This window comes from Culex pipiens, chromosome 1, assembly GCF_016801865.2.
Source record: "Culex pipiens pallens isolate TS chromosome 1, TS_CPP_V2, whole genome shotgun sequence".
Lineage (NCBI taxonomy): Eukaryota > Metazoa > Arthropoda > Insecta > Diptera > Culicidae > Culex > Culex pipiens.
Genome location: NC_068937.1, coordinates 94,505,004 through 94,576,903, shown reverse-complemented (window position 1 = coordinate 94,576,903; position 71,900 = coordinate 94,505,004). Strand labels below are relative to the sequence as shown.

Below are 71,900 nucleotides of genomic sequence, written 5' to 3'. Positions count from 1 at the left end.
GTCATGGATGAGCTTGATTTTGAAAATGATGAACTTTGACATCCATATTGCCCTGTCAAAAATTGTTCAGAAATAATCCCGTAATTTGCCATATTCCGAGTTCCACCGGAGAACCGGGAACCGGTCCCAAAGTGGCCAGATCGGTCCAAAAGTGGTTTTGGGGATCATAAATGAGCTTTGTTTTGAAAATGATGAACTTTGACATCCATATTGCCCTGTCAAAAATTGTTCAGAAATAATCCCATAATTTGCCTTATTCCGGGTTCCACCGGAGTACCGGGAACCGGTCCCGAAGTGGCCAGATCGGTCCAAAAGTGGTTTTGGGGATCATAGATGAGCTTGATTTTGTAAATGATGAACTTTGACATACATATTGCCCTGTCAAAAATTATTCAGAAATAATCCCGTAATTTGCCATATTCCGAGTTCCACCGGAGTACCGGGAACCGGTCCCAAAGTGGCCAGGTCGGTCCAAAAGTGGTTTTGGGGATCATAAATGAGCTTTGTTTTGAAAATGATGAACTTTGACATCCATATTGCCCTGTCAAAAATTATTCAGAAATAATCCCATAATTTGCCTTATTCCGGGTTCCACCGGAGTACCGGGAACCGGTCCCAAAGTGGCCAGATCGGTCCAAAAGTGGTTTTGGGGATCATAAATGAGCTTTGTTTTGAAAATGATGAACTTTGACACCCATATTGCCATGATAGAAATAGTTTTATTTCTGACCGTCCCTTGACCGGTTCCCCCGGGGTAGGGAACCTGCCCGCTCAATCCGGAACATCCCCGGTGGTGCAAAATCCATGGTCAGTATTGTCTGTTGGTAGAACAAAGATCGTAACATGAAAAAATGTGTTTTTTCCAAGATTTCTATTAACAAAATAGTGCGGGACCCAAAAATGGCCATTTTTGACCCTGTTTGACCCAGTGACCCACCGGAATATCTCCGGCCACCGGAACATTTCCGGGTTCTGCGGGTCATTTTCGGAAAAAAGACATTCTAACGAGTCCAACGAATAAAGAAGTATGCAAATTGGTGGAGTTTTCGCTGAGTTATGGCCATTTTAGTGATTCCAATTTCACCCAGGCCTATACGGGTTAATTTAATTTCAGAGTTTTTGAATCCGAGCAAAATTTTTTTAACGTTTTGCAGCAATTCCCCAGGAAAACAGCATGATTCGAAAAAAAAGTTCTCCGATCGGGCTCAAAATTTTTCTGTGGGATCCTTGGCCGAAATAATTAGCCCCGTTTTTTTTTGTTTGGCCATTAGGGTGACCTACGCCGTGTTAGGGTAGTCCGAAAAATGGCTATTTTCGTCGATTTTCGCAAAAACCTCTTTTTTCAAAAAATCATATCTCCGCGCCATTTCATCTGATTTTAGCTGTCCTATACACAAAAGAAAGGTGATTAGTTTGGCTATTTGGTAAAAATAGTAAGAAGTTTCAAAAATCTAGCTTAACATTTGAAAAGGTCGTATGAAAACTTAAAATGCTGTTTTGAAGGTCTCGGGACCAAAGAGCCTATGTCTGAAAATATTTTTATCGGATTCCTCGGAAAATTTCACATAACATATCAAAAAATGGTGAAGTTATGTTTTCGATACTCTGAGATACGATTTTTTGAAAATAAAAACTGGATTTTTCGACGCGCCACGCGCAAAAATGGGAAAATGAAGAAAAAAAGGAAAAATCGACTTTTTTCACTAAAACTGCGATAACTTTAAAATTTCAGCGATGACCTATACATGTTAGGGTACCAAAATTTTCGTAATTAAAAGACGCAACTTTTGGTACCATAACATCTATAGGTCATTGCTGAAATTTTAAAGTTATCGCAGTTTTAGTGAAAAAAGTCGATTTTTCCTTGTTTTCGTCATTTTCCCATTTTTGCGCGTGGCGCGTCGAAAAATCCAGTTTTTATTTTCAAAAAATCGTATCTCAGAGTATCGAAAACATAACTTCACCATTTTTTGATATGTTATGTGAAATTTTCCGAGGAATCCGATAAAAATACTTTCAGACATAGGCTCTTTGGTCCCGAGACCTTCAAAACAGCATTTTAAGTTAGCATACGACCTTTTCAAATGTTAAGCTAGATTTTTGAAACTTCTTACTATTTTTACCAAATAGCCAAACTAATCACCTTTCTTTTGCGTCTAGGACGGCTAAAATCGGATAAAATGGCGCGGAGATATGATTTTTTGAAAAAAGTTATTTTTGCGAAAATCGACGAAAATAGCCATTTTTCGGACCACCCTAACATGGCGTAGGTCACCCTAATGGCCAAACAAAAAAATACGGGTCTAATTATTTCGGCCAAGGATCCCCCAGAAAAATTTTGAGCCCGATCGGAGAACTTTTTTTTCGAATCATGCTGTTTTCATGGGGAATTGCTGTTTGAATATTTTTATCATAAAAAAATTAAAAATAGTGTTTTTTTGCAAATCAAGTTTTAGTGACAAAAAGTTAAATTAAAAATCACCAAATTTTTTTTTACCGTGTATCATTTTTTTTCAGTGTAGTCCATATCCATACCTACAACTTTGCCGAAGACACCAAATCGATCAAAAAATTCCTTCAAAAGATACAGATTTTTGAATTTTCACATATCATTTTTGTATGGACAGCTGCCAAATTTGTATGGAAAATTATATGGACAAACTAATGATGCAAAATGGCTTCTTTGGGCATACCGAAGGCACCAAAAAAGTTTCAGCCGGATTAAAAAATACAGAAAAAATCGAATGACCGAAATCTCAGAGAATTGCTCATTTTATTTCTTCCCTTAAAAATCGCAGGGTCATGCACAAAGTGAACATTAGTTGATAATAAGGATTCACTTAGTTGATCTTCTGACTTTTGATATATTAAATAAAAATTGGAGATTGGCCACGGTGGAAACTAAAAAATGTGACCAAAAGAAAGCATTTTGGACGAGTGATTTCGGAAAACCTTGCTTTTAACATCAAATTCGGCATCTGCAACCACATTTTAGTTAAATTTGAACAAATCTGGTGTTTTTTAAAGGTCTAATAAACCAAATTTTCAGTTTTTGCTTTTTGGGTGTTTTTAATACCCCTGACTCAAGGCGATTTCAAAGCACCCAAAAAGCAAAAACTGGAAATTTGGTTCATTGGACCTTTAAAAAAAACACCAGAAATATTTCATGACCACCATTTTGGCCGCCACATTGAATCCAAAAATTCTAAATTATTTTATGGTTCTTCAGGGGTCATACTTAAGCTCTACAATCAAAAATAAGACAACGAGATCTAAGGATTTTTGCTGTCCCTATTCAAACTGTAGTCCCGATTCGCCCCAGATGACGGTAATTATTTCTATGTAGCCCCTTAGAGCAGTCCGCTCGGAAATTGATATTTTCGAAGGTTAATAACTTTTTAGCAAAAAACCCAAAAAAATAAGGTGTCTTCGGGAAAGTTTTTACAAATTTAAAGAAGATTTTAGTTCTGAAAATTGGTAAGAACTGGATAGTTATTGCGCCTTCCATTGGTCAAAAACTGAAACAGTTGCTTTTCTCCATACAATTTGACGATTTTGCTCAAACTTGGTGGTCAGTGGTCAGAAAAAGCTCAAATTTTGGAACTTAGGCTAGTGATGGGTAAACCTTTGATTTCAGGAGATAGCCCCAAGTAAGCCCAGCTTTGGACGACCCTAACCAATGTAAAGCTAAAACTACAAGATAAATGAGATGATACTGAATGGAACAATGTTCAAATCTGCAGCTCAATTTTTAAATATTGGATCCATAATCAACAAAAACTGAGTCCGGCAATGGACAGGCAAATTACTTGATTTGATTAATCAGTTCTTGATTCTCTATCTTACAAATTATTTCTGGGAAGAGAACACACAATCATTGATTTGAGATTTTTTAAGGTAAAAAAAAAAACGAAACTATTGGCACTACGCCCCCCGGGGCATGGCCTTCCTCTAACGTGGGATTTCTGCTCCAGCGCCTCTGACGAGACAGGAGAAACCGGGACCGACGTTTTACTTCACCATCCGATAGAAGCTCAGTGGATAAGGCGGGAATCGAACCCGCGTCTCATAGCATCATCGGGATCGGCAGCCGAAGCCGCTACCCCTGCGCCACGAGACCCACAGTTTTTTTTAAGGTAGTACAATTTAAAAAAAATTTGAAAAATTTCGGGGGGGGCTGCAGCCCGGTAGCCCCCCCCCCTGGCTACGGGCCTGGTTTTGGCTGTAGTGGCACCATAAAAGAAGAAATTCCCCAATGTTTCTAAATATTTGGAAAGATAATTGATTTTCCTATATACACGCAGAAGAATTCGGCATCATCAAATTGATAAATAAAATTATCAACATTAATAAACTATAATTATCATTTTGATAACAATAATTTATCATTTTGATAATCTTTAATTATCGAAACGACAAACTTAATTATTACTTTGATAAACATACTTATCACTGGATAATTTTTCGCGTGCTCGTGTTTCCATGTGTCAGCCAAAAAGTAAACAAATAAACCAAAATGAGCGCGGACGCCAACAGTGTGGATGTGAAGCGGCTGGAACCTGAGGAATTGGCCGTGGTTGAGTTATTCCTCTCATTTGATGTCTCGCTTGATACCGCCAGCGTTTTTCTTGGTATGAATTCTATAATTTATGTGAAGGCATCTATTTTTAATCAATAATTTCTATCTTTTTCTAGAAAACGGCTATCGCTTGGAAACATTGAAAATCATCCTGAGGAAGGAGATGGAGGAACTTCTTCAGTCACCGTTTCTTGCCGATCGAACGAAGTGCCTCAACGGGTTGAGCGCTTGGCGTTTGGAGCAGGTCATTTATCAAAGATCTGGATTTGTTCAACATAATTTTAATGTTTTATTCCCACCTTCAGGGGATTCCAGCAATTTCTTGTTGTGAACATCCAGCAGCGGCGCAACCGGCATCAGGCGCACATCCGGCCGCAGTGCAACATCCGGCCGCAGCGTTACATCCGGCCGCAGCGCCACATTCGGTCGCAGCGCAACATCCATCCGCAGCGCAACATCCGGCCGCAGCGCCACATCCGGTCGCAGCGCAACATCCATCCGCAGCGCCACATCCGGCCGCAGCGCTACATCCTGCAGCACCAGAAGTAAGCCGTGAACAGTGCAATGCTACAATTTGCAATGGTAAAGAGTACTTCAGGCATTGTAATTTCAGTCTAGTAGAATAACCACTCTCATTTTTGTGTATAAATGCAAATCTTAAAGGATTAAACTAATTTAAACCCCAAAATATGCCTTATAGTTTATTTTGAACGAAATAATAACGAAAGTACCACGATAAATAAAATTATAATTATGACAAAATCCATTATCAATTTGATAATAATGTTGTATCAAGGCGATAAACATTTTTATCGATTTGATACCATAATTTTTCAAAACAATAAAAATTCTTATCAACTTGATAAGTTTTATTTTGACGTTTCTAAAACGAGTTTATCAAAATGATAAAACAAATTTATCAAAATAATAAAAAAAATTGTCAAATCGATAATGAAAATTATCGAGTTTGATAAAATAAATTATTGGTTGCCAACCGATAATTTTATTTATCGAATTGATGGCAAAAGTTTATCGATTTGATAAATTCTTTTTCTGCGTGTAGAAATGCCATGAAGAATGAACAATATTGTAACTGTGCTCCCCCTGAAATGAAATTGTAGCGTGACGGGACAACATCGTAAAACTAGACTTTTAAAAGGCACACCAAAACAACCGCTACACTACAATTTAACCAGTTTGATTTTTATTTTACATTTTTGCTCTTCTACATATTTTCAAAAATTGGAAAACGAATCTTTTGCTCCTTTCTGCCATTTCTTTGCGTGATGGGACAACAAGAGGATCAGATTTATGAAAAAAAAACTCTTCTTCGGTGCAATGGCTTGTAGACCTTATTTGGTCAATGTTTTTGGCGTTTGAGGTAAAAAAAAAACACATTGAACACATTGCAATTATTGATTCATAATAAAAATGAAATCTAACAAATAAAAATCACATTGAAAATTGAAAAAAGTGACAATTTGGTGTAGCAGCTTCCGCTTCTGGAACAATTCCAGTTTAGAGGCGCGGATTGTGTTATTTTTTTATTTGAATAGTGTTGTAATAAATAAATTTCACTTCATACGGTAAATTTTCAATTGGATTTCCATCTTCGTCCGATTCGGCGTCATGCGTTAGAGGTTAGATTATGAACTTATGGACAGATCCTTCAGCATGATGCTTCTGAATGCTAGAAAAAAAAAAACAATAAATCTTAATTAACAAGTAGCAATTTAACTTGAAGAAATTTTACATACACAATAGAATTTAGTTTATCGTTTTCTTGTTCCAAAATTTTTATGGTTTTCTCTAAAGATTGAATGGTCGTCCCAGCTTTCAGCAACTTTCGCTGCAGTCGACTTATAATTTTGGATTGGTCCACCGGACTAATGAAGAGTCCGATTGAACTGCTCCGTTGGATGTCTTGACGCAAACTCTTTATCTCTTCCAATACCGGATTCTGCTCAGAAGTCCAGCAAGATGTCTCCTTGTTCTCCGTATGTTTTTGAAGAACTGGCTTTGTCTCCCGATCTTCGCCAGCTGAAGACGACGAATTCGTCCTCCAATACGCCGGAATCGAGTCCAGCGGTACCACGGTCGGCTTCCGGACCACCTGCTCCTGCTCTTTCCCTGCCAGCTTGGTCACTGACCCGTTCAGCGGCGAGGCTTGAATCCTGCGCAGGTACGCCGGAACTTGGCCCAACCGGTGGCAAGGTTTCGCCGTCTGATGTTGGCAGCGAGCGGCGGGAGGTTTTTGCGTTACGGCACGCTGGCGGAACTGTTCAAGGAAAGAAAAGGTGTTATAGATAAGGGGTCGTGCAAAAACCACGTGGACTCCTCAGGGGAGGGGCGAAATCCAACCGAAAAAAACATGAAAAGCCTTGAAGGGGGGGGGGTGGGTTGAGGGCTGACCACGTGGCAAAAAAATACGCTTATTAAGTTTACTTATATGCATACATTTTTTGTTACAATTTAACCCCTTCCCGCCCAGAGCAAAATCGACGTTTTTCACCATTACTCGTAACTAGATCGACCAATTTTGATGAAATTTTAATGGTTATAAGTTAACATTCTAATAAACTAACGCAGGTTGAACTAGATTGAAAAAATGAATGGTTGCATAGAAATTTATTTTTGAAGACAGAAATTAGTGGTGCTCTTGAGTAACCGTGAGCGTTGGAGGTTTCAAACCATACAATTATTGTGTTTAGAATTATCACTTATAATTCCATGTCACAATATTTTCCAATTAATATTTAATTAGATATTTCGGCAGATTCATATTAATACATTAAACCTGTTATTCAATGATCACTGTTTAATACTCATGTAACTCCTTCCTTCAAAAGTTTAAAAGCTGTTAAAACATATAGTGACAGTATCCAAAGTTAGAATACCCTAAAAATGCGTACCAAAATGCTAAAAAAATACCTTTTTGCAATTCCGTCGTGAAACTACTTACTTTTCCTGTCATTCTTGAACGACGAAATAGCCTACTTTTCTGTACCAAAAATAACAGAATCGTATAGCAACACTTTTCAAAATAAATGCTGAAAAGTTCTACTTTTCAGCACTGAAATGGGTGCTGAAAAGTTGAACTTTTCAGCACTTGTTTCGAAAAGTAACACTTTTCAACATTTTTTTTTATTTAAACGATTTATTAACAAAATACATGAAAATTTTACTTAAAATTTCACTCAATGGGTGTTTTTCGGAATTGCAAAAAATGTTGTATGAAACTCGTTGCAAAACTTGATTTTTTCAGCACTCTTCGTATTTATCCAACTCGGTGAACCTCGTTGGATAAATGTACGACTCGTGCTGAAAAAATCCTCTTTTTGCAACTTGTTGCATAAACTACTATTTTATGTTGACGGTATTTTGCAGCTAAAAATGTGCTTGAAAATTATTCAGTAAAAGTATATGTAGTCTTCGATATTTCTATTTTTGGAACAATTTAAAAAATAAATATTGCTGACAATTTATATAAGATTTTCGTAACAAGGCAAAAGATTAAAATTTCATGATTGTCGCGCGAAATTTCAGTTTCACTACTACATTTGCAAGTGAATCGTCTATCATTAAAAAATAACCAATCACGAAAAAAAAGAACGAAGATTCCTCAAACAAATTGGATGAATATTTTGGTCTAAAAGGTATTCATTGATTCATAACATTTCATAAAATACACGTAGTATTATCAAACAAATTTTGCTGTGTAAATACTCGTAAAAGTGTACATTCGAGAAAGTTGTAGGTATTTTTTTAATTTTTTTTAATGTTAATAGGGACCATCTTTTGAACCAAAGAGAAACATGGGCAAACATTTTGCTATAAGGATATTCAGAAAAAGAAAAAACGAACTTCAAGCAAAAATTGTTTTTGTTTCTTAATTCACTTAAAGATTAAAACAAATAGGGACCAAAAGTGCCCTTTCCTAAAAATATTTGTTATTCTTTAAGCTGAGCAATTCTCTACGAAATCGGTCTTTTTTTAGAATTTTGATTTTTGTATTTCTTAATCCGACTGATTTTTTTATGGTGCCTTCGGTATGCCCAAAGAAGCCATTTTACATCATTAGTTTGTCCATATAATTTTCCATACAAATTTGGCAGCTGTCCATACAAAAATGATGTATGAAAATTCAAAAATCTGTATCTTCTGTAGGAATTTTTGGTGTCTTCGGCAAAGTTGTAGGCAGGGCTGTGGAGTCGGAGTCGGAGTCGGAGCCGGAGTCGGTGGAGTCGGGTCTTTTTGGAGACCTGGAGTCGGAGTCGGAGTCGGAGTCGTCAAAACTCGAACAGCTGGAGTCGGAGTCGGAGCCGGAGTCGGCTAAATTTTATTAGCTGGAGTCGGAGTCGGAGTCGGAGCCGAAAATTTCTGATAACTCGGAGTTGGAGTCGGAGTCGGAGTCGGAGTTATCTTAAATTTAACAAATATTATGTTTATTTTTTATTTTTCAGTATTTGCTATAATATTGCTTTATTTATTAAACGTCTTATATTTTTAATTGTTTTTCAAGTCGCATGCGTTGACATTTTTTCATTTTTTAGAGATTTATTATCACTAAATGAAAACCTGTAAATCCACTCTTACCCAAGTATGTAGTATCATCATAACTCAAACATTGAAAACAATATTGGTTCTGTAGTCAGAAATATTTAATTGATTCTCGACTGCTTCCTTTTGCCTACATTTATGTACCCTTTCAATTCAAATTTGACCAAATTTAATCTAGTTCACACACAGCCATCTTTTACACCGATAGCGAATGTCTTGGAGGTTATATGTGAATCATTTTTCATGAAAAAAGTTACGAGATACATAAAAACATAAAAAATAATAAACACTATTTATGGAAATCGGACAAAAAATCACTGACAGTATAACTCTTCCAACAAATAATCAACGATTATAACAATCTATTACTTGGAACTCAACATGTACATTTGAGTAAAAAAAATAAAGTGTCGCGCTTATAATATTAGAAACTGACAAAAAGTATCAAAACAAGTTGCAACTAATTTTGAATTAATCATTGAATATGTTATATACTTATCGATTGTCTTCATGTTTACTATTTTTCTATTAAAATCTGAGAATGTTGATACTTAGGCAAACTATTTTGATATTGTTGCATATTATCGTTGAAGAAATCTTAAGATTTCAGGATAGGATAGAATTTCAAGTTAAAAAAATGTATAGAAAAATTATAGGATTTTAATTTATATTTCAAACATGATTCAAAATAAATAAAATCAAAATATTATTCAACCGGTAAGAATTTTCTCATACTGTTTTTCCCACGCCATTCTGATAGAATATTGCAACTCAATGTACCTAAAACATTTTTTCTAGGAAGCTTAAGGATCTTTTTTAAATTTCCGTGACTTTAAAAATATTTTAACTGTGGATTTTAGTTTTTTATCCAATTCTAAGTTTTTTCATATATTTTGATGGAGGCGCGACCATACATAAAGCTTCGTTTAAGGTGAAGATTCAAGATGTATCGCGCGCCTCTTTTTAAATGTATAGACAATTTTAAAATTAGAAAAAAAATCCCAGGTAAAATATTTTCTAGGTCACGAATATTTGAAAAAAAAAACACTTAAGCGTCCTTACCACGAAGATTTTTTTTAGATGCATTAGATATAGGCACTGTGCTTATGATAAATGCCACCCTAAATGTGAGCAAATTGAATTGCCTGTTAAATCGATCATTAGGGCCAGCTTTCTTTTAATGATCATTCAAAAAATATCAATTTAAAATTTGAGCTATTAATAAATTTAATGAAAATTTGAGATTAAGTAAATAAATCCAAATAACTAACCAAACTGTTCTTCTGAAAATGCCTTCAAAACTGGAGATATTTTTTGATTTCTGTTTCAATAACGTAAAACACTTGTAAAACTAGATTTTTTTCCGTTTATTTTAAACTTAGAGAGTTTTTAAATAATCCTATTTATCAATGTTTTTGAAATAATAGTTAACTAACTTTTGAAACATTCAAAAATATGTGAAGTCGGAGTCGGAGTCGGAGCCAACCATTTGTTGAAAGCTGGAGTCGGAGTCGGAGTCGGCTAGAGTTGGTAGGCCGGAGTTGGAGTCGGAGTCGGAGTCGGTTGGAGCTGAAAGCCGGAGCCGGAGTCGGAGTCGGAGTCGGCTAATCTCAGAAAGCCGGAGTCGGAGTTGGAGTCGGAGTCGCTTGAAATATGACCCGACTCCGCAGCCCTGGTTGTAGGTATGGAAACGGACTACACTGAAAAAAAAAGATACACGGTAAAAAATTTTTTGGTGATTTTTTATTTAACTTTTTGTCACTAAATCTTGATTTGCAAAAAAACACTTTTTTTTCTGTTATGTTTAAGGGAACATCAAATGCCATCTTTTCAGATATTTCCAGATTGTGCAAAAAATCTTTGACCGAGTTATACATTTTTTAATCAAAATTGATTTTTTCAAAAAATCAAAATGTTGGTCGCAACATATTAAATGGGCGTAATATCGACATTATAAAATGGTGGATTGTTTGGGTGAGACTTAGAAAACATCAATTTTCCTGTTTTTAAACTCTTGTATAGCAATATCCCAGCAACTAAGGGTCGTATCAACAAAGTTCAAAAAGCAAAGTATAGAGAATTTTCTCAGCTTTTCAAAAATATTTTTTTCAAATGTGGGCAAACATGTGCACTAATTAAAAAAAAATGAAAAACTGCGACTATTTTCAAAAAAGTAACCTAAAATGGATTTAACTTGAAAACGGTGCACTTTATCAAAATTTCACTGAAGTACTTTTTGATTGCAAATTTGATTTTACATCGAAAAATTAAGATGAAAATTTTTTGCAACCAATATTTCGATTTTTTGAAAAAAATTGTATTGAATCTAAAATGTATAACTCGATCAAAGATTTTTTGCACAATCTGGAAATATCTGAAAAGTTGGCATTTGATGTTCCCTAAAACATAACAAAATAAATAGTGTTTTTTTGCAAATCACTTTTTAGTGACAAAAAGTTAAATAAAAAATCACCAAAAAAATTTTTACCGTGTATCTTTTTTTCAGTGTAGTCCGTATTCATACCTACAACTTTGCCGAAGACACCAAATCGATCAAAAAATTCCTTAGAAAGATACAGATTTTTGAATTTTCATACATCATTTTTGTATGGACAGCTGACAAATTTGTATGGAAACTTAAATGGACAAACTAATGATGCAAAATGGCTTCTTTGGGCACACCGAAGGCACCAAAAAAGTTTCAGTCGGATTAAAGAATACAAAAAAAAATCGAATGACCGAAATCTGAGAGAACTGCTCAGCTGAGAAAATGTTCTATAATTTCAACATTCAAATTCAAATAAATCACTCAAATATATAGACACATTAAAATAGTTTAAATATTAAAGAGTCACTTAATTTTCACATGCCGATATCAATTTGTGAAACAAATTTTAATACAATGCCGTTAAAGATCAACATAAATTAACTTCTTAAAAAAGATGGAACGGTAATCGGGCATAACTCAACCAATCGGGACATTTTTTTTTTGAGTGTGTTATAAGGATGCCTAGATTATCCTAAAACTTAGCAGAACTGTTATTTATGCGATCAAAAATGTCGTTCCAACTTTTTTTGCTCTTGTAAAAAAAATTGCCCAAAATTCCGCGGAGACAAGCCCGAAAACCTGCGAGTTGATGTTACCGTTCCAACTTTTTAGAGAGGCTTGAGCATATATTCAATATTTTAAGGCAATTGCTCAGCAACCAAAAGTTGAATAGAAAATCATAAATCGTAGATAATTTCCTGATTTTTCAGAAAGCATATTAAAACAATTGAAAAAAAAATAGAAATTAATTCCAAATTTTAACTAAATCTTTTAATAAATTTATCAAAACTACGTTTCAATAGCAAATTAAATTCAAAGGAAGAGTAAGAGTTTTATGAATTTAAAATAATGTTTGCAAATCATACACTTAAACAAAACAAAGCCTCTAAATTTGTATAGAGTTTTGTATGGAAAAATAAATGACACAACTCTTTTCAACTTTTTTTTGGACGCACTGAAGCAATTGGATCAATCATGCTTTTTAAAAAAGAAAAAGTTGCCTTCTTTTGGATTTTTATGAATGTTTGGAATAAAATAAATATTAGCTAGAAGCTTTTATAACTAGATATTTTCTTCAAAGTTAAAAAAATCCTGAAACAAAACTTTTTACTTTTTCATTTGGGTAATTCTCTACCAACTCACTCGAAATCGGGAAAAGTTGCCCCGACCCCTCTTCGATTTGCGTAAAACTTTGTCCTAAGAGGTAACTTTTATCCCTGATCAAGAATCCGAGGTCCGTTTTTTGATATCTCGTGACGGAGGGGCGGTACGACCCCATTCCATTTTTGAACATGCGAAAAAAGAGGTGATTTTCAATAATTTGCAGCCTCAAACGGTGATGAGATAGAAATTTGGTGTCAAAGGGACTTTTATGTAAAATTAGACGCCCGATTTAATGGCGTACTCAGAATTCCGAAAAAAACGTATTTTTCATCGAAAAAAAAAACTAAAAAAGTTTTAAAAAATCTCCCGTTTTCCGTTACTCGACTGTACATTTTTTTGGAACATGTCATTTTATGGAAAATTTAATGTGCTTTTCGAATCTACATTGACCCAAAAGGGTATTTTTTTCATTTAGAACAAAATTTTTCATTTTAAAATTTCTTATTTTTTTCTAACTTTGCAGGGTTATATTTTAGAGTGTAATAATGTTCTACAAAGTTGTAGAGCTGACAATTACAAAAAAAAAATGATAAATAAACATAAGGGGTTTGCTTATAAACATCACGAGTTATCGCGATTTTACGAAAAAAAAGTTTTGAAAAAGTTACTTTTAGCATTTCTCTTTGTTTCGTCGTCCGTGTCTGTCGCGGTGACGATGAACGGCAATGATCGACGACGACCAACTTTTTCAAAACTTTTTTTCCTAAAATCGCGGTAACTTGTGATATTTATAAGCAAATCGCTTATGTTTGTATATCAAAATGTTTGTATTTGTCTGCTCTACAACTTTGTAGAAAATTGTTACACTCTAAAAAATAACCCTGCATAGTTAGAAAAAACACGAAGTATTAAAATGAAAAATGTTGTTCTAAATGAAAAAAATACCCTTCTGGGTCAATGTAGATTCGCAAAGTACATGAAATTTCCCTTAAATTGACATGTTCCAAAAAAATTAACAGTCGAGTATCCGAAAATGGGAGTGTTTTTAAAACTTTTTTAGTGTTTTTTTCGATAAAAAATTCCCTTTAACACCAAATTTCTATCTCGTCACCGTTTGAGGCTGCAAATTATTGAAAAACACCTCTTTTTTCGCATGTTCAAAAATGGAAGGGGTCGTGATCAAGGACAAAAGTTACCCCTTAGGACAAAGTTTCACGCAAATCGGAGAGGGGTCGGGGCAACTGCTGTGTGAGTTGGCGGAGAATTACCCATTTAATAATTTTGATTTTATGAAAATATTTAAAAGCGCATTTTAATTAAATCATGAATACTGTTTATATGACAAAGTAACTTTGATTCTCAAAGCATATTTATTTTGATTGCATTGCAAATTCATAATTTTGGCCTATAGTTTGCAACCAAATAACTATTTGGATATATATATGTTTTACTAAGTGTCTTGTTTTGTTTTTTTTACTTTCTGTACCATTTCGATAAATTATGGTGTTATGATATGATTTTTTTTAAATAAATTCAATGCTATCTAAAATGCTTGATTTACACAAAGGAATTATGGATGGTTCTTCGTTAAAAATAATTAAACATTTGAATTTACACGAAATTTTGTAATGTAATATTTTTTTTCAAACTTCTAAGTGAATTTCTGTTTTTTTTTTTTCAATAATTAACTTGGCTTTAATGGTTTTACAGCACATACAAACATTTTCTTATGGCAGTTTTTGAAAATGAAATAATTCAAAAAGTTAAACAACAACAAATTTAAATGTTTTCTATTTGACCTAACGTCATCCCCTCTAAGGGGTGAGATTGGGTAAATTTTAAAACGATTGGCATTTATGAACGGTGTGATTATATTTAGCCATATTCTGGGAAAATTTAGGTAAATCATCCAAGATCATTTCCCAATATTGTTTATTTCGATATAATTTGAAATGTTTTTACTGTGTAAAATGACAACAGTAATACAGTGAAACCTCTTTTTACGCGGTGCGTTACGTTTTCCTAATTTGTCGATTTCTCTGGAACTACGCAACATTTTTGCAATCTTTTAAAAGCAATTTGTAGGTTTCGTTCAGATCTGCAAAATGCTATTTGAAGCTTGCAAACATATTGTATGCATTTAGTGAAATCGACGAATTAAAAAGCGTAACGCCACTGCGTAAAAAGAGGTTTCTCTGTATCTCAAAATCTGACGGTACATATATCATTTGTGGATAGACATTTTTGAAATCTATACTAATTTTGTTCACCTGGGAGAAAAAAGCCACGTGGCCATTTTGGGGGGGTGGGGGGAATTGGCGTGAAATCACGATAAACCATGAGAGAGGAGGGGGGGTCAAAAATTCTAAAAAAGGTCACGTGGCACTTGTCTCGGATAGTACAAACCGTTATGGGCATCGACGACGATTGACTCCTGCGCAGGTACGCCGGAACGTGGCCCAACCGGTGGCAAGGTTGCGCCGTCTTTATTTCACGTAACCGGCGGTGGTCTACGGCGGTGCTGTTCGACCAACTGACCTCAGCCGAATGGCAGCGAGCGGCAGGAGGTTTTTGCGTTACGGCACGCTGGCGGAACTGTTTGGAAAGAAAAGGAGTTAAAGATCAAGAGGATACGTGGCAATTGTCTGTACGAACCGTTTCGGGCATTCTTGAGTCGGCCATCTTTTCGCTGATTTTCCGTTCGTACGATCTTATCTTGATGAAGAAACAGGGGGGTATTTGATTAACTGCCAACTCCAAGGAAGATTGCTTTGATGTTTAAATTATTTCTCGCTTAATTTTTCAAAAAACCCGATCTAAAATCTGGTTTTTAAAAGTAATTTAGATCTATCATTTTTATGTTCAATGCCCCGTTTGAAAAAAATACTTTAGCAAAATCTCACAGCCAGGTCCAATGTCACCCCATCTGACGGTAGTCCTCAACCTTTATTTCCCTTAGGGTGTAATAACAAAATCGATATTCCAGCACAGCAATTTTTAAGTTCCTTTTGGGATTCTAAACAACTCTTCAAAGTTTGAAAACGATTGGTCCAGTCCTCACTTCGCGCAAAGCGATTCAATTTTCAATATAAATTTGTATGAAACAAATATATTTTTAATTTTGATATTCAAAAAACCATGTTTCACGCTATATATACAGCCATTCCACGTCAAACGGGAAGTCTACAAATCAAAAGTGCTCCGATTTGGCTCAAATTCGGAGTGGGGTTTCTTTGTCCCAAATAATTAGTCCCGTATTTTTGACATAGGACTATGACTCTATTTACAATATTGGGGGGGCAGTTCAGAAATTCGATCCAAACCGTCCAATCGATTAATCCAGAAGATTCAATCACCAGTTGAGAGGGGAAGTCTTTAGCTATCGTTTTATTACATAATAACTTTGACTAAACATACTTAAAGCGCTTAAAACATGCAATCAAAATGAGAGGACAGATGACCAATCAGAGCGAGCGTATGCTCGAGGCCGCGCCCCTTTTGTGTCGTTCTCCGTCTCTGCCGCTATTTAAGCAGAAAATTTCGCAAAAGCAAGTCACTTTGGAACGAGCACTCGAACCGGGCACATCGGGCTGGCGCGGAGCAGCAGCAGCAGCAGCCAATAGAAGAAGAGGACCAGCAACCAGAAGGAAGAACCACCAGCAGCAGAAGAAGGAAATTCGTACAAAGCCACACCAAGCGGACCAGAGGAAGTCGCCATGATGTGGCGGTTCCAGGGATGGAATAATCGCAAAAAATCATTTTCGAACTTCTTTCACCCGCGAAAGCGAGAGGAGGCAAATCACACAAAAGAAAATCGCTCCCGAACTTCTCCAAAAAAAATCAATCTGCTGATCAGTGTTGCAAATGAGTGATAGAAAAGCTATCAATTGATTATCTCTGCACCAAAAACATCCGAGAGTATAGCGGCCGTCACTATAGCTTGTGAGATCTCTTCTTGTGTCTCGTGATTCCCAGCGATGCCATTCTCTCTCTATCACTCCTTCCCTTTTCCTTGACTATGTGCTCTCACCGCTGACTCTCTCAATCTCTCCGAAAACTGCAATGAGAGAATGCGAGATGGCGATTAGGAGCCGACCACGCATGTCGTCCCGTTAAACTACGTTTGCAAAAAAGGTTTTGTGGCAGCTTTTGTGGTTAAACGCTGTTGCGGTAGGATGATCGTGGAAGCGGGAATGAGAGAGAAAAGGAAAATGTCAATCGCGAGTGTGTAAACACGAAAACGTGTTCGGCTATGTTCGGTGCTGAGAGTTTCAGTAGGGAGAGAAGAGCAGTTGTATTTGAGGCATGAAAATTCAGGCGGGATAATTGTAGTGGCTGAGAGCTGATATTTTGATATTTTAACAACCCTGCTGCTGATGATTTTTTGTGAATTTGCTTGTCAGCACCACATAAAATATTTATTTCACTTTGGTTACACACATTGCCCATCTACAAAATGTGACAGGTCATTTTTCGACGTGTGACGTAATAATTGCAAGTGTAGTGGTGAAAAAGATGTTCCGCCGAATAATCAAGATGATGATTTTTTTTTGATTCCTTTTACCGATCTTCGTGCGCGAGAGAGGAGAGCAATGCTCCCTTCGGATTTTTTCTCTTGATGAACGTCCAATGATTTTCTTTTGATGATGATTATTCCATCGCTGGGCGGTTCTCATGAAAAATGGCCATTTCGACAGTGGTGGCCACTGGCCACAACCTGCTCTCAAAGCAGGTTCCCCAGGGGCAAGGGGGGAATTTTACAGAACCATACGAGATGTGGCAATATGGGTATCAAAATTCGAGGTTTTGGATACTGAACATGAAATGGCCATTTCTTCAGTGGTGGCCACAACCTGGAGTGGCCGATGATCTCAAAGCAGGTTCCCCTTGGGCCTAGAGAGCCTATATGGAGAGGCGAATTGTCACTCTCAGGGCTCCAATCGAACTGTCAAATCGGGGTTCCAATCGAGCAACAAGATCATGCTAGAACAAGGTCGGAATCAATTTAACATAATTTTGGCAAAAAACGAGACTCATAACAAACACAAGTATTGCAAAACTGTTGTTGATAATAATCTGGTAGTTTTTGTTATGTTTGTGCTTGTTCGGTACAAAAAAAAGTGCCAACACCCTAGAAAAACTACAAGTTTTTCAACCTTAAATTTGAATGCCTTTGGGTGTTTTAAATTTCTCCCAGAACATTTCATTTCCCTATGTAGGTCCCCACTTGGGGGAACATTAACCGAAACATACGAGTTGTGGCAATATGTACCCAAAAAAAAATATATCTCAAAATCTGCAACATTGGATTTGCTGCAGAAAATGTCACATTTCATAACATTTTTTGCAGCAAGCCCGTAGATCATTTTTGCCCGCGTGTAAAAATTTCAGCGATCTGCAGTTCTCACCAACACATATAATGCTGGCCCGTCCTCGAGCAACACTCCAAAGACAAGCATAAGCTCTTTTACTCACTTTACATCAAGCGTCCATGGCGCGGTGGTAGCGTGTCGGATCAATAACCAAGAAGTTGGTGGTTCAATCCTCGTTCTGCTAAGTGTTTTTTTTTGTGAAATACAACCAAAAAGCCGTCGGTAATGTCGATAGTTGTCGGTAACGGGCAAAAATGTCATACCCCTATATCGCAAAAAAATGCATGAGGACAGATTTCATGCAGATTCTGATATACTTTCATGCCGCCATGCATCACAATCATGCGACTGCCAGTTGGGTGTGGGTATCAAAATTCATAGTTTTGATATTGAACCTGCAAATGGCCATTTCGACAGTAGTGGCCACAACCTGGAGTTGCCGGTGCCCTCATGGAAGGTTCCCCTTGTGGAACATTTATGACAATTTTGCCGACAAATCTATGAAACAAAATAAAATAATCTTATTCTAAATTTCACTAGCAATCCAAAAACATCAACAATCTCATTAAAATTGTTTGGTCCTATGTCTATCGATTATGTCTCTGACATACCATCTTGAACTTTTTTGTTTGGCGATAAGGGGGCCCTTATCCAAAATAGAGTAGTCCAAAAAATGGCATTTTTCGTCGATTTTCGCAAAAAGCACATTTTTCAAAAAATCATATCTCCGGAACGGCTGAACCAATTTTAGAGCGTTTCAAAAGAAAGGTTATTAGTTGGGCTTTTAAGGAAAAATAAGTGGAAGTTCGAAAAACCTAACTGAATAATTCATTTGCTAATTTGAAGGTCTCGGGACCAAAGAGCTCATATCTGAAAATATTTTTCCCTGATTCCTTGTTATATTTAACACAACATATCCAAAAATTGCGAATATTCATTAATACGATTCGTAGATATGATTTTTTGAACATAAAAACTGGGTTTTCGACGCGAAAAAAAAACGAAGTTGACTTTATAGCTGTCGGCCACCATTGCTAGTACCAACCACTAGTGTCTTCCTTTTTATCTGCAAGGACTTCGCCGCCCTGGGCTCCTAAGTGTATGAAAGTATGGCACGGAGCGACGGCGCCGAATACCCATATTTATACAAAGAATTTTAGAGCGCCCGCCGCGGGATTCGAACCAGCGACCTCTGGATTGTGAGTCCATTGCGCGGTCCGATTGATCCACACAGGCGGGTTTTCGACGCGCCGCGCGCAAAAAACGGGAAAAAACAACTTTTTTCACTAAAACTGTCATACCTTTAAAATTTCGGCGATGATTTATACATGTCTGGGTACCAAAAGTTGTGTCTTTCAATTACTATTTATTAATTATTTTACTAACCCAAATTTGAGCCAAATCGGATCACTTTTGATTTGTAGACTTACTGTTTGACGTGGAATGGCTGTATATATAAGGTGCTAACTTGTTCCTATACAAAGATACAGCGTGTTCAAAACTCGTCTAAAACGTGTTTTTGCTGGAAAACCACGTTTTAGACGAGTTTTTAGTTGTAGAGCACATTCCAGAGCATCCGAAAATGAAAAAAAAAATCAAATTATTCGCTCTATAGCATTGCCTTGGCGTTCTCGATTGCGAGATCCCTACTCGAAACTAGGTGTTCGAAGGCTTGATTGTTGAGGCAATTGCAAACCTCTTTTTACACCTTAGCTTCCATCCACCCCGGGATTCGAACTGACGACCTTAGGATTGTTAGTCCAACTGCCTACCAGCGACTCCACCGAGACAGGACCCAGGGAGACGACTCCTACACCTGGACTGAGCTAACGACCTAACCTTTTAGGTTAGTACGGGGCCAACATTTTCTTCCCGTCCGACGGAAGGCGTGATCAGACAAATCTCGTCTCGAAAAATGCCACCGGGACCATCTGGGATCGAACCCAGGCCGACTGGGTGAGAGGCAATCACGCTTACCCCTACACCACGGTCCCGGTCCATCCGAATATGAATCCGGTTTGAATATAGCGTGAAACGTGGATTTTTTAAATATCAAAATCCAAAAAAATAGCTTTCCCTATCCAGGTTTTTAAGCGAAGATGGCGTTCGAATGGTGAACGAACGAAATGTCAAAATCTTGCAGTAGCACCAACATTAGACAAAAAATGTGGCTGTCATGCCATGGCACACTTTTTCCGTTATGTTGGTACCACTGCGTGTTTTTGACATTTCGGGCGTTCACCATTTGAACGCCATCTTCGCTTAAAAACCTCGATACTAATTCCCATACAAAATTGAATCGCTTTGCGCAAAGTGGGGACTTAACTAATCGTTCCCAAACTTTAGAGAGTTGTTTAGGACCCCGAAAGGAACTGAAATGTTATGTATATGTTCAGGCAACAATTAATAAGTGTCTCATCACAATCCGTGATTTCAAATCTCCAATTCCATGTGTTGTTTTTTGCCTTCCTCACCTCAATGAGGAAAGGCTATAAAATCACTCGAAAAATTAATTTCTTTTGACCTGCTAGACCCATCTTCTTGTATACATTAGAGTGTAACAAAAATGACTTTTTGGCGGGCATTCAGGGGTTTGTTCCGGTGGGCATACTGAGCCCAAATCCCAAGTATGAGCTTGGTTGGACGTAACAGGATCATTTCTTGAGCTTTTTGGGACTCAAAATTGTAGTTTAAAATGTTCACGAATCTTCATTCGCATTGAGTGATTTTCAAAAGTTGAACAAACTTTTTGCATGAACTTGTTATGAGATTTTTGTGAAGTAACAAAATAGCTAAAATATCTTTATGAAATATAAAGTATCGGGATTATTGCAATATAATAAATAACAACTCAAAACAACAATTTAATTTTGTTAACCCTTCTTAACCTTGTTCTTAACACAAAACTACTTATTGACCTCAAAAAGGAGATTACAGCGAAATGACCTAACTTAGATTAAAATAAAAACAAAATTATAAGGTTTGCTATGCTCGAGAGATGATATGGAAATTGAACTTATGTTGAAAAGGCTTAGACATAATAAATTATAATGATATTTGAAAAAAAAACTAAAGTTTTTTCATTGGGGTTTTGCGGTTTATTTTTTTTTGGCTTTTTGGGTGACAATAATAAAAATTGACATCAGGGATACCCTCGATTCCTTAGGCTAACACAAGTATCTGTGCCAATTTTGAGCCAAATCGGTTAAGGTTTAAGGGTCGCTTTTTATTATTGAAGTGTATATGAGGAAAATCGAAAAAATGTATGCAGAAAATATCGTTTCAGTTCAGCGTGTCTCGCCCGAAATTGTCAAAGTGTGAGATTCTTGTAGTAAATTTAATTTCCTACAACTTTGTCGAAGGGTGCAAAACGATCCGATCTTTTATAGCATTTTGCTTGCTATATACTTTCAAGTAAATTATATAAGCCGATTTCTTTTCATCGCATTGCTAATAAGTCATCTGGATCAACTCGGATCTTCATGCACCCTTCGACAAAGTTGTAGGCAGGGCTGTGGAGTCGGAGTCGGAGTCGGAGCCGGAGTCGGTGGAGTCGGGTCTTTTTGGGGACCTGGAGTCGGAGTCGGAGTCGGAGTCGTCAAAACTCGATTAGCTGGAGTCGGAGTCGGAGTCGGAGTCGGCGAAATTGTATGAGCTGGAGTCGGAGTCGGAGCCGGAGTCGTAAATTTCTGATAGACCCGGAGTCGGAGCTGGAGTCGGAGTTGTCAAAATATTTAATATAATTTATGTTCAATATTTTTAATAATTTAGGTTAATTCCCAATTTTTTTAAATTTGTTTATTGAATCGCGTGCACTGCGTTGACATTCTTTATTTAATTTTTTTTTGGTTCAAGATATGTTTTAGAAGCATTTTTATTGTGATTGGAAAGCTCTTATTGTGTTATTTTACTAAGATCACTGAATGATAATCTGTTAATCCTCTCTTGTTAATGTTTGTATACACTATACTATAGTGTCATAACTCATAAAATAGTAAACAATTTTGGCTGTGTAGTCGAAAAATTAAAACATATTAAAATAATTCTTTACTCTCTCTTATTGTTTGTATTTATGTATTCTTTCAAATCAAATTTGAACAAATTTTATCAAACTCTTTCTAAAAAAATATAAATACCGTCATCTTTTGGCCCGATAGTGAATATCTTGGAGGTTTTAAGTAGATCATTTTTTTTATAGGAAAATAAAGGTTCACTATCAGTACTCATCGAAAAAAAAAATATTTTTTTATTACATTTGTAAAATTGACAGCATAACTCTACTTATAAATTATCAACTATTATATCAATCCACTACTTGGAACGCAATATGCTCATTTTGTATGTAAATAAAAATTAATCAAAGTGTCGTGCTGACAACATTTGAAACTGACAAAAAATATCGAAAGTAGCAACTAATTTTGAAATAATCATTGAATCATTGATATAGAGCAATTCCATGCCAAATAGGGAATCGGTTATACCGGACGATCTACAATTTTAATGAAACTTTGTAGACATGTTATCCGACGCTTATGAAGCCATGTTTGTGTATATGGAGCCAGTTTCAATTCGATATTTATTTGTATTTCTGAATTTAAATTTTGCTGTAGCTCAAAGCCGTATCAAAAAGTGGTCAAAGACAAACTTGTAGGAAATTTAACGGGCTTTCCAAAAAAAATACACTGAAAGAAAACAACACGCTTCTTTTATAAGATTTTTTATTTAAAAGATTTAAAGTAAAATTTGGGGGTGAGCCCACGATTTTTTTTCGCTCAAAATTTTTGTGAAAATAGCCTAAGATGTTACAAAAAGACTCACGAAAAATGCAGAATGGAGCAATCATCTAAAAAAATACAAAAATCATTTACTGAAAATATTTTTTTGAAAAGTGCTCTAAACGTCAAATTTTTTTAAAAACCGAATGTGGGAATCGATTCTTCAGACAATTTTACATAAAAATCTCTTGTCCTCCGACCGAAGTCTAATCCTTGTGAAGTTACAGCAGTTTTAAAAATAAAATGTTGAAAAAAGTGGTTTTTCAACAGTTTTTGACAATTTCTATATGACAGACTTGATTTTTCAGTCTCGTAAATATTTTTTACCAGAAAGCTCGTCTAATTTCTTTGCATAACTTTTCTTTAGGACTTAATACAAGAAGTGGGACTCTAACTGTTTTCTATTTAGAGTTATGAGAATTTCCGTAAAAAAATCGAAGCAAAAAATGTTTGCGTGTAGTGGATCCTAAAATATTATTGTTGAACAAGTATATTTTTTTTAAATACCTTTAATCGAGGTGATTTAATTGAAATAATTTTAATTTATTTTTCAAATATTGAATTTTCTCATGATTTATATGTTTAAAGTGTGTACTGGGCTTGATCAAACAATGTCCTTGTACGTCTTCTCAAATAAATTTAAAAAATAGTTACTTTGAAAATTGTTTATTTCAAAGCCAGGGTATTTTTGATAGTTACTGTGTATCTTTAAAATTCCAGCCTAAAAGTATGCAAAATGGTGTTATATGTCAATTCGATCGTGAAGGCAAACTTTCTTTTAATATTTCTTTTAAAAAAGGACAATTAAAAGTTACTGTAGCTAGCTTATAAACTAAAAAAAATTAATGTAAATTTAAATAGTTAAATGAATACTTCCAATTTTTCAAACAACAAAATTCAAATTTATTTAGAAAATTGTTGTGCTGAAAATGCGTTTAAATCTGAAGATATTTTTTATTTTTGTTTCAATAACGCTGAAAACATGTAACATAGAACAACGAACACTTATCTACCAAGCTTAGTATGGTTCTATACCACTCTTTTTGTATAAATAATTCGTATTTATCATTTTTCAAAACACCCCGAACATAAATGTCACCCCGGTTTACAGTATTCGCGCAAGTGTGAACTGAAATATGAGTGATGTGATTAATTCATATTTTTTTTAAATATTTTAAATACAGATTAGGTGTCGGAGTCGGAGTCGGAGCTGGAGTCAACAAGTTGTGGAAAGCTGGAGTCGGAGTCGGAGTCGGAGTCGGCTAGATTTGGTAGGCCGGAGTCGGAGTCGGAGCCGGAGTCACCAATTTGTGGAAAGCCGGAGCCGGAGTCGGAGTCGGAGTCGGCTTAACTCAGAAAGCCGGAGTCGGAGTCGGAGTCGGAGTCGCTTGAAATATGACCCGACTCCGCAGCCCTGGTTGTAGGAAATTAAATTTACTACAAGAATCTCACAGTTGGAAAATTTTGAGCGAGACTTGCACCACCTGCTGCCAAAATCCTGAAGCGATGTTTTTTCCCATACATTTTTGCGATTTTCCCCATATAAACTTCAACGATAAAAAGCGACCCCTTAACCTTAACCGATTTGGCTCAAAATTGGCACAGTTACTAATTAAAGAATCGAGCCAGGGGGTATCTCTTGAGATTTTCCAATATTTTCAATTCTTCAAATTTTCAACATCTAAAACAATTTCGAATTTTTCAATGTTTTTTTCTGATTAGTTTTTATAGTTTTGCTTTAATATTTACCAGAAGTATAATTTCCCAGGAGTCTCGACCAAATTTCCCGGGAATCGAGAGGTCCAAAAATGGTCGATTTCCCGGAAATTCCCGCTCGTCACCCTCTTGTGCGGTTGGATGTTGATCGAAATAATTGCTTTTGATTATCTCGGGACTGGCTGAACCTTACGAACCCAGCACTCTGTGGCGCGTTGCGAGGGCCATGCGTAGAGGTTCCGTTCCGAACGAGAGTGTGGAAAAATCGGACAAGTGGATATTGGATTTCGCCAAGAAGGTGTGCCCGGACTCGGTGCCGACACAACCTTCATTCGACGTTGTTGATGGGAGCGATTCTAATCCTCCCTTCTCGATGGTAGAGCTCTCCATACTATTGACGGGCAACAACACTGCTCCTGGTCCGGACAAGATCAAGTTCAGCTTGCTGAAGAATTTTCCGGACGTCGCCAAGCAGCGTCTGTTGAAACTGTTCAACACGTTGGTGGAGCAGAACGTAATTCCACACGAATGGCGACAGGTCCGGGTGGTTGCCATTCAAAAGCCCGGTAAGCCGGCGTCCGACCACAACTCGTATCGTCCAATCAGCTTGCTGTCGTGTCTACGCAAGTTGCTGGAGAAGATGATCCTCGACCGCCTCGAACCATGGATGGAACGAGAGCACTTGCTGTCAGACACACAGTATGGCTTCCGGAGAGGCAAGGGAACAAGCGACTGTCTAGCCTTGCTGGCCACAGGAATCGACATAGCCCGTGGTAAAAAACAGCAAATGGCTTCTGTCTTCCTAGACATCAAGGGTGCATTCGATTCAGTCTCCATCGAGGTGTTGGGAGTAAAGCTGCGGCGGAGCGGTCTCAATCCGACGATGTGCAACTTCCTCATCAACCTGTTGTCAGAAAAACACATGCACTTTGTGCAAGGTGATCTGGCAATCACCCGGATAAGTTACATGGGTTTGGCACAAGGTTCACGCCTTAGTCCATCCATGTATAACTTCTACGTCAGCGACATCGATGATTGCTTGACCGGAGACTGCACCCTTATACAGTACGCAGATGACGCAGTGGTTTCAATCGCTGCCAAGAAGGAAGTCGATCTGCTAGAACCCTTGCAAGATACCCTGAACAACTTGGCCCATTGGGCAGTTGGAAAGGGTATTGAATTCTCTCCGGAGAAGACGGAACTGGTCGTTTTTACGGGGAAGCATGAACCGCCGCAGCTCAATCTTTCTCTGTCGGGAAAGACTATCGAGCAGTCGGACCACTTCATGTACATGGGTACCATCTTTGATCAAAAGGGAACATGGGGGAAGCACATTAACTACCTGAAGCAAAAGTGCCTGCAAAGAACTAATTTTCTGCGCAGCGTCTCTGGCAACCGGTGGGGTGCTCATCCTTCTGACCTGCTTCGACTGTACAAGACAACGATACTCTCAGTGCTGGAATATGGCAGTTTCTGCTTCCAAACAGCTGCGAAATCACGCTTGTTGGTTCTCCAGCGGATACAGTACCGAAGTCTTCGCATTGTCTTGGGATGCATGCACTCAACTCACAACATGACCCTCGAGGTCTTGGCGGGAGTATTGCCTCTGCGAACTCATTACTACGAACTGTCTTACCGGTTCCTGATCCGGTGTGATTACAGGAATAAACTGGTAATTGACAACTTTGAAACGTTGCTGAACCTTCACGTTGAGTCTCGGCGCATGCTTCTATATTATGACTTTATGTCATCGTGGGAGTGGAGCCCGAGCACAACGGTACAGCGCACGCCTCCGTTAACCAGCAGCACCCTGATTGGCTTCGACACGTCCATGAAAGCCGATACTCGCGGTATCCCAGACCATCTTCTGAGGGGAGTTGTGCCGTCGATCTTCGCATCAAAGTACAACCATGTTCCTCCAAACAACAGATTCTTCACCGATGGCTCCAAGCTCGACGGTTGTACGGGCTTCGGTGTTTATCATGAATCTTATCGGCTGTTCTTTAAGCTGAAGGACCCGAGTTCGGTTTATGTCGCAGAGTTAGCCGCGGTTTACTGCGCACTGCGAATCATCGAGACCATGCCACCTGACCACTACTTCATCTTCACCGATAGCTTTAGCTCTGTTGAGGCTATCCGGTCTCTGAAGCCGACCAGGGAGTCTACGTTTTTCCTCACGGAAATACGCAAGACTTTAAACATCCTGGCGGCTCAGTCCTTCAGCATCACGGTGGTGTGGGTCCGCGCTCATTGCTCGATTCCGGGTAATGAGAAAGCGGACTTGCTCGCCAAGAAGGGTGCTGAGAGTGGAGACATTTTTGAAAGGCCAATTAGCCTACAAGAATGCTACGGTTTTCCGAGGCAGCGTGCGCTTCTGGATTGGCAAACACAATGGGACGGCGACACCAAGGGACGTTGGATGTATTCCATACGACCTAAGGTGCAAAGAAAAGCCTGGTTCAAGGGAATGGACTTGACGCGTGGATTCATCAGAACGATGTCCCGCCTTATGTCGAACCATTACTCGTCCAAGGCTCATCTTTACCGTATCAACATGAGTGATACGAACCTTTGCGACTGTGGGCAGGGTTATCAGGACATCGACCATCTCGTATGGGCGTGTCCAGATCACCAGGCTCACAGAATTAAGTTAAAAGATACCCTCAGGGCCCGAGGAAGACCACCAGAAATCCCGATGCGAGACGCGTTATCTCAACTTGACCTTGATGTTTTCTATCCGATCTATCAGTTCCTCTCAGATTCCAAAATATCCATTTAGTTTTCTTCCAGTTAGTTTTCCTTCAGTTAGTTTTCCTTCTGTTAGTATAACTCGCCTTCGCACAAAGCCGTCGTTTCTGGACTGCACCGGAAGCAAAGCAAGAACGCCCCAGCAGCTGGACACCGAGTTGCGGCTGAGGACAAAACGCAAAGGCCAGCAGAGCCAACCAAGACCCCTACACAATCCCCCTTCCCTTCCCACGCCTTGTATTTAACATCAAACCCTTCCCTACTAACCCCGAGTAGGCCGCGGGTAATCGGCTCCCCTCCCACTAACATTTACACACAAGATCCTCTGTAATTATTAAGTCAAATGTAATTACAAAAGCCTACTCGGTCCTAACCAGGTCCCAGCACCGAAAAGGACCTAATAAAAATAATTTTATGAAAAAAAAAAAAAACCTTACGAACCCAATCCTGAAATAATGTGATTATAAAAATTGACAAATTTTGTTGTAAATCTTTATGGACATAGAAGGTTAGGGGATGAATGAAAAAATATATCGATAGTTCCCGTAGTTTTGAAGATGTCTGTAACAAAAATCTGGTTGCAAAAGCTCTGATTGATGTACACCGTTAATGATTTTTTTAAATGTTAACCTGTACACAATATTACAAATCTTTGAGTAATAAAATTTAAATAAAAGTGTTGAAATAAATCATTTTTAAATTTGGACGTTTTGTGATCAAGTCTAGTGTAGTGGTAAGCGTGAATCCCGGGGTGGATGGAAGCTAAGGTGTAAAAAGAGGTTTAGATTGCCTTCCGTTTCAAGCCTTCGGACACCTAGTTTCGAGAAAAAATCTCGCAACAGTTGGATTTTGATTTGATTTAAAATATTCAAATGATTGGTTTGGAAGGTATATAAATGCAATTTTACACCCACAATAGAAAGCCGAGAGAATAGCTCTACCAAAATCAGTTGGAAGAATAAACCTCTCGCGGATGCACCACCACGATAATGTGTCCATTAGGGTGACAAGAAAAAATGATAATTTTGGAAAATCTCAAAAGATACCCCCTGGCTCGATTCTTTCGGCAATAATAAGTAACTGTGCCAATTTTGAGCCAAATCGGTTAAGTTTTAAGGGTCGCTTTTTATCGTTGAAGTTTATATGGGGTCCCGGAGTACCAAAACTTCTTAGCATGGTGCTCCCAACGATTAATTGCTATAACTAACAGGAACGTGAGCGGGGGATCCCCACGTTTCTTCCTCCCCTGTAGATTGAGAAATCCATTGCTGTTTGAACACTCGTGCTCAAACTCAATCCAATTCAACGAATCATCTTTGCGGTTAACTTTACGCAGTTAGCCTGGCCGCTTTAACTTATGTGATGTTTCAAAGCAATTTATTGCATTGGGGCACTACAATTGTTAATAATGACAAGAGGATGCTAGGCGTTAATCAACCTAAGGCATTTTCCAGGATGCCCTCGAAAGACTGGCTGCGCTAGGGTTAGATTAGATTAGATTAGAAGTTTATATGTGGTTTTCCGCGAAAATGTATGGGGGAAAACATCGCTTCAGGATTTTGGCAGCAGGTGTTGCCCAAAATTGTTCAAGTGTGAGATTCTGTAGGAAATTTAATTCCTTACAACTTTGTCGAAGGGTGCAGGAAGATCCAAGTTGATCCTGACGAGTAATTAGCAATGCGATGAAAAGAAATTAGCTTGTATACTTGAAAGTATGTAAGGGTTGTATATGAAGTATATAAGAAAAAAAATTTACTAAAAAAATCACCAAAAATCAGGATAAACTCGGATCGTTTTGCAACATTCGACAAAGTTTTAGGAAATTAAATTGACTACAAGAACCTTACTCTTGGGAAATTTTGGGCGAGACTTGCGCTACCTTGCATAAAAATACTGAAACGATGTTTATCTGCATACATTTATGCGATTTTCTCCATATAAACTTCAACGACAAAAGGCGATCCCTTAACCTTAACCGATGTGGCTCAAAATTGGCACAGATACTTATTTTTGCCTAAGGAATCGAGTCAGAGGGTATTCCTGATGGCGATTTTATGTATTGTCACCGTAGTGTTCATTTGTTTTTTGAACCATTGAAACTTTTTTCATTGAAATGGGTAATACCATGGATTGCAATTTAATTTTTTATATTTTGTTGGAAAAACATCACAAATGAGCTTTTTAGAGATAATTGACAAAACAAATTGTTCAGCCTAAAATACGTGCCGTAATCTGGGGTGAATCGGGACAGCAGTTTTTAGAGCACTTAAAACTTTCAAATTTGGAAATGGATGTACACATTTTGTTGGCCTGAGTCTGTTCTAACCGAAACCAACCAGAAAAATCAAAATATTGTGCTCCAACATGGTTAAAATTGCTGTCCCATTTCGCCCCATGTGTCCCGACTGACCCCAGTTTACAGTGCTCGTTTTAAACGGCTGGAAACAACAATATTTAATAAAAGTTCATTTTAGTTTATTACTCTACGCTCTTATATTTTGATTAAAATATGTTTTTCAATATTTGCAACGGTCTGAATGATATTAAAAATAATAGAGCATTTTTGTGAATAATCAAGTTACAATGAGTTCATTTAGGTACGCAACAGAGTTTTGGTGTTCCTTTCAGCTGTGTTTTACATCGTAATTCAATCGAAAAATTATTACTTATAACTATGGAATAGACAAGAGTAAGAAAAAATAGATTCCGTCTCCATCCACCCATCAGCTGATCCGATCCCAAAACTCCAACCTCCGCCCATCAAATCCCCGTTCCTAAACCCTTCCCACGAACGGTAAACCACGGTGCGTGTTGATGATGCCGGCGCTCAACCACACACAGTACAGTAATGTTGTGTTCATTTAAATTCCTCTTTGCTCGCGAGTTCGGCCTACTCACAACCAACACCGCTAGGCTACACGGAACAAAATCCGGTTTGCGGAATCGGAAACTTTGCTTTCGATTTGCTCTAAAAATCGCAAATCTCGGTTTCCACCCGTCAGCAGGAAACATTGCTTCCAATATCGCAAACGATTATTTCCGATATCGCAAACGTAACGCAGTAACGCATACCCCGCCAAAAGCACGCAGAACGCAGCCACTTCAATATTTACCTTTTTGAATTGACCGTTGCTGCTCGAAATTTCGATAGAAATAAGAAGAAAAAGAGTTCATTTGAATTTTATTTATTTGTTCATATCAAAACAGAATCAAAAGTGGTGACGATTCGAACGAAGCGATTTGTCCGATCTGGCCTCGATGTCCGTGGTGCAGCTGGGTATTGCTGGGCGCCGTCGTCGCCGTTGACAAGTTGCTTTAGGAGGAGGAGGAGGCGTTTCCGCAGTGCACTCGTTGGTGCACGGTTGATGTCAGCGTTTGGCGTTTTGTGCAACAGAGTGGGCGAGTGACGTCGACGGCGGGGCCACTCGGATATAGGTGGGCTCGTGCTTTGGCCGGCGATCAAGTTGATTTCCGCGTCCTATTTTAGACTCAGTTCCGAGCTGGCACGCCAGATGTTCTCCCCGTCCTGGAGATTTTGGCTCTTTTCCTCTACGCGCCTTCGGGAAAGGTCCTGGTGCGGATCCCGAGTGACTCCACACAAGAGCAACGAAGGTGCCCAAGCATTCCGCACGATCGTGATTCCATTTCCGATTTTCACCTGGAGGATCGACTTGAGCGGAGCGGCCTCCGCTAGGAGACCGTCCGCCTGGAACGAGCCCTAGTTTGGACGCCGTGCTGGCATGACAGAATCTCCGCTAGCAAAAAAAAAAGGTGTCAAGGTGTTTGTCGAACCCACGCTTAAATCTTGGAACTGCGAAAGAAAACACAAAATTAAGTTTTAATCATCGTCTCTTGACTCTTGAAAAACATTTAAAAAACAAAATAAATTTCAAAACTTCAATATACCTAATACAGATTAAAAAGTTCAAAAGTAGAAAAAAATAAAATAAAAATCCAGAAATTCAAAAATTCAAAAATTCAAAAATTCAAAAATTCAAAAATTCAAAAATTCCAAAATTCCAAAATTCAAAAATTCAAAAATTCAAAAATTCAAAAATTCAAAAATTCAAAAATTCAAAAATTTAAAAATTCAAAAATTCAAAAATTTAAAAATTTAAAAATTCAAAAATTCAAAAATTCAAAAATTCAAAAATTCAAAAATTCAAAAATTCAAAAATTCAAAAATTCAAAAATTCAAAAATTCAAAAATTCAAAAATTCAAAAATTCAAAAATTCAAAAATTTAAAAATTTAAAAATTCAAAAATTCAAAAATTCAAAAATTCAAAAATTCAAAAATTCAAAAATTCAAAAATTCAAAAATTCAAAAATTCAAAAATTCAAAAATTCAAAAATTCAAAAATTCAAAAATTCAAAAATTCAAAAAATTCAAAAATTCAAAAATTCAAAAATTTAAAAATTCAAAAAAATTTTTTTTCAGAATTTTTAGAATTTTTAGAATTTTTAGAATTTTTAAATTTTTTTAGAATTTTTAGAACATTTTTTAGAATTTTTAGAATTTTTAGAATTTTAGAATTTTTAGAATTTTTAGAATTTTTAGAATTTTTAGAATTTTTAGAATTTTTAGAATTTTTAGAATTTTTAGAATTTTTAGAATTTTTAGAATTTTTAGAATTTTTAGAATTTTTAGAATTTTTAGAATTTTTAGAATTTTTAGAATTTTTAGAATTTTTAGAATTTTTAGAATTTTTAGAATTTTTAGAATTTTTAGAATTTTTAGAATTTTTAGAATTTTTAGAATTTTTAGAATTTTTAGAATTTTTAGAATTTTTAGAATTTTTAGAATTTTTAGAATTTTTAGAATTTTTAGAATTTTTAGAATTTTTAGAATTTTTAGAATTTTTAGAATTTTTAGAATTTTTAGAATTTTTAGAATTTTTAGAATTTTTAGAATTTTTAAAATTTTTAGAATTTTTAGAATTTTTAATTTTTTAGAATTTTTAGAATTTTTAGAATTTTTAGAATTTTTAGAATTTTTAGAATTTTTAGAATTTTTAGAATTTTTAGAATTTTTAGAATTTTTAGAATTTTTAGAATTTTTAGAATTTTTAGAATTTTTAGAATTTTTAGAATTTTTAGAATTTTTAGAATTTTTAGAATTTTTAGAATTTTTAGAATTTTTAGAATTTTTAGAATTTTTAGAATTTTTAGAATTTTTAGAATTTTTAGAATTTTTAGAATTTTTAGAATTTTTAGAATTTTTAGAATTTTTAGAATTTTTAGAATTTTTAGAATTTTTAGACTTTTTAGAATTTTTAGAATTTTTAGAATTTTTAGAATTTTTAGAATTTTTAGAATTTTTAGAATTTTTAGAATTTTTAGAATTTTCAGAATTTTTAGAATTTTTAGAATTTTTAGAATTTTTAGAATTTTTAGAATTTTTTGAATTTTTAGAATTTTTAGAGTTTTAGAATTTTTAGAATTTTTAGAATTTTTAGAATTTTTAAAATTTTTCGAATTTTTAGAATTTTTAGAGTTTTTAGAATTTTTAGAATTTTTAAAATTTGTAGAATTTTTAGAATTTTTTGAATTTTTAGAATTTTTAGAATTTTTAGAATTTTTAGAATTTTTAGAATTTTTAGAATTTTTAGAATTTTTAGAATTTTTAGAATTTTTAAAATTTTTAGAATTTTTAGAATTTTTAGAATTTTTAGAATTTTTAGAATTTTTAGAATTTTTAGAATTTTTAGAATTTTTAGAATTTTTAGAATTTTTAGAATTTTTAGAATTTTTAGAATTTTTAGAATTTTTAGAATTTTTAGAATTTTTAGAATTTTTAGAATTTTTAGAATTTTTAGAATTTTTAGAATTTTATGAATTTTTTGAATTTTTAGAATTTTTAGAATTTTTAGAATTTTTAGAATTTTTAGAATTTTTAGAATTTTTAGAATTTTTAGAATTTTTAGAATTTTTAGAATTTTTAGAATTTTTAGAATTTTTAGAATTTTTAGAATTTTTATAATTTTTATAATTTTTATAATTTTTATAATTTTTATAATTTTTATAATTTTTATAATTTTTATAATTTTTATAATTTTTATAATTTTTATAATTTTTATAATTTTTATAATTTTTATAATTTTTATAATTTTTATAATTTTTATAATTTTTATAATTTTTATAATTTATATAATTTTTAAAATTTTTAGAATTTTTAGGATTTTTTAAAATTTTTAGAATTTTTAGAATTTTTAGAATTTTTAAATTTTGTAGAATTTTTAGAATTTTTAGAATTTTAAGAATTTTTAGAATTTTTAGAATTTTTAGAATTTTTAGAATTTTTAGAATTTTTAGAATTTTTAGAATTTTTAGAATTTTTAGAATTTTTAGAATTTTTAGAATTTTTAGAATTTTTAGAATTTTTAGAATTTTTAGAATTTTTAGAATTTTTAGAATTTTTAGAATTTTTAAAATTTTTAGAATTTTTAGAATTTTTAGAATTTTTAGAATTTTTAGAATTTTTAGAATTTTTAGAATTTTTAGAATTTTTAGAATTTTTAGAATTTTTAGAATTTTTAGAATTTTTAGAATTTTTAGAATTTTTAGAATTTTTAGAATTTTTAGAATTTTTAGAATTTTTAGAATTTTTAGAATTTTTAGAATTTTTAGAATTTTTAGAATTTTTAGAATTTTTAGAATTTTTAAATTTTTTAGAATTTTTAGAATTTTTAGAATTTTTAGAATTTTTAGAATTTTTAGAATTTTTAGATTTTTTAGAATTTTTAGAATTTTTGGAATTTTTAAAATTTTTAGAATTTTTAGAATTTTTAGAATTTTTAGAATTTTTAGAATTTTTAGAATTTTTAGAATTTTTAGAATTTTTAGAATTTTTAGAATTTTTAGAATTTTTAGAATTTTTAGAATTTTTAGAATTTTTAGAATTTTTAGAATTTTTAGAATTTTTAGAATTTTTAGAATTTTTAGAATTTTTAGAATTTTTAGAATTTTTAGAATTTTTAGAATTTTTAGAATTGTTAGAATTGTTAGAATTTTTAAAATTTTTAAAATTTTTAGAATTTTTAGAATTTTTAAAATTCTTAGAATTTTTAGAATTTTTAGAATTTTTAGAATTTTTAGAATTATTAAAATTTTTAGAATTTTTAGAATTTTTAGAATTTTTAGAATTTTTAGAATTTTTAGAATTTTTAGAATTTTTATAATTTTTATAATTTTTATAATTTTTAGCATTTTTAGAATTTTTTAGAATTTTTAGAATTTTTAGAATTTTTAGAATTTTTAGAATTTTTAGAATTTTTAGAATTTTTAGAATTTTTAGAATTTTTAGAATTTTAAGAATTTTTAGAATTTTAAGAATTTTTAGAATTTTTAGAATTTTTAGAATTTTTAGAATTTTAAGAATTTTTAGAATTTTTAGAATTTTTAGAATTTTTAGAATTTTTAGAATTTTTAGAATTTTTAGAATTTTTAGAATTTTTAGAATTTTTAGAATTTTTTAGAATTTTTAGAATTTTTAGAATTTTTAGAATTTTTAGAATTTTTAAAATTTTTAGAATTTTTAGAATTTTTAGAATTTTTAGAATTTTTTAGAATTTTTAGAATTTTTAGAATTTTTAGAATTTTTAGAATTTTTAGAATTTTTAGAATTTTTAGAATTTTTAGAATTTTTAGAATTTTTAGAATATTTAGAATTTTTAGAATTTTTAGAATTTTTAGAATTTTTAGAATTTTTAGAATTTTTAGAATTTTTAGAATTTTTAGAATTTTTAGAATTTTTAGAATTTTAAGAATTTTTAGAATTTTTAGATTTTTAGAATTCTTAGATTTTTTTAGAATTTTTAAAATTTTTAGAATTTTTAGAATTTTTAAAATTTTTAAAATTTTTAAAATTTTTAAAATTTTTAGAATTTTTAGAATTTTTAGAATTTTTTGAATTTTTAGAATTTTTAGAATTTGTAGAATTTTTTGAATTTTTAAAATTTTTAGAATTTTTAGAATTTTTAGAATTTTTAGAATTTTTAGAATTTTTAGAATTTTTAGAATTTTTAGAATTTTTAGAATGTTTAGAATTTTTAGAATTTTTAGAATTTTTAGAATTTTTAGAATTTTTAGAATTTTTAGAATTATTAGAATTTTTAAAATTTTTAGAATTTTAAGAATTTTTAGAATTTTAAAAATTTTAACAGTTTTAAGAATTTTTAGAATTTTTAGGTTTTTTTTAATTTTGAAGGATTGAGTAATTTTAAAATTTATGGAAATTATAGAAATTAAAAAACAATTGAAAAATATTTAAAACACATTTGGTTAAAGCAAAATTGCTGTTCCAAAATAGAATTGCTAAAATTCTAAAGTTTTCTTTGAAAAGGTCCTATAAACTTTTGTGGTTGATATGTTTATAGGATCTTATAAAAAAGTCTAGAATTATTCTTTATCGTTTTTTTGTTATTTTTGATATTTATTGATTGTTAATTGAAAGAAAAAATCTATTAAAACAATTTTTTTATTATATTTTTTTATTATATTTATTTTTTTTTTTTATTATATTTTTTTTATTTCATATTTTTTAAAGTTTCTTAACTCACTGAAGTTTATTGCATTTTCCGTTTTGTAAGCTCTATAGTTTTCAAAACATTTTAAATTTCAAATATTTTAAAAATTCATGAACTGTTAAAATTTTTAATATTTTTTTATGTTTTTTAGAATTAATGAAAAAAAACCTATTTTGTATGAACTTGAACAACTTGTTGTACACCACACTGATACTTTTTGGGAATATAATATCACACCCGAAAGCAAGTGTCCACCTGGTTCGTTTTGCGAAACTGTAGAGATTTTCTTTGAAATTTAATTTCGCATATTTTCACAATAATCATGAACTTACCCGCCAGTCCCGCCAGCTTTCCCAAAAATGATCGGAACCATTGTTATTTGCCCACGCGATCCTCTCAACTTTCTTCTCACTGATTTTAAACAGCTCCTGGTCTACTTCCGGGAGGTGAACGGCGGATTCTTCCCGTTGTGGCCGTCTTCTCGCTATCGCTATCTCGCTCATCGTTTTCATACAACCGGGTGATGTTGAGCAGCCGGCTTGGTTCGGCGGATCGGAGTTTCCTGAGTGGTTCAGATTCGATGGCCGAGAGAATAAACCGAAAAGGGAGGCTGCAAATAGAAAATTCTATTAAATGCAAAGAAGTTTTGAACGAGGGGCAAGACACAGTTAATCAATTATCTTTACACTAATTAATTAGCGCTTATTTTAGTCAATTAGCTAATTGATTAGCGCTGATTTGATATCCCATTCCCATCTTACATTAAGTAATCTTGTCGTTGAGAAATGTCATTTTGACAGTTTGAAAATAATCTTTACTTTCTTCTGAACCGAAGGTTTCTTTAAGTAATTTGTTGTGAGGTTTAAACCGGTATAGGCCGGTTCCGGGCACTGCCGGAACATGGATTTCGACGTGGCCACAACCAGCAGCAAACTCAAGGCTGAGGCCTGCATAATCCGACCAAGTTTGGCTGCACAAGAATTCCAAGGACAAGAAGCTTTCGGCGAATGTTTATATAGAAGTGGGAGCAAAACAATGCGATAGATAAGCAGGACACGGCCTCCAAAGCAAATGGAAGCTGCCCTCGACGCCCTCCAAAGCAAATGGAAGCTGTCCAACGAACGCTTCAGCTTCCCCCACGGGGTGTCCGGCTCAAAAGTCCGCCTGTTTCTCTTCCACAAGCTGTGCCCAGTTAAAGAAACGCATCCGGGACATGTGAGGCTACGACCGTTACCGGTCCGGAAGAATGAAAGAAAGCGGCATAAGGCCCTGCGAAGAATTAAACTTATGTGAGGAAGATTGTTTTATTTGGGGCTTCTTTTTTATCCTTTGGATTTTTGTGATGCGTTTTTTTCCTTCCACCGGTTTTAAAACCAGCTACTGCATTTCTTGTTGGAGAAAACTACTACAACGGGAATGATCAAACGTCCTAAAAGCTGAGGCCGGAACCTACGTTTTACTTCCCTATCATGAAATGCGTGATGACACAAATGATTCAACAACCGTTCGAATCGAGCTACCTCCGGGAGAATCTTCTTGGAAGTCGTGACGTTGGACGAGCTAGATAAAGTATGAAATAGTGCAGCACGCTTTTGCCGTTGGAGTTGATATGATCCCTAATTCGCGTCCGGAAGCGCAGATAACCAAATTATGAACATCGCTCGAAATCACTCCCCCTTACCCATCCTTCCCCCATAAAGTTTATTTCATACGTAATCATTACATTTGAATAATTTTTTTGGTTTCCCCTTAGGATGTGCTCTGCTGTTTTTGGGGGTCTGCCGGAGTGATGCGTTAAAAGTCAGCAGACTTCAAGAGAGATCCGTTCGGCACGCGCAGCTTAAGCTGTTTCTGTTCAGAATTACCGTTCGCTTTCGTAACGCTGTCACCGGGATTGTTAACAGGTCGATCGAGGACTCGACGCCTCGGCTCGCAGTTACCTACATGCACGAACAAGTTAAGCTGAAAGTAGTGACCGTTTTCTTCCTCTTCTGCTAGCGTCTGTTCGATATCTCCAGCACGACCACAATCCGTTCCATGAGTCAGGACTGTAAAAGTACTCGCAGCGAACCGTACGATTCTTCGTCGCAGCACAGCAACTCGTTGACCGAAATGTGTCAGCTGATTCAGATTGCAGGACGCAGGAGGAACTCGTCATCATGCCCGTTCTTGCCTTGCCTTTCCAACGATTTCACGATTCACCTGCCTGCGTTTTCATCCGACTAGTTTCTGCACCTCTCGTTTGGCGTTCTACAAGCCACCGATGTCGGTTCAGGTTCTGTATGGGAGAGGGCGAGAAAAAGTTTGGAAAAATTAGATCATCGAAGAACTACCATTCTGGTCTGGAGGTTAGATTGGATAATACATGTTACTGCAAATTTCCTACCTGTTATTAAAGTTTGTTGATAGTGTTTTGAGATGACCATGGCCTTCATCAGCTTGAAGAAGTTGCTAGTTTCATTTCGAGTTCCTTATTTTGGAATTTCTTCGCCTGCAATTCGCTGGAACTCTCAGCTTGCTCTTGATTTCCGGGAGCCCGCCCGTGGCCAGGACAGGTCACCGGGGAATCCCCACGAGTTCGATGGCCTCAAGCAGAATTCGCACTCGTCTATCAGCACAGTGTCGTCGTCAAAAAAAAATCGTCGACCCGCCGTTGTGGATGTTCCTTCGGTGTTGACGCGCTATTCTCGAGCGTTATTTTTCGGGCGAGTATTCCGATGGCCTTGGAAGTTCGTCTGTTTGTTTAGCCGCAGCACCGTCATAGTCTTGATGGAAATAGACAATGTATATCGTGGAGGTTATTCCGCGAAGACCGGCCAGGTACACAGCGGTTCAAACAAATTCCTAAACCCGTCGTCAAATGTCGAGGATAAAGACGCTCAACTTACCTGCACTCGACCCAGTTCTCGCTCCTTCCGGAAGGTACAAAAACAAACCATCGATATCCTCTTTCGATGGAAGTTGAAAACAAAACAAGTTTCCTCTTTCGCAACCTGGAAAAGTGGGCCATTAAGATTCGTGGCCGTTCCGGGACAGGAAGAACAAATTTGCCGCAGCATTTTTGACAGATTTATCATCCTACCAAGATAATTCGAGAGGGTGGGAATGCGCTAGTTGATTAGTGTTACGCTAATCAACTAACTGATAATTTGCAATCAATTAGCCGAATATTGTAGTTGATTAGGGCATGTGTCTTGCCCCACGGTTTTGAATGATTTTTATTCGCTTTGTAATGGAACTAGCCCGACTGAACCAAACTAGGTTCCAGCTTTTCGGAGATGGCAGATGCTGGCTGCTTGATAAGTTTCTCTTGGTTCCGGCAGCTTACCTTTTTGTACTCCTTCCGAATGTCCATTTCCAGGTACCGTTTTTTTACGTTGGCCGGCATTACCGTAGGTACCAGCAGCGGAGGTGGCCGCGGCGATCCCCATGGAGAAACGGAACGTTTTCATTCCCGGCGGATGGGCCACTGCAGAAAACCGAAGATTGACCGGATCCGGTCACGGAGTAAGATGATGGCAGTTCGCGGGCACGGTTCGGGAAGCGAGACGTATTTTGATAAACCGAAATCGCCGCGGCAAAGTCGAAAAATACACGAAAAAAGGCGGCGGCAAAGTCGAAAAAAAAACAACAACGCGAGACCGATTTTTTGTTGTTTTCCTTCGTCGCGGCTGATTTTGACAGTTCGTAACGCATTGGCTGCGGCACGCTACACTCTCAAATGAGTCGGCAACAAAGCGCTTACGATTTTGGAAGCAATTTCTTCCGCTATCGAAAACATTTTTTCCAGAATCGGAAACATTCTCGATGAATTCGAAAACGAGCAATGTTTACGAATTCGTCGCATGGTTTTTTCGGATCCGCCGGTCGGATTTTGTTCCGTGTAGACTGCTGCTGCTCTTTTCCTTCGCACTAACCGCTCTCTCTAACGAAGCCCATTCTCGCTCGTGGTTAGTACGAGGAGATCTCAGCATGCCGTGCGTGCGTGTGTGCACTCTTCTACCGTACGGTACCTTCGGCTCTCTTGACTGACCACGACGCGATGACCGTACGGTAAAACTGCCGCGGATCGCTTTGGTGTTTTCGCTGAACGATCGCGTTTTTAAATCTTCTTCTGAAGGGGATCTGTGTGTCTGTGTATTTTTGTGCATTTTCTTTTGCGCTCTCTCCTCTCACTCTCAAGCTCATATGTTGTCATTTCTTGATCAAAGTAAATCAAGTTTTCATCGAAATTTAGCCAATAGAATATTGTTTATCAACTTATACGACTTCTTTGAACTGTCAGTTTACAGAATAATTTTAAATTTAAAGACAGTTAGAAATGTTGAAACTGAATCATAATTCATTTCAAATCCACACTCATACAAGAAGTTTCCCATCCGCGACGAACGAAATTGGAATTAATTCGGCCACGTGGAGGAAGAGGGGCCCAAACCAAACCAGAAAACGAACGGAGATCAGGTGCAGGCAGGCCTCGGGTTTTGAAGCCGCTTTCTACCGCAACAGCAACAGCAGCGCAAAGCAAATTTAGGGCTTCTTTTGATTGATCGCGCAGTCCGCCAGCCCCAACCCGCAGAGCGGAGCCCAAAATTGATCTGCGCCGATGATAGCTGGTAAATGGAAAATTTGGCTGATTTGGTGGATTGTTTGGAAATTTCGTTTGATTGTTGTTTGGACCACTTATTGTCAGACGGTTTTGTGTGGGAAAAACGTGGTTTGGTTTGTGAATTGTTGGGCGACTGGTTTGAGGGAACCATTTAATTGTTTTTTTTTGTTTTCGGAATTAATATTCACTTTGGATTCAGTTCCTGAAAAAAAATATTAAGGCTAGATACTAAAAAAAATAAAGCTGTATTTATAAACGAAAATCGACGAATTAATATAAGTCTTCATAAAATTTTGTGAAATGTCTTTACATCTATACATACTTAATACCTTCTCAAAAGTTATGAATAATTAACTGCTCATGGATATTTGATTTTTAAAATTACTCCTTTTATACCTTAAAATGGCTCTAACGAAAATACGTGTAAATTACTTTTCTCCTTACCTCAACTCTGAATTGCTACGTTCAAAACACTGATATTCGAGGGGTTTGCTCTAATGCTATTGACAAAATTTGTCGTAGAAGACGTAGATTGTGAGACAACATTTTGGAGTCATGCCCAACAATTTTCTAGAAGAGAAAAAAAACTCCCAATAATATTCCGTTAGAGAAAGATTTTATAAAACGCCCTAAAAGTGAACCACCCTAATTATCAACCAAGCCAAAAGACTACCCCATCACGGTGGGTAAGAAGGGGATTATTATGCAACTTGCATGCACCTCGGAAATTCCTTCTGGAGGTTGTTGGGGGGACTATTCTGAGTCAGAAAAATCGATTCCCAAAATATTCTGTCGGTGAAAACTGATTTTATCTCGAGTTGAAGTTAAAAAACCTAATATATCACCTAAAACCTCAAAAATCTGTTTAAAATCTCGGTATAACTCTGAACAAAGATGTACATTTTCATCATGATATCAATTTTTAGTTCCCAAAATATAATCCTGACATAATACACCTTGAACCGATCCATTACTTGAGTCGCAGCATCATCAGGAGGTGTAAATGATGTTATTTCGAAAAAAATATTTTCAATTTGCTCTGGTAAATAAACTGTCATGTCTGAATTCAAAAACTAATGTTGTAGCATTGTTGCTAACAAAATGAAAAACAATTTTGCAGAAAAAAAATATGACACTTTATCCATTTTCAGTAAAGTTATGTCTATTTTAGTGGGAAAATTGCTGCCAATTTTCAAAATTCTTCGATATTTAACTCATTCCTGTTATAAACAGCTACTATGATCATACTCAGCAGGATGTAACAAAAGTTACATTTTGGCGGTCATTCAGGGGCTGGTTACGGTGGGCATATTGAGTCCAAATCCCAAATATAAGCTTGATTGAACTTAACAGGAGCTGGCGCTTTTCATTTGAATTTTTAATGGAATTGAACCCGTGAAAACATTTTTTGAAAAATGTAGATTTTTAAGTCGCTTTGGCCACTGAAGCGTTTATTTTCAGCATCATTAGCGTGTAGGACAGATCCTTGTGCATGTTTTGGTATACATAACATTGATGTTTTGAGCAAAATGAAATGGCTCAAAATTTTGAAGGCCTTTACAGAGCTCTAGATTGCAATGTTATATATACCAAAACATTCGCAAGAATCTGGCCTACACGCCAAAGATGTTGAAAATAAACGCTTCAGTGGCCAAAGTGACTAAAAAATCCACATTTTTCAAAAAATGTTGTTTATGAGTTATTCCCTTCAAAAATTCAAATGCAGATCGCCAGCTCCTGTTAAGTTCAATCAAGCTCATATTTGGGATTTGGACGCAATATGCCCACCGTAACCAGCCCCTGAATGACCGCCAAAATGTAACTTTTGTTACATCCTGCTGAGTATGATCATAGTAGCTGTTTATAACAGGAATGAGTTAAATATCGAAGAATTTTGAAAATTGGCAGCAATTTTCCCACTAAAACAGACATAACTTAACCTAAAATGGATAAAGTGTCATACTTTTTTTTTGCAAAATTGTTCTTCATTTTGTTAGCAACAATGCTACAACATTAGTTTTTAAATTCAGACATAACAGTTTATTACAAGAGCAAATTGAAAATATTTTTTTCAAAATAACAACATTTTACACCTCCTGATGACGCTGGGACTCAAGTAATGGATCGGTTAAAGGTGTAATATGTCAGGAATATATTTTGGGAACTAAGAATTGATATCGTGATGAAAATGGACATCTTAGTTCATAGTTAGACCGAGATTTTAGACAGATTTTTGTGGTTTTAGGAGATATATTAGGTTTTTTTAACTTCAAATCGAGATAAAATCAGTTTTCACCGACAGAATATTTTGGGAATCGATTTTTCTGACTCAGAATAGTCCCCCCAACAACCTCCAGAAGGAATTTCCGAGGTGCATGCAAGTTGCATAATAATCCCCTTCTTACCCACCGTGCCCCATCCTTTATGTTTTTGGTCATTGAAAAAGAATTAGTTTTAACATTCTTGGGAGTAGAATATTTTTGTCCCAAACAGAGCTAAATTATTAATTTAAGACCTAATTTTCAAAAGAATGAAGCGTGACGAATAGAGTTTTTCCATGTTAGTGTGAGTTTTTACCGATTAGTGGTCTGAATTGGAGTTTTTTCTTTAATTTGACTGATAATAGAGAAAATTACGTAGCAAAACATGATTGCATGGATTCACTAGCGTTCCCTCAATTTTTCAAACGATATTTTCAAGTATTGGTAAGTTTTTTAAACGCCTAAGCTCGGTCAAATTTTATTAAAGTTTTTCACCCTCAACTCTGGTCGAGGTCCGAGAACGGATATAAACAAAAAAATTCAAGCAAATTTGAAAACAGAAAAGTATCACATTGTGCTTTATACATTGCATGGTTATAGTTGTGCTCCTGATATTAAAAATACAAAATATCTATGAATTTATGAAATATTTTTTCCTCAGGTTTGTGAGGTCCTATGTATTTGATTGAAAAAAGAAACAAAAAAAACATCACACAATGTATTAAAATAATTAACAATCGATTCTACAATTTTTATCGATGAAAGTTAATTTAAAAAAAAAGTCCACACTAAATTATCCATAGTTCAATTATCAAAAAAAAACTTCAAATAAATTTTCATTAGCAATACTTTTCAGAAAAAAATGTAGTCAAAAACTAATTTTCAATAAATTGTACAAACATTTTAGATTTGTTCATATAGAAAAGTATCATTCTTTTTGTCATCAAAACCAGTTTTGAAGCATGAAAAAAAAAACAAAATTTGCTTTGAAACTTATTTTAATTTCCTACAAATTTGAAGATATTAAGGGTCAACTTGTAACATAGAAACATAGTTAAAAGTCCGTTTATCATTGAACCTCATTTGCATTGAGAAAAACATAAAGCTTTGATAATAAGACATGAATGCCACAAAAGTGGTAAAATGTCTATAATAAAAATAAAAAATAAAAAATAAAGCTTTGAGAGTATTTAAATTATTCAGTTTATCAATGTTTCGTTATATAGTCAACTGATTTTTTAAACTATTCAAAATGTGTGGCAAATTGTGATAAAAATAGTCAAAATCTGTAACAGAGCAAGGTTAATCCTTAATCTGTTGAACACTTGAAAAATCTGGCATTTTCAGAATTATCCGGCAACCTAGCATATATGCTTTTAATAATGTTTTTCATTGAACTATAACAAATGTTTAATCTGGATGAAGTTCTTGAAGCGGGAAATTTCATTCAAATAAAAAGAAAATCAGTAAAAGTTTTACAAACATATTTCCAAACAAAACAATCGACTGAAGTTCATTTGATTTCTCAAGCGCTGTTACAGTAAAAAATGAAACGAACTTTACACCGGCTTCTTTCAGACCCACGGTGTAAGCGAAAGCTTTGTCTACCCTCAAGCTTTCTTGTTTCTCGAGCAAAGTCGAGCTTTCTGCCGTTTCTATTGAGTTTATACCATCGATCCGCAAACACGTGGCCACGCACGGCGGTTGAAAGTTTGAATGCGCTGAAATTTGATCATAGAGGATTGGTTTGGTCGGGAGTTTGGTTTTTGTTTGAAAAATACCCTTTAATCAAACAATGGTAAAACAAAGGGTTCGCCTTTCTCTTACACAAAACATACGGTATAAGACACTTATCTGGGTTCACACAGGTTTATTTATATCCATTTGATCAAACATTGAAAGATCGACATTCAATACATTAGCTTTATATCATAGACAACCATTTTAATATTTTGTAGAACCTGAACCTTTGAAAATACTGTCAGTGAGGGTGATTTTGGGTCAACAAGCTACACAACTCTCGTAATTTTTTAAATAATAAGAAAAAAAAAATATGTCGATAAACTTTTAAATTAGGACTGTTCTTAGATTGCTTACCAACATTTTACCAAAACGTGGTGCAATTTAATGAACTTTACCTAAAACGCCAATCGAACTTAAGAGGATACTCAAATACAAAGGATCGTGCTAATATGACCCAATATCACGCCACAGACGGTACACTTGATTGCAGGTGTATTACGGAAAATTTTCAATGTTTATATAAAGCTTCAAAGCACAAATTCAAACAACTCCTCATCTTCCTTTTCCTCCTCAATCTTCTCCACTGCCCCCAGTTCCATCTTCTTCTTCTTGCAATAACGATTCACCGCCAGCTCCAGCAGAAATACCACCGTCGCCAGTGCCATCATGACTAGATAGAACACGAAAAAGATCTTCAGCGAGCCCATATCGAACAGCCGTTCGACCGAAATCCTCGCGTTCGCCAGGGTCTGCCGGATGTTCAGCACGTCCACGACCATCCGCAGCTGGCCGGTTTGCCGCTCGACGAAGCCGGTTTCGATGCAGCGCATGACGATCTCGTTGAAGGTCCGTACGAAGGGGGACGTCTTGGGCACCACCATCGACTTGTAGAACTCATAGATCGGTTCGGATATGACGAACACCCCGGACGAGGTACTGCCGGGGATCCAGTTGTAGCTGCCGGACAGAACTAGCGGGACGTACGTTTCGGACGTTAGGAAGGCCGAGTCACGCTGGGTGATTATGCGCTCGATGGCGGTTCGGATCGAGGAGGTGTCCTTGGTGTTGAGCCGCGTGGAAAGTTCACGATAGCTGGGGTTCTGGAAGTCGGATCCTTCGTGGACGACCACGTGGTGGTGGTATTTGGACACGCGCAGTTCTAGGTCAGTTTCGAGCAGTTCTTCGAGGGTGTTGATGTTGTTCAGATTCTGGTTGTCCGAGTTGAGGTACCGGATGGTGACGGCTTGCCAGACTGGATATGAGACGATGTTGTACACGAGCAGGCCAAAGATGACGAACCGCTTGCGGGTTGCCTTCGGTTGCTTGACCGATACGTTGTAGATGATACCGATCATACACAGTACGGACACCCCAAAGTGGTAGTTGCGCTTGGCGGGACGGACATACTTCAATATCTTTTCCAGTGCTAGCAGAAGCAATGGGATCACAATCGAAAAGATCATGTTGACGATCAAGTATGTGATACTAAACGGATTGATGAAAACTATCTCCTTGTCGCGATTTTCAAAGTAATTTCGTGGAACCAAAAACATCAGCTTCTCCGTTGTAATGTACCTCAGGTATAGTAGATTCTTTGTGCCGTAATCGTGAATGATCCTCGAGTTTGCAGCCAAATCAATTTTGTTACTTTCAATCAGCAACAGAACACCAGCCATCGATCCGTTCGGATTTACATACCCAACCGAGAGCTCCAATTCCGAGTTGATGTACGTCGCATTGAATCGCATCTTCTCCTGTATGATCTTCAGAATGTCCATATCAACATCAGAAATGTGAAAGTTATCCAGAATACAATCAAACGCCGACATGCTCCCCTTACTTTCGTGCATAGCCACCGTCAAATTGTACCCGTTCAACTTCCTCACCCGCCTCCGTTCAAATCGATCCAACCTCCTAAGAAAGCCAGCGAGCTGATTCTCATCCGTAATCAACGTACAGTTCAAGTCCTGCGCCCGTACGTCCACGTCCCCACCATGAACCATCGCGTACGGATTGAACACGCACAGCTCGATCCGATGCCGGTCCAGGTAGTTGATCACCAGGACGTTCAGCATGTTGTGCATGTACCAGGACTGGTAGAAAAGGTGCGCCACTTCGTCCCGGCTCAGCAGGTACGAGCGGAGGATTACCTTTGCCTGGGGATTCCGGATAGCGATGTACGGGATGATTCGGGTGAGCAGAGTTTCTTCCGAGCCCCAGGCCAGGAACGCCTCGAACGATGGATACTCGTAGATGTTGTTCGGAGTTGTGTAACGTTCGAGGTTGACCTGGTATTGGAACCTGTGGGACAAAGGAGCGAAGCATTGATTAATTGATACAATATTTACATTCCCTCCAGTATTAAATAACTTCGACCCACGCAATTAAGGCAATTTAGGCTATTTTGAGCCATAAGCGTTTTTATTTCTGAAGAATATGCCGGCCAACGATGCTTCCAAACGCGTATCCAACAACTTACCAATGCTGAAATAAATTAGAATCTAGTTGTATCCGGAAATGTGCCGGAAAGTCGTGCCGAATGAGTTATTTTTAAACAGCCTCTTTAAAAATTATTTGTCATTTTAGTCATGTCTGTAACATAAGCACCTGCATCTTTTTTTAATTGTTTTATTCGAACCGATTTTGATTTTTTGAGTTTTAGAACCTGAGTCCCCTGAGAGGGTAGAGCGTGATTGTTGAAGTTTTTGAGCTTGAGTCCCCTGTGAGGGTAGAGCGAAATAAATCAGTCGTGTGTTTGTTTGTGCATGAAAAGACGTGTGTTATTATTTGTGTCCGAAATAAAATAAATTCGAGGTAAATCGGGCGAAGTGCTGTGTCGTGCATTTTTCAAGAAATTTGATTTTATGGAACGGGGCGGGGATGTAAACAAATTTCCTAAGAGTGGATGTCCTAAATTTTGAAGAAAATGGCTTCCATGACTGTGCAATTGGCAGCACTGTAGTAGGAAATCGAAAATTTTATGGATAAATTTCAACCTTTCCGCCAAATTTCATTAGCTTTGAAAAAAAAATCAGTTCTTTTAACATATTATGTAGTACAAACATGTAATAGACGAACTATACGAGAAGATGAGAACATATATTTACGTTTGAATAACCATATGGTACGTTCGTTTCAAGAGTCGGTGCGGCACTGAGTGCCGCACTCATTGGTGCCATTTCTGGTTCAATTGATTGCCATTTAAGGGAGCGTTCTTTTATTACGTAACGCAGTTAGGGGGGAGGGGGTGTCGGTGTCTGTCACGAAATGTTACGAAAATAGGGGGAGGGGGGGACTGCTGAAAAATTCTGTTACGTAACGCAAAATTTTCATACAAGAATTCTAAAAAAACTAACTTAATCCACCTATGTGGTTGGAGCCTTCCTCTCTCATTACCAACAATGGCTGTACACAAATTTCATCTATTTTTAAATTATTTTTTTCAAATTCAAATTCGGTTTTATTGGTGAATAATCAGATACCATAAGTTCTTTTGAGGTACAAAACAGAGTTTTGGAGTTCCTTTCAGCTGTGTGTTACATCATAATCCATTTTGGAACAGTTATTGCTTGTAAATAAAGGTGTTACCAAGAGTAAGAAAAATTAAGAAAAAAAAACTTACTAAACTTGGAAAAGGGATAGAAATAGAGAAAGCTTAAAACTAGATCACATTGTTTTATCCTTTATAGATGTGCTTAATCATTAATTCCCCGAGGGCTAGAAATTGCTCCGCCTTGTTACGGCAGCTCCGAAACCGCGTCATCATCTCCCCCGCGAGAGCAAAGAACTCCGGCAGGGTAAAGAGATCTTCCCCGGTGACTCCTTGCTGGGTCGCATCGCCGCTACCGGCAGCGACCACGCTTGCAAACGACCGCCCCCATCCAGGAGGGAACGCTGGGTTGTCCGCTGGAACCGTACGCTGGCCAGCTGCAGGAACGGCTGCGCTCGTACTTCGCTGAGGAGGATGGGACGCTGCTGCTTTCTTCTTCCTCTTTTCCTGCTCCTCGAGGTAGGACTTCCGCGCGACGCATCCGCGGTAATTACCGGTATGGTTTGAAACTACTTAAAGGTTTCTCAGGGTCATTTCTAACCGAAGTTAGAAAAAATATAGAGAATTAAGTGGTACTAAATGGGATTTATATTTAAACATTTTACAGAATAGAGAGGAAGGGGGGGGGGGGGATCTCACCCAACTTTACATGCTCGATCTCCTCGTCAGCCGCAACGGCGTCAAGCGGGCCCGCTTGGCCTCCAACCCGACCGGGTGAGGTCTTTGGTACACGTGGTGGCGATCCTGGGCGACGTTCAGTCACGTCCCAGCCCACGTGTTGAGTCAGCTGCCGGTGGCGTCCACTTACTCGGGGTGTTGGCTGGCCCCTACAGACTCACCACGTTGATCCAGAACGGTGCAGCCCTACGGACTGTCCACAGTCCTTTGATCCGGTCAGCTGCGTCCACTGACTCGGAGAACGTGGCGTTGTTCTCCTACGGACTCGTTGGTGGAGGGCAAGTTCACGCCCTTAATGACGACGGACCCTCGGCCCGACCGGATGTCCTCCAGCGACGACGGAACCGGAAGCCTAGCGGCGGCACACACACCGAACGATCCTGAAACGTGCACATTCACGGACGTTCGTCGTTTTGGTGCACTCTGCTGGGTGGAGTAACGAGTCGGCTGCGGAACTTGGCTGTTGGGGGACCCGATGCTGGATGGCGTCGATAGCTGGACCCTGCGATGATCACGTCCTCGGCCCACGTGGTGCGAAAGCAGAATTCGGGGCTTCAAACCGTTTGGGGACTCCGAACTCCGACCGCTAACCTGGAGTCACTTTTGATCGCGTACGGGGTGATACGTACACCCGGGAGATCCCGAAATACTTGCCGCGCTATGTTCGTTTAAAAGATTACCTAGCCGAGGTTAAAATAAAACTCAGGTTAGTCAAAAGTCGAGAAGCGTGTGACGATTGATTACCAAAAGAGAGCGCTCAATTCGCACGACGGCGCTTATATACTCCGCGGCCTCCTCCTCGTCGTCGTGGCCGTCGTCACGTGCTTTTTCCACCCAAAGCGACGTCTGTCACGGTGACGTTTTGGTCGAGCGGGCATAATTGGAGGAGTAAGGTTGGGGGGTATTTCTAGCTGGCATTTGGGTTAGGATAGGGTGGATCAACTTATCGTTTATTAATATTTATAGCCAGATATAGGTGTTTTTTTTAAATTTAATATTATCTCATGAAGGGCTCCATACCAGCTAATGGAAAGGAATGGGAAAGGGATTTAATGTTTCAGTTGTTCAAATTTACCGTGTTTTTTCGTTTAAACCAGATGGAACATTGAGAAAGGTTACAGGTTACCGCCGCAGTTCGCGCACTTTACGCGCGGCTTGGTTTGTTCTGCGTTATCCCCCAAGTCCGCCTTTCGTGGCAGTGCACACACCTCCGAGAGGTGTGACTCACCGCACTTCACGCAGCGGGGCTGGAGGTTGCAGTTCCGCGAGCCGTGGCCGAATTTCTGGCAACGGTGGCATTGCGCTGCGTCCGTCGGATTTTTTGAGTAAAACCGCCAGTTTACCCAAAAACCGTCCAACGCCTTAGTCCGCCGCAGGTCTTGAATTTTGACGGTACCGCGGTCGAAGTACAACAGGTACAGTGTGTGTGTACCTGTGACTGTTGTCTTCCGCGAGAGGACTTTTATGTCTCGCGGCGTTATTCCGACACCCGAGAGGTGCTCCTTGAGGACGGAGATCGGGCGGTCTTGATACCCCTGCAAGACGACCTTAACAGCTGTCTTCTGCACGGGGTCGAATGTGTAGAACTTGAAGCTTTCACGCTTCAATTTCTCCACAACCAGGTCGAAGTTCTTTTGGTCAAACGTGAACACTTGCACTGACGATTTACCAATTTTGAGGCAGTACACGAGGCCTTCCAGCTGCTCGTCAACATCGTCCGCCAACGTATCCAAAACGAAAATTGGTGGTGGTCGTCGTTCCTTTGGAGTAATTACTTTTTTTGGCGAAATCACTTTCTTCCGTGCACGACCATCGTCGTCGTCGTCGTCGGTAGTGCTACCGTCGGTGTTGTTGTTGTTGCTTTCCTCGTCACTCAGTCTCGCGAACTTGTTACTGGTGGGAATGTTGGCGGATGTTGATGCGCCATCGGTCGACAGATTGCCGGAAGTAGCTGAACGGAGCCTTATAGGGCTGCGGCCCTGGACACGGTAATTAGGGTGTAATAACTTGGGGTCGAATCCTTTGGCGCACACACTCCCCGGCGCGATGGCGGACGACGCGGCGTTGGTTTGTTTACCTTTTTGCACACGGCCGGTAGACGAACTTCGCGGGTTTTTCGAGGCCGCACTCGAACTGCCACGGCCACGGCCGGCCCTTGGCATTCTGTTGGAGCAAACTCGCGGCTAATCACGGTAAATTACGGCGAAAATTTTCGAAAAAACGATGGAGCAACTGAGCACTTGACTGCTGCTTGCACTCGTGCGTACACTTCCATTTTTAAATTAAAAAATACATAAATATCACTTAAGTGGCCATATCTCGAGACAGGGTTGCCAGATCTTCAATGTTTTAGACTCGTTGGAAAGGTCTTTTGATAACCTAATCAACGATGGGTCGGATGGTGGAACCGGAAATAGTTTACATACATTTAAGTGAGATCCGGATATATGTAAAAACACATTTTTATACATAACTTTTGAACTACTTATCGAAACATCAATCTATATAAAACTCGATCTATGGGACCCTAAACCAAGTCGAATGCAACAGGTTTGGGCCAAATCGGTTCAGCCAGTGCCGAGAAACATGAGCTAGTTTGTTGGTCACATACATACATACACACACACATACACACAGACATTTGTTCAGTTTTCGATTCTGAGTCGATATGTATACATGAAGGTGGGTCTACGACGTTTTTATACAAAGTTCATTTTTAGAGCAGGATTATAGCCTTACCTCAGTGAGGAAGGCAAAATTGCTAAAAGACCTTGCGTTACGCGTTACAGGGGGGTAGGGGGGGTCGCTCATCTGTTACGATTTGTTACGAAGGGGGGGGGGGGGGGGGTAAAAAATCCTAAATTGCGTTACGTAATAAAAGAACGCTCCCTTATTAGTACGCTTGGAACTCGCATAAAACTGCAAAAAAATCGAGTGCGGCATTAGAGTTTCAGTTCCAAGATGGCGGCAAAATTCGTGCAGAACTAGCGCTAGTTTCTTCAAAAAAAAAAAACACGTTGAAGGCTCTGAGTGCGGAACTTGGCCTCAATCGTACGTACCATCAGGTTAACAACGGGTTCTCCTTGAACCACACAATGAATTCAAAGCAAATCATGAAATGACCAAATTACCTCTGCTGCGTCACAATGTAAAATGGCCTGTGATGCACTTCGCACTCGAACGCTTCCGCCAGCTCCTCCCCGTCGAACTTGGTCTTGATCACTGTGATGTAGTGCCGATCGCCAAAGTAGTGATCGATGATCTGTGACCCCAGGTTGTAGAACCGATCCTCGTGGCAGGGCCTATCCGCCTGGGGCAGCAGTCTACCCTGGACCGTGAAAACTACTTCCAAAAGGAATATAAGCAAAGGGAACGACATTGTGAACTAGAATGGTATTGATGGCAGTTTGGTTTGACCTTAAGAAGGTGTGAAATCAAGCCCAAATCAAACAATTCAAGTGATTAATGGATAGTTTTGTTTTTATTTGCTCTCACGCTACAATTAATTACTCGCGGCTCACTCCCTAATGTTGTCCAGTATCCATCGCATAAAGAACGCGACACGTGTGCTGACCCCGGGCGCTCCACCAACTCCGCACCCCGGCCCAGCGGAAATGATACCATACTGGACGTATCTAAAATTAAACTCCGGCACCTGCACCTTCATCGGGCCGCCGGAGTCCCCTCGGCAGTGCAGCGTCCCGTTGCCAAACCCAGCACAAATCGAGTGCGTGCTCAAGCTGCAAGCCACCGACGGAATCCGCGTCTGCAGCAAAATCGGACTGTTGTCCAACCGTTCCGTGAGGCCCCAACCGGTGATCCAGAACAGGGACGGATCGAACCGAACCAGGCTGTTGGTGAAGGGTAGGCAAATCGGGGCCACGTCATCGGAGCTGAACACGATTGGGCGGTCCAGTCGCAGTAGGCCGATGTCGTTACCGGACCGGACGACGCGGGTAAAGTTGGGATGGATTCGGGACTCCTCTACGGTGTAGCGCTGCACCGGTGGGGCGCAGTCCATGTACTCGTCGCAGTCCGGATCGGTGCGGGTGTCGTACTCGCCGAGGCGGACGTAGGATCTGAAAGATGGTGAAGTTAGTTGGGCTTGATACTTTGTAAATTGAACACAATTACTCACAATCGCTCAACCTGTCCATCGATACAATGCGCCGCCGTCAGCACGTAACGATTGTTGATGATCGTACCCCCACATTCCGGACCTTCCTGGCCACTAGACGACCGGTAGATCAACATAGCCATCCACGGGTACTGATACATCGGTGCCTGCTCACCAAACGCAATCTTATCGTCCAGATTCCCCCGCCCACAGGTGGTCCGGTCCAACAACCTTAGATTCGGGTGGCTCGCAATGTCTTCGGTTGTCGTCGTACTTCTCACCGTTGGAGCCGCAGTAGGCGTCGCCTGAGTGGTCACCGTCTGCAGGGAAACTTCATCGCAGCAGACGTAGTAGGCTGAGGATGAAGTGCCACCCGGGGTGCAAACACTGTTCCGCAGGAAGGTTGCCTGCGCTGGCGAAACGGGTTGCTTCGATGTGGATGCGTCGCGAAGAATTTTGACGATGGGGGTGCATTCCGCGAGGGGGACACAACGTCCCGGCGCACTGTTGGGTGTCGTACAGGTTGGGGCGTCCTCACCGGCACGGTTGCCGATGGTGATGGCGCTGATTGGAACTGTAAAAAGAGAGATTGAAATATTGAAGATTTTGGCAACACTTCAGCAACTCACCACTCAGAATCTTCTTCTTTGCACAGCACACGTAGTCGACCTGGTCCAAGCTGGTATAGCACCAGTTATCCCGCACATAACCCTGCTTGTCCGATGCCTTCACATACTCATCGCACCGATCAGGCTCAACGCAGTTCCCGCTCCGTCTACCCGGCACGGTCGAGCACTGCTTGCCAAACTCCTCATCGTACCGGATCTCCTTGCCCGGACAGCACATGTGCGCCACCCCGTTCGGTTGATCGCAGCCAACCATGAACGCCCGGTACTCTTCCGGAACCGCGGCGTCGCCATCTTCGATCAGCCCGCAACGACCCGCCGCAACGCACTTTCCAGCGTCCAAAAATGGCGTCTGGCAGCGTTGCCAACCAAGCTTCTTGACCGGTTTCAGCGCCGGCACCTGTTCCGGCAGGTGGTCGTCGCAGCACACGTAGATCCGGCTCCCTTCCTGGTAGCAGAAGCTCTGCGTTAGATGCAAATGAAGCGTCGGGTTGTAGTTCTGCTGCAGTTCGATGCTGCAGTTGTGGATCGACGGGCAGGACTCGATCGGCACGCACCGACCCGGCTCGAAGCGAAACGACAGGCAGAACCCGTTGGCGGCTTGGGTTTTGCGGTGGCCGGAATGTGACGGGGACCAGCCCTGGTTTCTGCCGGTGCGAGGGGTCGCAGTCGGGTCGCAGCATATGCGAGGGTTCTGTTAGTTGGAAAGAAGATAGTCGTTGTCAGGGAATGGTCACATAGTTTGGGAAATCAATGGTTTAATGTGTTAGTTCAATGTTTTTAGAGTTAACAGCATGAATATAGTTCAGCAAAGCTGTTATTTATGAATTTCTACCTCTGGTAAAATTGAGTTTGATCTCTTTGGAACAAATTTGAGATATTTTTGATCTCCCAAAGTCTCCTGGAGCACAGATCGTGAAGCAACACGATTTTACCAAGTTCGTGATTTTGTTTGGAACACGTTTGAAATCATTCTGAAATCTAGATCGTTCAAAAAAATCTGGAGAACAGATCTTGGAATCTCCCGACGTAACAACATGATTCTACTGACATTTTAATGGAGATTCATATTCATTTATGTCCCTATCGGAGAACATTTTCACATTTCTATAAACCCTTTGGGCCACTTTTAAGATGTTTTGGGTACTCCAAAACTCTCAGGAGCATCACTTAATATAAACAATAATCGTGAACTTGGTAGAATTATGCTGTTGCGGGGTAACAACTGTATTTCAGGATAACTTAGGTGACCTAGAATATGCCAGAGTTGGTCCAAAGAATCCATATTGATTTCAAAGGGTCCCAGGAACATTACTGAATATTAACCTCTATTGAAATCTTGGAGGAATCGTATTGTAACGTCGGTAGACTCCAAGCTCTGTATTTCATTACACTTTAGATGACCCAGAATATCTTAAAAGAGGTCCTAATAATTCATAGTTATGCCAAAGGGTCCCAAGGACGTCACTGAATATAAACCATGATCGAAATTTTGGTAGTAACGCATTGTGACGGCGGTAGACTCAAACTTTGGACGACCCCGAATCACGACGATTCAGTAATCAATGATTCGTGATAAAATCTGGACATTCTTGTAGGATTTCAACTCAAACCACTTTTCAATCACCACTGTAACCTACCCCGTGTTCATCCGACTTGCAGCGTCGCTCATTCAGGTACTTTTTGTACGAGAAGTTCGGCTCGAACTCTAGCGACACCAGCTCAGGACATTGATCCGGGGTGACGCATTGACCCTTCTTCTGATATGTCCCCGGAATTATACACGCAGTCACTGAAAAATTAACACCATCAATGAAGTTTCCTCCTCAAATCAACCACCGAAAAAGTTGTAATCACCATCACAAGAGTACGGTTCCACCCAGAACAACAGAGTAGTGAAAACAAAAATCAACGTTGATAACAGCCGGCAGCTGGTCATACTTGCTAACGCTACACTATACACTTGAGCGACTTGAAAGTGAGCTGCTCACTAAACCACGGCTAAATGACGACTGGAGGCGATGATCCTCGCGGTGAATCCACCACCCTGGTGATGATCTTGAACTTGCCTGCGGCGCACGAGACTCGCCAGAATGAATGCTTAAGGAGGTGGATTACAACATAAAAAAGTGCTATGGCATACACGAGATTAAAAAAAACTGAAAATTAGGATAACATAAATAAACAACAAAAGTTGAAAAAAAGAATACACAAAAAAAAATCTAAAAGACAAACTCAATAAATTTGTCACAAGTGCTCGTAACTTCTTAACCGCTCGAATCCTAGTCCGTCGTATGTGTAATGCCTATTTTCTTGAAAACAAAGATCATTCCCATCGGCCAAACCTTCTCTCGTCCTCTCTCGCTGTTCCGTTCAGTTCATTCATAGATTACGGCCGTCGCGAGATTGGGAATTACCTGATTTTTATTATGGAAATGTACGCCGGCGGAACCAGTTTCGTACTTGACTTGTTTTGAGTTTTTTTTTCAATTTCATCTTGTTTGTTTGGATGTGTCTTTTTAATATTTCTTTGTATTTTTTTCTTTCATTTTTGTTTTGCCAATTAGCAGCGGAAGCACATTGTCGTGCAACCAAAAGGTAAAGGCCACACGAGATGAAGCGATGAAGTTAGGCGCTTGGATTAACTGAAGTTTGTGTTTTGCGAGACTAGAATCGAGGACAGCATAACGGATATCGGAATTGAACTGGATGAAGCTTGATATAGATATAGCTGTTTAGATGAGCGGAGAAAACAGTAGAATCACTCAACATCAATCTTTAACCCTTTCAGGCCTGAATTTTTCTGAGCTGTGTTAATCTACAATTTTGGTACCAGAAGTTAAATTTTTCCATAAGTAAACAGAAACAGGCAAAAAAAAGTTAGATTTCATTATTGGACGTTCTGGGTCCTCCAAAGTGTCCTGGAATACAGATCTTGGAGTCTACCGCCGTATCAACACGATTCTACCAAGTTTCCGATTATGGTTCATATTCAGTGATGTCCCTGGGACCTTTTGGCAACACTCTGAGCTTTGTGGATCACTTTTGGGATGTTCTGGGTCCTCCAAAGTGTCCTGAAATACAGATCTTGGAGTCTACCGCCGTAACAACACGATTCTACCAAGTTTCCGATTATGGTTCATATTCAGTGATGTTCCTGGGACCTTTTGGCAACACTCTGAGCTTTGTGGATCACTTTTGGGATGTTCTGGGTCCTCCAAAGTGTCCTGGAATAAAGATCTTGGAGTCTACCGCCGTAACAATACGATTCTACCAAGTTTCCGATTATGGTTCATATTCAATGATGTCCCTGGAACCTTTTGGCAACACTCTGAGCTATTTGGATCACTTTTGGGATGTTCTGGGTCCTCCAAAATGTCAAATCTTGGAGTCTGGTAATGCTAAAGGGTGCCAGCTCCTGGCGGGTTTCGCTTTGTAAGCGAAAGGATGGCTTGAATCCCATCTGGCGAGGCAAAAGGGGTAGGTGGCGGTCGAGGGAGGATTTTGGCTGCAGCGTGAGTTGAATTTGTTCAAGTCATAAACCTCCCAAAACCCAACACATTCAATCTCTCGAACGATCTGTCAGCGGCTGAGTCTGAGCATTGAAAAACTCTGTAACAATACACGGAGAAGTGCTTCAACTACAATTTTCTAAAAGCTAACATACTCTCAGGCAAAATTCGAGCTGAATATTGGGCTATATGATCGGTATCGAACTCTATATGGGTCAAAAATATACGAGACTACCCTCAATCTCACTTATCTCCACGTCCGCGGATTGGTTTCTCGTGTTCGTCAATCGAGGTTTTTAAGCGAAGATGGCGTTCGAATGGTGAACGCCTGAAATGTCAAAATCACGCAGTGGTACCAACATTACGGAACAAGTGTGCCATGGCATGACAGCCACATTTTTTTCTAATGTTGGTGCTACTGCGCGATTTTGACATTTCGGGCGTTCACCATTCGAACGCCATCTTCGCTTAAAAACCTGGATACTGTATCACTCAAACAGAAGCATTCCAGAAGACGATCCATCGGCAGGCTGTAAACAGAAGCAAAACATAAAACCTAAGAACGGGCCATATTACAAAAGATACAAAAGTATCAGAGTAGTGAGTGTAAAAAAAATACTAAAGGGTCCCATGGACATCACTGAATATAAACCATAATCGTAAACTTGGTAGAATCGTGTTGTTACGGCGGTAGACTCCAAGATCTGTATTTCAGGACACTTTGGAGGGCCCAGAACATCCCAAAAGTGATCCACAAAGCTCAGAGTGTTGCCAAAAGGTCCCAGGGACATCACTGAATATGAACCATAATCGGAAACTTGATAGAATCGTGTTGTTACGGCGGTAGACTCCAAGGTCTGTATTCCAGGACACTTTGGAGGACCCAGAACATCCCAAAAGTGATCCATATAGCTCAGAGTGTTGCCAAAAGGTTCCAGGGACATCACTGAATATGAACCATAATCGGAAACTTGGTACAATCGTGTTGTTACGGCGGTAGACTCCAGGATCTGTATTCTAGGTTACTTTGGAGGACCCAGAACATCCCAAAACAAGTTTGAGTATACCTGTAATACAGTAAAGCTGTATTGCCGCTCACGCTACTTTCGGTTGATTTTTCGGAGTGTAAATTACAATTTATCTTTACAACTCGTGTACGCGCCAGAGCAGAGAACACCAGTGAATCACCAGTTCGTGGAGTTAGACCGTGATAGCTGTTCTAAGGACGTTTTAAGTGCGATATAGTTTTGAAGAATAAACTTTTGTTTACTTTAAGTGAGTGACCAGTGATATACTGTCGGCGTGCAGAGACCCCTCTTGCACTGTTGCGTGCAAGCTGAGTGTACCAATTGGTAAATACACTACCAACTGCTCGCCGTAACTCGTGAGCTCCATCATAACAGACCGCTTCGACGTACGAAGCGCAGTCTGAGTTCAAGACGGTGGAGTGCGTTTAGTGGTACACAGTGAAGGTTTTTAGTTGATCGTGCGTAAAAGAATACCTACTAAGCAGATCTACCTCGGTGCAGCGCCCGTTGGCCAGATGGCCACGGCTAACGAGTCCACAATGGGTTGGCCTCCAATCCAGAACGGCAACAACCTGAACCCGAACAGAAGAACGCTACAAACATGGATGGACCCCAAGAATGAACACGGTCAGGTTGAAATTCTGCAGCTGAAAGCGACACAAGGCGGAAAACTACCAAACAACCCCTTTATTATTTCCAAAACCATCGAAAACACAGTGGGAAAGATCGCAGCAGCCCACACGGAAGGAAAAGGAGAACGATATGTCCTGAAGGTGCGAAATCATGCGCACTTCGAAAAGCTGCAAACTGTAACTAAGCTCATTGACGGTACCGACGTCCAGATCATACCCCACCCTACGCAGAACATCGTGAAATGTATTGTCACTTGCCGGGAAGCCGAGACCTTGAGTGAAGAGGAACTACAGCAAGAATTGGAACCACAAGGGGTCCGAGCAGTACATCGAATCAAGAAGTTTGTCAACGGAGCACAAATCGGAACACCAACACTCGTCATCACCTTCAATGGAACTGTTGCACCAGAATACCTGTTCTTTGGGCTCATTCGTATCAAAACAAGAACCTACTATCAATCTCCTCTGCTATGCTACAAGTGTTTTGATTACGGCCATCCTAAAACGAAATGCGCTAACCCCTCTCGTTGCTCCAACTGTTCCCAATCTCATGTGGAGGAGCTAGACAAGTGCCCCAATGCTACTTTTTGCAAAAACTGCGAACAAGCCCACTCACCAAAAGACAAAAAGTGCCCTATTTATCTCAAAGAAAATGCCATTATTCATCTCAAAACAGACAAAAATTGTACGTACAGCGAAGCTAAAGAGATTTATGACCAAGAAAACAGTACTGTTACCTTCGCATCAAAGGTGCAAGAGAGATTACAACAAGCGAGGGACGAATCTGCAAAAGATGATGAGATCAAAAAGCTAAAACTGGAAATTGAAAAACTTAAGAGCATAGCAAAAGAAATCGTTGTAATTAAAGGTCAAAACATAAAACTGCGAGAACAATACAAGAAAAAACTGGAAGAAAATTACATTCTCACCAAACACCAGACAACACGAACCCGCCACTAGATCCGTCACCTAAAACACCTGAAACAAAACCCAAGCCGATTAACAAACGACCACTAGGCAAAACATCCTCGATACCTATTCAGCCTTCGAAAAAAATGGTAACTTCTGAAGACGAACCCGACGTAAACATCACCCTGGAAGACAACTCGGAAGACAGCCAAGTCCTCATGGACGAAGAAATGGCAGATCGTGACCTAACATCTCCAACACTTTAACAATGGCCAGTACAGACAACTCCCACTCAAACGATAACGACAACTTTTTGTATAACTGGACGAAATCCACTGAAATTTGGAACAAAAACGACAACAAAAAAGACAATTCTAATTCAACGCATATACCCGGAAGTTGGTTTGGGTCTGGTGAAGAGAAAGTAACCAACCCACCTTCCCTTGGGAAGGAGAACGATCGATCAGACGGAAGCGAGGACGTTACATCCCAACCTGTGCTTTGTCAGCCTGATCATCGTTCGGCCAACAGCAAAGACAAATCGACAAACTCCATCTACCCACCAACGGACAACACCGGTGAATCAACAAGGCATTTCCTGTTGCCAGCCCCGTCCCGAAACGTACCGACCAACTTGGTTGATGAGCTTCCGGCGGCTGCTGGCATCAGGAGCTGGCCTTGCTCTCAGGCAAGTAGCTTCACACTTTCAAATCAACAACAAACTGTTGCCCATCGTTCTTCCACAGACCGATTTGACCCGCACATCTACTCAAAAACAAGACACTTAACTCCCTCAATACCTATGACACCCGAAAATACAATTATATCTTGCTCGGAACGAGTACCCGAGAGCAGAACGAACCAGATTACCAGTTTAGCAGCAAATCAACTTATTCCAGCAACGTCAACAAGTCACGAAACAAGAGTGAGGCATTTCCCAGATCCAGCCCCGACCTTGAATGAACCAGCAACCGCTGATGAGCTCATGGCGGCAGCTGGATCTGGGAGCCCGAGCTTATCTCAGGCAAGTAAAAATTACTCTTGTACCGAACAATCGCATCTGGCAGCTTCTTTTACATCGGCAGGTTTCCGTAACATCACTGATCCGCGTCATCTGTCTCCTGAGCAACCAATCTCAAACAAATCAAGAGCAAAGCATTTCCCTGATCCAGCCCTGACCTTGAATGTACCAGCAATAGCTGACGAGCTCTTGGCGGCAGCTGGATCCGGGAGCCCGAGCGCACCTCTGGCAAGTACATCTCGCTCCAGTGCTGACCAACTCAATCTGGCTCCTTCTGTCGCATCAACAGGTTCCCTAGACGTTGAAGACGAAGATCTGGCGCCACAAGGATCGCGCACCTTTGCTATACAATGGAACGTTAGTGGCTTACGCACTCATCGCAGTGAATTACAACTTCTCCTCGCCAAATACCAACCCGCTCTTGTATGTCTGCACGAAACAAATGCCCAAGAACTGAAAGTGCCAACTGATTATATTGGAAAGGACTATCATTTGATTCTGGGGCCCTGTTCTACCCAAGGTAGACAGGGAGCCGGCCTCGCAGTGAAAAAGGGGATTCACTATGACCGAATACAATTGATAACCGATGTCCAGGCCGTTGCGGTGCAAGTTCACAGCCCGCATAAGTTAACAGTTGCATCTGTATACCTCTCACCCAACGATAAAGACGCAGCAAGCAAATTCAACAACTTACTCGCCGAACTTCCAAAGCCAGCACTAATCCTGGGTGACCTAAACGCCCACCACCCTGCCTGGGGCAGCAGAATGACAAACGTATCGAAAGCAGCACAAAAAAGAGGAAGTCAAATTCTGGAGCAAATCGTGTGCCACGATATGCTAGTCCTAAACGACAAAACTCACACTCGACTCGACCCTGTCTCAGGGAATACGCAAGCATTAGATGTATCGATCTGCTCTACAGCAATAGCTTATAAATTTGAGTGGAATGTTGTTCCGGACTGTGCTGATAGCGACCATTTTCCAATCTTGATTAAAGAACCTGGAGATCCAGATGTGACCACGTGTCGCAGAAAATGGATTTATGATCGAGCAAACTGGCGATTATTTGAAGAACTCACTTCCCAAAGCATACGACCAGGTCAAGCCCTAACTGTTAAGGAGTTTACAAGCAGGATAATAACTGCCGCAGAAGCAAGCATCCCGAGAACAAGCGGTAAACCGGGTCGTAAAGCTGTAAGCTGGTGGAACCAAGACGTGGCACAAGCTGTTAAAACCAGACGGAAGCGGCTGAGAGCACTTCGTCGAATGGAAGAAAATGACCCTCGGAAACCGGAAGCACTTAAACTGTTCCAGGAAGCTCGGAAGCACTGTCGGAAAATCATTCAAGATGCAAAGCAGACCAGCTGGGAGAATTTTGTCCAGAGTATCAACACTGAAACAACTAGCAGTGAGGTTTGGAACCGTGTCAACCGGTTGCTTGGAAAAAGACAATCAAACATGATCTCGCTGAACCTTCCAGATGGATTTACAAACAACGGCAAAGCAGTTGCAAATGCCTTAGCTGAAGAATATCACAAAAAATCGTCGGATGCAAACTACAATGCCAAATTCCTCAAGAAAAACCTAAAAAACAAGAAGAACATCAGCAAATCGATTCGTCCAAACTTGTTCAAGCGGTACAACATTGATTTCTGTATCGAAGAACTTCAGTGGGCACTAAAACGGCGAGGAGGTACATCCACAGGAATCGATACAATTGGGTATCAACTCTTGCAGCACTTACCTTTCTCCTGTAAAATTGCTTTACTGGAACTTTATAACACCATTTGGGCTGAAGGAGAATTTCCTGCACAATGGAAAGAAGGACTAGTAATTCCTATTCCAAAACCCGGAGCAGATCTCAGCAAACCAGAAGGTTACCGGCCAATAACTCTCCTAAGTTGCATGGGTAAGCTCTTTGAGAGGATGATTAACAGACGACTAATCACAGAACTCGAGTCTACCGGGAAGCTGGACCACCGTCAATATGCATTTCGAGCAGGAAAAGGTGTTGAAGCACATTTGGCTCATCTGGAATCGCTGCTATCGTATGGAGAAAACAATCACACGGAGATCGTATCTCTGGACATCTCGAAGGCGTATGATACCACATGGCGACCGGCGATCCTTCGGACATTGGCCACGTGGAAGTTTACCGGCCGTATGCTGTACATGTTGCAAAGCTTTCTGCAAAACAGAAATTTTCGAGTCATCGCTAACGGAATGGAATCTCAACTTAAATCAGCAGAAAACGGTGTAGCACAAGGATCTATTCTATCCGTAACCCTGTTTTTGATCGCCATGCAACCTATCTTCACCATCTGCCCTCCTGATGTCCAAGTTCTACTATATGCAGACGACGTTCTTCTTGTTTCAACTGGAGGAAGTACCAGCCAAGTTCGCAAACAACTCAGAGCTGCAGTCCGCTCGATAGTGGAGTGGACCACCAGTGTCGGCTTCAATATTGCGCCGAAAAAATCCCAACTCATCCATATTTGCAGTTTAAACCATCGAAAACGTGGTCGCGCGATCAAAATCAACAATACACCGATACCCAGAGTCAGGAAGATGAGAATTCTAGGGGTTCTGGTAGATTCGAGGCTCAACTTTCTTCAACACTTCTCCAACACACAAAAAAACTGCAGTACTAGAATGAATGTAATTAGAATCCTAGGAAATCGTCTCAAGAGAAGCCACCGAACAACACTCCTCAACGTAGGCTCAGCTTTAATAGTTTCAAAATTACTTTTCGGTCTAGTACTTACAAGCACAAACTTTGAGGCGATGGTTAAAAGACTGAGTCCAACCTACAACAACATGATTCGTCTTGCAACGGGAGCCTTTTGTACCAGTCCGGTCTTATCGATCATGGCAGAAGCTGGAGTTTTGCCGTTCCAGCTGCTACTAGTACAAAGATTATCGCAACTGGCCGCTCGACTGGAAGAAAAAGGAGCAGGAAACAGTAAACTACCGATCATCAAACGAGCAGCTGATTTGTTTGAAGAAACGACCGGCTCCACATTACCTGCTGTCTGTAAAGTGCAAAGACTAGGTCAAAAAGAGTGGTACGCAAAGCAAATCCAAATTGAGGACACACTGGAGAAGTCTACCAAAGCTGGAGAATCGAAGGAGACAGCAACATCCAAATTCCATGAATTGATCGCCACAAAATACCCAGACCACAAACAAATATACACGGATGGATCTAAGGAAGGAGAAAGCACGGGAGTAGGAGTGGTCTCCGGCAGTAAGCAGATCAGCCTCCCACTTCCGGGTCTATGCAGTGTTTTCTCGTCGGAAGCATACGCTCTCAAGGAAGCTTTATCAACAATCTGCAAAAACGAAAACTTTTTGATTCTTTCAGATTCAGCTAGCTGTTTGAATGCACTCAAGAAGGGGCACTCTAAGCATCCATGGATACAGGAGGTCGAACGCGCAGCAGAGGGGTCGAAGGTTACTTTCTGTTGGATTCCAGCACATGTTGGCATTGTTGGCAACGAGGCAGCTGACTCACTTGCAAAGAAAGGCCGAGCGTACCCCCCTCCTAACATACCAATCCCTTACCAAGATGTTCTTCGCTACATTAAACAACAACTGTGGAGCACTTGGGAAAATACGTGGCACAGTACGCACTCGCAATTAAGGAAAATCAAACCGAGCCCAACAAAGTACGAGGATCGAAGATGTGCATCCGAACAACGAATGTTTACAAGATTGCGAATAGGACACACGCGCCTTACTCATTCCTACCTACTAGAACGCACCCACCCACCAGTTTGTGACTATTGTGGAACTCGATTAACCATCGAGCACATCCTGACAGACTGTCGTGGATTTACCAAGGAGAGACAGGATTGTAGCATTTTTGGAACCATTGTGGACATACTTGGAAACACCTCGGAACGAGAAAGTGCAGTGTTAAAATATTTTAAAACTTGTAATCTAGCAGAAAAAATCTAACTAATCCTTTTTCAAATGACACGAATGCCAAATTATGGTAAAGTGTCAATAATAAACTATAATAATAATAAGAACATCCCAAAAGTGATCCACATAGCTCATAGTTTTGCCAAAGGGTCCCAGGGACATCCCTGAATATGAACCATAATCGGAAACTTGGTAGAATCGTGTTGTTACGGCGGTAGACTCCAAGATCTATATTCCAGGACACTTTGGAGGACCCAGAACATCCCAAAAGTGATCCACATAGCTCAGAGTGTTGCCAAAAGGTTCCAGGGACATCACTGAATATGAACCATAATCGGAAACTTGGTAGAATTGTGTTGTTACGGCGGTAGACTCCAAGATCTGTATTCTAGGTTACTTTGGGGGACCCAGAACATCCCAAAAGTGATCCACATAGCTCCGAGTGTTGCCAAAAGGTCCCAGGGACATCACTGAATATAAACCATAATCGGAAACTTGGTAGAATCATGTTGTTACGGCGGTAGACTCCAAGATCTGAATTCCAGGACACTTTGGAGGACCCAGAACATCCCAAAAGTGATCCACATAGCTCCGAGTGTTGCCAAAAGGTCCCAGGGACATCACTGAATATAAACCATAATCGGAAACTTGGTAGAATCATGTTGTTACGGCGGTAGACTCCAAGATCTGAGTTCCAGGACACTTTGGAGGGCCCAGAACATCTCAAAAGTGATCCACATAGCTCAAAGTGTTGCCAAAAGGTTCCAGGAACATCACTGAATATGAACCATAATCGGAAACTTGGTAGAATCGTTTTGATACGGTTGTAGACTCCAAGATCTGTATTCCAGGACACTTTGGAGGACCCAGAACATCCCAAAAGTGATCCACATAGCTCAGAGTGTTGCGAAAGGGTCCCAGGGACATCATTGAATATGAACCATAATCGGAAACTTGGTAGAATCGTGTTGTTACGGCGGTAGACTCCAAGATTTGTATTTCAGGACACTTTGGAGGACCCAGAACATCCCAAAAGTGATCCACATAGCTCATAGTGTTGCCAAAGGGTCCCAGGGACATCACTGAATATGAACCATAATCGGAAATTTGATAGAATCGTGTTGTTACGGCGGTAGACTCCAAGATCTGAATTCCAGGACACTTTGGAGGACCCAGAACATCCCAAAAGTGATCCACATAGCTCAAAGTGTTGCCAAAAGGTTCCAGGAACATCACTGAATATGAACCATAATCGGAAACTTGGTAGAATCGTTTTGATACGGTTGTAGACTCCAAGATCTGTATTCCAGGACACTTTGGAGGACCCAGAACATCCCAAAAGTGATCCACATAGCTCAGAGTGTTGCGAAAGGGTCCCAGGGACATCATTGAATATGAACCATAATCGGAAACTTGGTAGAATCGTGTTGTTACGGCGGTAGACTCCAAGATTTGTATTTCAGGACACTTTGGAGGACCCAGAACATCCCAAAAGTGATCCACATAGCTCATAGTGTTGCCAAAGGGTCCCAGGGACATCACTGAATATGAACCATAATCGGAAATTTGGTAGAATCGTGTTGTTACGGCGGTAGACTCCAAGATCTGTATTCCAGGACACTTTGGAGGACCCAGAACATCTCAAAAGAGATCCAAAGGGATCGAAGTGTTGCCAAAGGGTTCCAGGGACATCACTGAATATGAACCATAATCGGAAACTTGGTAGAATCGTGTTGTTACGGCGGTAGACTCCAAGATCTGTATTTCAGGACACTTTGGAGGACCCAGACCATCCCAAAAGAGATCCAAAGGGATCGAAGTGGTGCCAAATGGTCGTGAGGATGTGACTGGTAATAACTAAACTTCATTTGCCTGGAAAAATCGTTTTAAGCCTGAATTATCTTCAACATTTTCTGAAGTTTCCAAATTTCAGGTTTTCAGGATGTTCTAGGTCGTCAAAAAGGCCTTTAACAACCACTCAAACATTTTTTCCTAAGTAAAGAAACTCAAAAAAAGAAACTCATAAATTACAATTTTGCTGAACAATGTTATATGTTTTGAGCACTGTGTGATTTTATACGACCGAATTTCGGTATGGGTCATATATGACCCATCAAGCCTGAAAGGGTTAAACAATGTTAAACATGTTATGATTTTAATACTTCTCATGTACTCTGTTGCATTATTTGAAGTTTGGATAAGAAATTCAAATGATAGAATTAAAAATGTAACCCATGGTGCATTGGTTGTTTTGTAAAAGTATTCTGGTAAAATCCTTTTCAACCAAACATAATTAAAATTATAAATGCCGATTTGGGCTGTAAAGGGTTAAAGCAATTTTAACTAGTCAATTCCTGGTGTGTTTTTTTTTGTTCTGCTGTTCTTTTAATTGGTTTCAAAACTTGAACAAAGCTTCTTTAAAATATATTCAAAAGATATTTTTGATTTCATGAATCCTCGATTTTGTAATAATGACAAAAAAGCACTACAAAGTTCAGCAGCTTATTTTGAACCTTTTTTTATCCCATTCATTCTTTCCCGTTTCACATATTATCACCTCCACGTGCTGAACCTTCTGTTGTACAACATACAAACACGAGAAAGGATACACGAATAGCATCGTCGCATCGTGTTCAATCAACCATTATAATCGGCTGCAAATTGCCATCCAACGAGCGCAACCCCACCGACCAGATACTTGTTGATAGCGCACCGAACCAGTCGAGTCTTTACGATACTGCTCCTGCTCACGCTGTGTGATTCAGCTGGATCAAGCTGTTTGAGAGTGATTAATTTGAATGAAAGGCTTCAGTTAAACTAGCCTGTTTAAGGAAAAAGTGCAGTTTGAGTAGTTTTTTAGACGGTAGTTGGAAAAGTTGTGAAGATTTCAAGTTTCTAGCGTAGATATCGTGAATCACTTGCTACAATATGTTTCCATTTATGTGTGAAGATAGAAGACAGAGCCGTGCCTTCATAGCTTTCATCATCTACATTTCACTGTTTCTGGACAACATGCTGTTGACGGTTATTGGTGAGGATGGCATTGTTAAGATTCTGTTGCACCTTGATTCAACTTGTGTATTCTTTCAACAGTACCGATTCTCCCGGACTACCTGGTTCACTTCTACTCCAGCGCCAACTTTTCGATTCCAAGCAGTGTTATTTACAAGAACTTCGACCTGCACTACGTACCAAAGCTAATCGGTGGCAGCTCCGGCCATGTGCCGTTTACCAACGTTAAGACTGAGCGCTCGGTATCGCTCGAGTCCGAAAATGGTTCCATCGGGATACTGCTGGGCGTGAAGGCGCTGGTCCAGTTGATCTGCAACCCAATCGTGGGCAATTTGTCACTACGGATTGGGTACAGCTTGCCGATTCTGTTCGGAACGCTGAATCTGCTCGTGGCGTCCGCCATCTTTGCTTTCGGCCAGTCGTACGCGTCGCTGTTTGTAGCGCGAGCAGTTCACGGAGTAGGCTCTGCTTGCATTTCCGTTTGCGGCATGAGCCTTGTTGCCCAGCTGTACGTCGAGCCGGACAAGCGCTCCAAGATCATGGGAACCATCTTGGGCAGCATCGCAGTAGGCGTGCTGATCGGATATCCATTCGGTGGGATAACTTACGATCTGTTGGGGAAAGCGGCGCCGTTCCACATTTTGACAGTTTTGTGCTTGTTTACGCTGACCATGCAGTTGGCAACACTGGATCTTACCGTGCGTCACCATTCGTCGTCGATCGTCGTGGAAGATGGTGGCTCGCGATGGTGGCCTTTGTTGACAAACAGGTTGATCTTGATCATAGTAGGCGCCATATGGATCTCAACCTCTGCAATGTCTATCTTGGAGCCTTGCCTCCCACTCTGGATGATGAGCATGCTGCACCCGAAAAAGTGGCAACTGGGTACGGTCTTCATCCCAGACTCCATCGGGTACTGGGTTGGAACGAACTTTTTCGGTGGAATCGCCTACAGGTTCGGCCAAATGAAAGTAGCCATCCTAGCACTAACACTTGTTGGCGTCTCCTGCATCCTGATCCCATCGGCTACTGCAGTGTTCGAACTTCTACTCCCACATTTCGGACTAGGACTTGGAATCGGCGTGCTGGACGCCGCCCTTGTCCCCCTCCTAGCAACACTGGTCGACAGTCAGAGCGGAAGCGACACCGAAAGTGACAGCTGTGAGTCCTCTCCAAACTACGGCGCCGTTTACGCCGTCCAGCAGATCGCAGTAAGCCTGGCGTACTCGGCAGCACCCATCCTAGGAGGCGAGCTGGTCCCACTCATCGGCTTCCCCTGGCTAATGCGAACCATCGGGATCCTGAACCTTGCCTACGGACCCCTGCTGATCTACTCGGGAATGCGCGAATCAGTCCGGATCGTACTGCAGAAGCGTTCCGAGCTGCCGCTAACCACAGCCCTGGAACCGGCCGCGGACGGAAGCAACTACAGGAGGTTCTACAACGCGGTGAACTAAATGAGCCGTAAAGAGCTCGCTTATCGCAACGACGCAGCCATCGCTGCCTAGGGCATTCAATAATGGATTAAATGTATCGTATACTTAGAGTGGATGGGTGTTTTACTGAATGTTGGATGTCGCCGTCGAGGAGGGGGAGGTTGTCGAAGTGCGAGCTCTCGTGGTCGAAGCCGAAAGTTTGTTTTCGTTCCGTTCGGGATGGACATGCGCCGTGCAGCGTGTTTTGTCTGGATGGATATCTCTGCATGTGGAAAGTACTGATTTGATTACACTACTAACGAAACTGATTCGATGGTTGCTGCTACTGAACTAGGCATGTCATGAAATTTATTAACTAGGAGACCATTAATTGGCTCCATGAAATGAAGTGTAAATCAATTTTCTGAGTAGACGCATAGTACATAGTTCGAATTGATAGAAACCAAAGAACATGATGAAAATTTGAATAAACAATTCTGATGTAAGAGTAGGTTCAATGGTTAATACTTATGATGACACAAATATTACAAACTGCTTTGTCGTACAGCTTAATTTCTTATCAAGGAATTTTTGATTAAACTGTAGTCAGTTTTGACTTCGAAAGAGTTCAAAATAATGACCATAACGGCTTGGAATGTATCAAAATTAAAAGAAAAGTAGCCAATCAAAGGTCACTAGAAAGCACCTCCCACGAATCAATCGTCTTGTCGACCCATGCCTCATCGAAGTACCTAGTCCGTACTTGGTGCGTACCAAGCACTAAGCGACCCACCTACGCCTGCCTGTGAGACTGTCTGCGTCATCAGCCTATGTTTACTAGATTGAGCTTGTCTGGCAGTCGTAAATTGGGTTCGAGGGACAATACTCTCTTTGCGTCCCACATTTTCCGGGAAAATTTCAGCGATCCTTATCAGGAGTATTTTATCAATGAACTAGTCAAGATTGTTTATCAGCTTATTAAGTTGACGATGACAGGTAAATCAGACCAAACTCCGTGGAGTAAACAAATATTGGGAGTCTATAAATACGGGCTAGTTTGGGTAGTTATCAAAGTTAAAATGTTTACCAAAGAATTAGGACTGATTTTAATGTTGGTGTTCCAATGTAGCCCAACTAGAGCTAATTTACACAAACTCGACGATGTTTGCACAAACTTTTCCTCTGATATGGTTAGGGATGTCGTCCGAGAGTATTTCAAGGTAGTGTTTCCTTAACAAGTTGAGAAAAAAAATCAAAAATATTGCTTTCAGAACGTTTCGGAGGTCGCAATATTTCCAATGTACGCGGAATGGTTCAACTGCCTTCTACAGCCTAACCTTTGGCAAGACTCCCTAAGTTATACCGTTTACCGCTCGTTGAACAGATGTACGGGATACCTTTTAAACCTATTGCAATCTAACTAATTAGGACCTTCCCTCAGACAACCACGTGTGGCGCCTCAACTTCAACGGAGTCCTGCTGCTCGCGACCCAAAAGGTCAACTTAACGCGAACTACAACATTGCTTGAGTTTAAGGACTTTGAAGATATTGCTCTGATGGTAATGTTCGGAACCATAGATCAGTGCATTGGAAATCTTAGATCGATGATACAAATGGTGCCCCGTACGGTGGCTCTGATCATTGATGGGTCCTCTAAACGGCTCTGTGTAATTAGTGGCAGTCAGAACGGAGTTCTGTGTCGAAGTGGTGCCACCTCGGAAGATGTAACGTTCTTGGTTGATAATTCTGTTCAGAGTGACGAGCAAGTGAACGGCAAGTTCCGGGTCACCATGTTCCCGGATCCCAATCGTAATACCGATGACTCGAAGCGAGTGGTTTTCGTGGATGAAGAAATGCTGCTTGTCATGGCAAGGATGCTCAACTTCACACCGGTCTACATGAATCCGGACACCGTCTTGGGCTACCAGCAACCGAACGGGACGTACAGCGGAGCACTCGGCGACATTGAAGACGAACGGGCCGACATGTCCAAGTCCCAGATCGTGTACTTCATCAACACTACCAAAGTGCAGTTTCTATTTCCAACCACAAACGTTCAGTTCCAGTACGTCGTCCCTAAGAACTACTACAACACGTCCAAGCGCGGACTACGCCTCTCGATTGTATCCACCGAAATAACCGTATTCCACATGAGTATTATAATCTGGTTTCCGCTGGGTCTGGTGACCCTCGAATGGGTTCGCTCAAAGTCAAGCTCTGGCCAGCCCAAACCATCATGGGCGAAAGCCATCCTAGGAACCGTCAACGTCGTAACCAACATGGCCGTCACAATCCGCGCGGTTTCCTCACAGCGACTTTACTGGGTCAGCTTGATCCTGTTCCAGTTCATCATGTACAACGTCTTCGTAGCAAACATGGTCCAGCAGATGAACCTCTTCACGACCACACGGGACATTGAAAGCGTTCAGGAACTCATCCACGAAACCCCCCTAAAGCTAACGCTCCACTCGTCCATGACCGACTTGGTTCGATTGGACGAGAAGCGAATAAAGGAACTCGGCCTTACCGATCGGATCACCATCGGCGACACCGACCAGGCAAAGCTGCTCCAACAGGTCGCCCAAAATCGCTCGATGGCGGCCCTTATGGCAAACGGCGCTGTCAGCAAGCTGGTGCCGACCTTTTACGATCCCAAAACTGGTGAAAATCTGCTGCACGTAATCCCGGAGGTTGTGCTCGATTTCCACGTGGCGGCGCTCGTTCCGGCCAGCTCGAAGTACATCGAACCGCTGAACCAAATCACGATGCAGTTCGTCGAGGGAGGACTCGTAGATCACAACTTGGACCATATCGCGTACGATGGATATTTGGCATATGTACGGCGCTATCGGGACGGGAAGTTTCAGCCGGAGGTGAAGGAACCGACCATGGTTGGATGGAACGAGCTGAAGGTTTTTGTTTATTTGGGGGGAT

General features: G+C 39.5%; 4 protein-coding genes across 4 annotated transcripts; 1 reads left to right on the top strand and 3 right to left on the bottom strand.

The window, feature by feature from the left end:
• Positions 1–30,610: 30,610 nt before the first annotated feature.
• On the bottom strand, positions 30,611–39,802 carry LOC120427081 (uncharacterized). Its single transcript, XM_039591923.2, has 3 exons — positions 39,257–39,802; positions 36,261–36,538; positions 30,611–31,213 (listed from the first exon to the last, which is right to left on the bottom strand). Exons 1-3 carry the CDS (start codon positions 39,378–39,380, stop codon positions 31,121–31,123), a joined length of 495 nt encoding a protein of 164 aa, XP_039447857.1. The 5' UTR covers positions 39,381–39,802; the 3' UTR covers positions 30,611–31,120.
• Positions 39,803–44,961: 5,159 nt separating this feature from the next.
• Positions 44,962–52,145, bottom strand: LOC120427071 (uncharacterized). The gene is made up of 2 exons (XM_039591909.1): positions 51,898–52,145; positions 44,962–46,839 (listed from the first exon to the last, which is right to left on the bottom strand). The coding sequence occupies exons 1-2, from the start codon at positions 52,143–52,145 to the stop codon at positions 45,066–45,068; spliced, it is 2,022 nt and encodes a 673-aa protein (XP_039447843.1). The 3' UTR covers positions 44,962–45,065.
• Positions 52,146–52,225: 80 nt separating this feature from the next.
• Positions 52,226–55,605, bottom strand: LOC120427084 (phenoloxidase-activating enzyme-like). The gene is made up of 5 exons (XM_039591925.2): positions 55,367–55,605; positions 55,150–55,301; positions 53,513–54,203; positions 52,905–53,457; positions 52,226–52,845 (listed from the first exon to the last, which is right to left on the bottom strand). Exons 1-5 carry the CDS (start codon positions 55,446–55,448, stop codon positions 52,284–52,286), a joined length of 2,040 nt encoding a protein of 679 aa, XP_039447859.1. The 5' UTR covers positions 55,449–55,605; the 3' UTR covers positions 52,226–52,283.
• Positions 55,606–67,058: 11,453 nt separating this feature from the next.
• On the top strand, positions 67,059–69,096 carry LOC120427070 (synaptic vesicular amine transporter). The gene is made up of 2 exons (XM_039591908.2): positions 67,059–67,569; positions 67,632–69,096. Exons 1-2 carry the CDS (start codon positions 67,467–67,469, stop codon positions 69,005–69,007), a joined length of 1,479 nt encoding a protein of 492 aa, XP_039447842.1. The 5' UTR covers positions 67,059–67,466; the 3' UTR covers positions 69,008–69,096.
• The last annotated feature ends 2,804 nt before the right edge of the window (positions 69,097–71,900 follow it).

Bases quoted from the DNA above. Each gene is read 5' to 3' on its own strand.
- LOC120427081 (XM_039591923.2), bottom strand. From the start codon at position 39,380: ATGAAAACGTTCCGTTTCTCCATGGGGATCGCCGCGGCCACCTCCGCT. The intron at 36,539-39,256 runs GTAAGCTGCCGG...TTCTATTTGCAG, and splicing joins TTCGGAAGGAGTACAAAAAG to CCTCCCTTTTCGGTTTATTC. The intron at 31,214-36,260 runs GTAAGTTCATGA...TTTCTTTCGCAG, and splicing joins AAAGCTGGCGGGACTGGCGG to TTCCAAGATTTAAGCGTGGG.
- LOC120427071 (XM_039591909.1), bottom strand. From the start codon at position 52,145: ATGTCGTTCCCTTTGCTTATATTCCTTTTGGAAGTAGTTTTCACGGTC. The intron at 46,840-51,897 runs GTAATTTGGTCA...TTTGTCCCACAG, and splicing joins TACATTGTGACGCAGCAGAG to GTTCCAATACCAGGTCAACC.
- LOC120427084 (XM_039591925.2), bottom strand. From the start codon at position 55,448: ATGACCAGCTGCCGGCTGTTATCAACGTTGATTTTTGTTTTCACTACT. The intron at 54,204-55,149 runs GTAGGTTACAGT...TCCAACTAACAG, and splicing joins GCAAGTCGGATGAACACGGG to AACCCTCGCATATGCTGCGA. The intron at 53,458-53,512 runs GTGAGTTGCTGA...CTCTTTTTACAG, and splicing joins AAAGAAGAAGATTCTGAGTG to TTCCAATCAGCGCCATCACC.
- LOC120427070 (XM_039591908.2), top strand. From the start codon at position 67,467: ATGTTTCCATTTATGTGTGAAGATAGAAGACAGAGCCGTGCCTTCATA. The intron at 67,570-67,631 runs GTGAGGATGGCA...TTCTTTCAACAG, and splicing joins CATGCTGTTGACGGTTATTG to TACCGATTCTCCCGGACTAC.